This window comes from Lutra lutra, chromosome 8 (assembly GCF_902655055.1).
Source record: "Lutra lutra chromosome 8, mLutLut1.2, whole genome shotgun sequence".
NCBI classification, from domain to species: domain Eukaryota; kingdom Metazoa; phylum Chordata; class Mammalia; order Carnivora; family Mustelidae; genus Lutra; species Lutra lutra.
Window position 1 is genome coordinate 55,739,783 of NC_062285.1, and position 57,365 is coordinate 55,797,147.

Genomic DNA, 57,365 nt, shown 5'->3' on the forward strand with positions numbered 1-57,365 from the left:
AAACTCCTCTTTGGTGAGGCGGGAGGGTGAGGGAAGTCAGTCCCCACTTCACTTGTGGCCCTGGGGGCTATAATGGTTGCCAAGAAACAAGGTTTTATTTGAGAAATAATGCTTCCCAGGAGCAGATGTGTAGCTCCTTTCCCACTTTCGGAGAAACCAGATGCTGTGAGCTTGCTTTGTGCTTGAGGTGATGCCTTCGGGCCTGGCTGGGACCTCACTGCCTGGGTCCCAGAGCCTAGTGCGTGATTGTTTGGGAGAATCTCCGCTATGTGTACTTACAGGGGACCCAAGCTGCTTGGAAGTGACCCTTATAAAATAGGATGCCATACCTGATCCCTTCTGGTCACTCAAGGTTCATAGCAGGATGACAGGACACACCAGTCCTGGGATCCGTTTCTGCTTCTGCGCTTCTGAGAGTGTCCGCACATCCTGAGGACGGGGCCATCCCAGCACCTACCTTTCCCTTGGATTTCGAGTGCCCTCTTGGGACACAGTACATACAGGGAGTGCCTTCTCTACCCTTCCTGTGCCCAACCAATGTGAAGCTCTAAGTTAGCTTTTCCCATTTTTATTCTTTCCATCATTTTCCTGGCACTGTGGAGAGGAGCTTGAAATGAAGGCTTGGAGAAAGCAGCAGACTGATGCCAGTGTTTGAGGTGGGTTCCCCAGGCGGCCTGGTAATTTCGTTCTCACCTAAACCCACGTGGAAGACTTGCAGTCAGCACAGAGCCCCACGTTTGAAGAGATCAGTGCACCGGCAAGAACCCCAAGAGCAGCTACTGCAAAAGCCACTTGGGTAACTGGGCTCCTGTCAGCACAGCCTCCCCATCTTCCTCCAAATTGTTTCCTGAGGTTTCCGGGGTTCTTTGCTCCACCCCCTCGTGACCTTAAGGATTCTCGGCCACCATCCTTGTTCCTGCCTTGCAATCCAACATTCTGTCTCTAGCTATTTGGAAAATTCCCACTTAGTCTATGACTGAGAAAAGGAGAAAAGGGGTGCCTGGGTGGCTCAAATTTAAACGTCTGACTCTTGATTTCAGCTCAGGTCAGGAACCTTAAGGGTTGTGAGATCGAGCCCCTCATTGGGCTCTGCACTGGGCATACAGTCTGCTTAAGATTTTCTTTTCCAACTGTCCCTTTCCTCACTTCTCTCTCTTAAAACAAAAAAACAAAAAACAGGTACCCCCCCCCCAAACAGGGAACTTGCTGTGAACAGTGAAAAACCTGATTTAAAAAAAATAAAAGGGACGCCTGGGTGGCTCAGTTGGTTGGACGACTGCCTTCGGCTCAGGTCATGATCCCGGAATCCTGGGATCGAGTCCCACATCAGGCTCCCAGCTCCATGGGGAGTCTGCTTCTCCCTCTGACCTTCTCCTAGCTCATGCTCTCTCTCAGTCTCTCTCTCAAATAAATAAAATCTTTAAAAAAAAATAAATTAAGAGGAAAGGGGTCTCAGTTATAACCCAGCCCAGCTTGTCGAGTTAATTCCATTCCTGTGCTGAGTAGCCAGGAAAGCAGAGGCAGAACCTCTCCAGACTGCTGAAGGGCGGAGCAGATATCAAATATTAAATGTTAACACCAGACAAAAAAGGCTGGAGGGGAGTGGGTGCAAATTCCCAGTTCTTGGGCCTCAATAAACCTAGCTTCCCTTGGTAACCCCGCCCTCTGTTCCTGCACAGAACAGACTAATGCAGACAGGACTAGAGAGATGGGGGTGGGGAGGCAATAGAAAGGCACAGGTATATGGTCAAAAGAAATTTCAGCATTAAGGTGAACTTTAAAGATCAGATTTATTTGGAGAAAACAAAACAAAACAAAAAAGCCCACAACCCAAAGGATGGGATTTTACATCTCAAGAGATCTCCCAGGTATTAAGTCTACAGATTACAAATCATTTTCATAGAAGATATTTTGTACAAATTTTACATGTATTAAGGAGCGGGACAGAACCCGTTTCTGTGGAAACGGGGGCAGGAGGGGAGTGGGGAAAAAACAGCTTTTTTGGATACAACCATTTGGAAGGAGTAGACCCAAAGAGGGCAAAACCTACCTTTTCAATGGTATTGAAACAAAAAACCCAACAACAGAACACCAACCCCTTTCAGCCTTGGGTAGTTCTCTAAAATCCACTTCCTGGCTACTGGCCAATCCAAGCCAATTATTTAAAGTTACTTCACTTGGAAGTCTTTTATGTCCACGGGGTAAAGGACTCATTAGCTCACTGCTGCAGCACTCCACCAACACGTCCGCTGGAGGGGCAGGGTCTAACCTAGGACTGATGGGAGAAGGGCTCGCGAACAAGAGACCAGGGTGTCACTTCTCTGCCGGTCCCAGTATTACCCATAAGGACACCATCTCCTGGGCTGACAGTACAAAGGTGCACATAAAAGGAGGCCAGTTAAGCTATTGTGGTACAACAGAAGCCAGGACCTTGCTAAACAGTTCTCTCCGCTATTATTTGTTCTCTCAAGGGAAGCTTAAGGAAAAAAAAACCAAAAACACAACAACAAAAAACCCCCTCAAAACCACCAAAAAACCACATTGGTCGAGGCCACATTATAAATCCAAACACTGTATGGGATTTCAGTGGAGAAGGAAAACTTAAGAACAAAACCAAAAAGCCCCCATCAAGGTTGTAAGAACAGCTCACAATGTCCCTATTTTCCACCCTCACTCACCGCCCAAGACCATTAATTCCAGTTTTCTGAGGTGTAAAGGGGGTCAAAGAAATCGAAGCAGGGATGGAGGGAAGGAATGAGAGTCCAAAGACACGAGAGAGCCAAGATTTGTTGGAGAAGAGCCTGTGATTCCTTATTTGCTTCTGCTCCCTGGGGTGGACAGAAAAAGCCCAGGTCAGGTGTGTGGTTTAAGCAGAAGCTGTTTTGGGGGAGGGAACAGCGAAGAGTAGCATGAGGATAGGAGACCAGGACGAGAGCCTACATTTTCAAAGCTTCAAGATTTCAACAGACTGTGGATATATGTGAACTTCCAGAAAGGATAGTGTTTAAGAAAGGGCAAAACCAGGACACAGTAAAGACGGGAATTCCCATGATCCTGAAGTGCTTCTTGCTCCAGTGTTCACTGGAGGTCATGCCGTTTCCCCCAATCATCGGTGCAAAATAATTAGTCCCTTCCCCATAACCTCCTTTCAAACTACGATTTCCCCGCTTATTTTGGTCACCAAGCAGTCCTGTTCTTTAGTGGTCCAGAGACTCACTCCCAACTACCCCCCTGGGGGGTAAAAATGAAGGAATCCCCCCAGGAACTCCGAATTAAGTAAGAGGAGGGGCAGGCAGCCTCCTAGAGACTAGAACTTCAGAGACTAAACCTACCTTTCCAAGGATGGAAAATTTATTCAGGTAATGTTTGAGAATTCATATATGCCACAACAGGATCATAAGAATTAAAATGTAGAAATCTCACTCTTCCTTAAGCCTGCCCTACTGCTCAACCAGGTTCCAGACACTGCATCGCTGTCACTGCCATTCTGCTAAATGGAGGCCCCCAGGCACTAATCACACAGGCAACTGCATGTGTCGCAAAAATGCACAACCTTGCCATGAAAAGCTGTACGTCTCTTTCTCTCTGGCTACATTGGCGATTCTCCAGTTAGTTCAATACTTTAAAGGCTGCAGCAGCATGCAAAAGAATTTTTCATTTTGTTTTTTGTTTTTTTTAAAAAAAGTTAAGAAAGGTCTCCAGGAGATGGTGAGTTTTATTGTCTTGTCTGGATAGAGGTTTGATTTGCTCTCGAATGTTCCAGGGTGGAGAGACTAGGAGAAAGCACAGGATGCAGAGGTCTATTCGGTGTAATCGTCTCCCTCGTTCTCATCTTCGCCATCAACAGAGAGAGCAGCATACTTGCTTGCAGAACTGAACTTCTGGAATAGACAAGAGGGAAAAAATCACCAAGGCCTTGAATTCTCACATCAAAACTGAAGAAACAGCATACGGGTACTTGCGCAAAATGGAGGGGACAGCCCAGGCCACACCCACTCACTCACTCAGCATCTCCCACTGTAGAGTAGCTAGGGTGAGTGGCTCAGAGGCCCATGTACTCTTACTGAAGTCCCTCCACCACCTTTCATCTCTGAGAGGGGATGAGAGGCACGAAAGGGAGAAAACTGAACAGTCAGGTACATTTGCTATCTCGAACAAACAGCAGTGCCTGACTCCCCACCACTCCCTGGGAGCCCCGAACATAAAGGAGTTCAAGGGCAGACATGAGCAAGCACCCAACACTTACAGAAGCTGGATTTTCTTCAGGTTTCTTTGGCTCAGGTGCAGATCGGGAGTCTTGATCCTTTTTGCCATCTTTCCTGCAGAGGCATAAGGGTAAAACCACATCTTTAGGAGAGGACTGTCCCAACTCCCACAGGTAGCCGGGAGGCACTGAATAGGTACCTCCAGTCAGCAGTCCTTGTTATCCGGACTTTCGTTTCTAGATTCTTAGAACTGTAACTGTCCATATTGGTTGACTTTCCTTTGTTTATAGCAGGAGATCTGGCAATGCTTGGAGGACCAAGAACAACTAACTACAAAGACGCACGTACCTAGCATTAGATGGAAGATTAAAAATGATGAGAGAACACTCATACCTATCTGACTCCTTCCAGTGGTCCTTGTTCCCTCCGTCTCCTGGGCCACGGCTGGAGTTCCCACTTTGGCCTTTTGGGACACTCACCCCATCTACTTTGTTTTCATCTGCTTGAGTGGAGACACAAAAATAAATGAAAAACAAGTAACCACTCTCTTTGCCCTAGGTATCCCTTCGGCTGCAGAAAAGCATGCCCGTGTATACCGAGGGAAATTCAGCCTCACCCCAACCCAGACTTCCTTCCCAAACCCTTCTTCCCACGTTCCCCCGCCCCCAAATAAGACCCACTAAAAAGTTCCACCGTAGGGTTATGCCATCATTAACAGCAAAGTGGAATTGAAGGACTGTGATGCTGTGGAGTGACCTTGGCCTTAGAGATGGCGACCTTCTAATCTGGACTGAGCATGTTAATTTCCTTCCGATTCTTTTTTTCCCCTTTCAAAGAAATGTTCTACCAGGAAAGGGCAGGGCACCATGCCTTCTCCGAAGAGACCACTCCTGCCCTCTACTGGTAAGAAAAAGCAGATAATCTAAGAATCTTAAACACAAAAACAGGTGCAAAATTACACTAGAGTTCTGCATTTCATGAGACCCCTATAGGCCTTTATTGAGGCCTCTAGCTACGTGAAACACTGACTTCCTGTTGGTCTTACCTCTCCTTGCTGGTCCTTCCTCAGGTGGTTGAGATGGAACTACTTTCCCCCCACCACTAGAAGGAAAACATGCAATTATATTCGTCAGTCTTAGGGAAGGAACAGAAATGAAATGTATAATCATTCTCCAAATAGTAAACTTTACAGAGAACCAAAAATACATACTTAACATTGTGGAACATTAAAATACAGGAAAGACAACAATGAAAGCAATTATGTGAACACTCACGAAGTACGATGTCCTGTCGGATCACCATGCATGCAAGGGGAGTATTACTATTTTACAAAGAAGAATCCTAAGACTTAGGGAAGTAAACGGACCCCCAAAGCCATGCTGCGATCTGTGGCAGCAGCAACTCCTGATTACTGATCTGCAGATTTCGAGTAGATGTCAACCAGTTATCAGAATATTCCAGAAAACTGAATAATGGCTTCAATGAGCCCCCTCCAGCACACCACTGATTCTGAACTAAGAGCAAAGATAGCATAACTTAAAAAGATGCTGTTAAGGCCAACAGCTAGGGCCCTTTCCATTATGACATCACCATGTTTAAGATTCTACAGCTAAGCAACTGTTCTGCTCCCAAGCTGACTCACCTGGTAGGGGATGGCTGCTCTGTGTCTGAGCTCTGCGATCGAGCAGGAGGGATGGAACTTCGCTTCACCCAAGCATTCTCCTTTGGCGGAGGGGCTGGCATTACCTTCAGAGGCTGTTCAGATTTGGGAGGCTTGGAAGTTGGAGAGTGACAGTCTTCCTCCTTACTGGGTGCTTCATTTTCTAGAGACTTTTCACTCTCTCTCCTTCGTGCATCTGTGAAGTCAGAATAGGAAGGCTGCCTTATCAGGAAAAGCTATTATACAACATCTATTCAGGATCTCAAGAGAATGGAAAATGGTTCACACCCAAGCTGACCTCTTTTCACCATTATTCTTAAATACAGACCTGTATTTGGGGCCCAACAGATGAAATTATCCCCAAATTGGTGGTTACTAAATGTCACATTGAGAAAAGTGACATTTTTTACTGATTCAAGAAAAAGAGGAAAAATCATGGCTCTCCAAGGAGAGCCACCTGACCTTTCCTAGGAACGAGTACTCTATTTTAGGGTTACAGTCTTTCTACGTTTTCAGCGCACTGTTAAAATGTCTGTACTTGGAGAGTATGTATCCTGTGTGGAAGAGGACCTCTATGAACCTCCAACCTCAGGAACCACTGATCAAATTTTAGTTTGGAGGCTCAACACAAACACATGCACACAGATAGACATTTACAAAAAAACCCAGAACATACTTCTTTTTAAGGGCACCAAGTGTCTCCTCAAAACTTGCCCGATTCTTTGTGCAGCCTCCTCAGGTACATAATCAACCCAACAATCACACTCTCACCTGGCTACAAACAGAGGCATTACCATCCTGTTACTAAAAGGCTACCCCAGTATGAATAATTTCCAGAAACCTTGTAAAATACCTGGGTGAATTTTTAAATCATCTCAGCCCAGAGCCATGCTTTGAAATGCTCAAGTACAGGGGCGCCTGGGTGGCTCAGTAGGTTAAGCCTCTGCCTTCGGCTCAGGTCATGATCTCAGGGTCCTGGGATTGAGCCCCGCATTGGGCTCCCTGCTCAGCAGGGAGCCGGTTTCCTTCCCTCTCTCTCTCTGCCTGTCTACTTGTGATCTGTCAAATAAATAAAATCTAAAAAAAAAAAAAAAAAAAAAAGTGAAATGCTCAAGTACAAATCAATTTAGAGGTGGGAGGAAAAAACTTAAAAAACACTGGTTCACAATAAGGGAAGGGAGGTGTTATGATTTAATCACTTGGTTTCCAAAAACACTAAACATGTTTGTGACCAACTGATAAATTCAAGGAAGAAAGGAAGGAAGGATCAAGAGCAGATCATCGCTTGAGACACTGCTCTGGTCATATGTTGACATCCAAAAAGGCTGGCGAGAGAGCTGTGTGACGGTGACTGTTCTAAAGAAAACTCTGGAACATCAAGACATAAAGGGACAAACCTAACAGTCAAGTATACTCTTCAGTGGAAGATTATTAAACAGATCACCTAAGTCTCTTCTGGTGCTTCTATGTCAGATTTTTCAGACCAGGACACGTGACATTCTGATCAATCTATGCTAATCCAAATAAAGCTTCTGTGACTCAATTTAAAAACCCAAAGTCTCTGCATAATTTGGTTATGGCTCATTTATGGAAAGGGGCAATAACATGATACCCACCCTGGTCTGACTTACTTCTGCCAGATGTGGCCGAGGTCCCAGTCTGTGATGACTCACTTCCTGTCCTGGACCGTTCTCGTTCCTGAGTCTCTTCACTTCGCCAGCTTGGGTGTCTGTACAAAGATTTAAAAAATAGAAAACAACTGAAGTCCAGCTCAATTAAAGCCACCCTGGACCCATGCTGACCCCTCAATAACGATCACTAATATTCTACCACGCTGTGTTTGTGGGTGGGATGGGTGTGTACCTGTCTCTCTTTCTCAAACCATCTGGAAGCTGCTGACACTAAGATACTTTGGCTCTGAACACTTCAAGGACCAACTAGGGTTAAGAATATTCTCCTACATAACCTACAGCCTTACCCTTACTGGTAACCCAACTCTACAAGCCACTCAAAACTAGGCCACTTTTCAGAATGTTATTACAAGAGGTTTCTACCCTATTGGATCCAATTCCACCTTTTAATAACAAACACTTCAGTAATGACTCCTTTAACATACACCCAAGTAAAATTAAATGAAAAATATCTTACAGTCGACACGTAACATAAGTGAAAACATTTTCTCTCTACTCTACCCCAGTAACCTGGGCAGGAGGCACATCCACTAACCTCACCATGGTTGGATTTTACTCCATACACTAAAGCCAGATTTGGCAATTTTTTTCTTACTGAGTCAGATAAACTTTACTTATAAAAAAGGAACAAGCCATAATTTGCCCACTCCTATATTAAATCACTACCAATTTATACCTGTCAGAGGTTAAGGCCGTTCAAGCCCTTTTAAAAACTGCTAAGGCCAGGCAACGAACTCGTTGGGTGTGACTGTCTATATACTGCAGAGCCCCTAGCGGCCCAGCTCATGTACACTAACCGCTAGTAAGCGACAACCAGCAACACCTACATGAATTTCCCAAGGGTGCCCTAGGGATGCGCCGCCTGGCCCATCAGGAGCCACTCCACACCTAGGCAAGAAACCTGTAATCGAGGAGAACCTCACCTCTCCCGGGGCCGACGGTCTAGTTTTGGCTCATCCAGCTGGCGCTGCAGCTTCTCCTGCTCCTTCTGCAGCCGCTCTTCTACTTCTCGCTCTCTAGCAGCTGTGTCAACAGGCTTTGCCCCTCCAAAGATAGAGGCCGCTCGACTGGACTGGGAGGTGCTAGCAGAGGAATCATCTTCCTTAGGTGTACTCCGAGGCTTTAGATTCAGTTTGGGTCTTTGGGGGGGACCTAAGTTAAATAAAACTCTAAGTAACAGTTTTTCAAAATCACCAAAAGCTGATGGCTCAAAGCCAGATGCCCAGACACGGGTCTAAGAAAATGCTGCATGGGATTCACAGTACTGGCCTAGCCAACACAGCCAAGGACAGTCAGTCTCTCCACTACCATACCCATGAGGCAGCACCACACTGAAGGGAAGACTGGGAAAGGTAAACACTTGTATTACACACACAGTGAGTCACCACAACTACTACTACCTGCAAGAAATGTCCAATTTTGATAAACTTCTAAATGGAAAGTATCTTGGTCAAAATGTGGTCTGGAAGATGGACTACTTCAGGAGGCTAAGAAGGGCTCATGAGAGTATCATGGGAAAGACTAGTTCCTACACACTTGTCTCCGCGTAGAATGTAAATCTGACAGTGATTCACAAAGCACTGAACAGCTGATGTAAACGCTAAAGGAATATGATTTCCTCTTGGATCCAAGCTGTCAGAATCAAGATAAACCTTAGTGTTTCAACGGAATTGTATTTCTCAAAATCAGTGTTTATCCTAAATAATTAAGACATACAAAAGATAAACAAGATAAAACCTACATGTCCCAACCACCCACCTGGCTTAAGTAATAAAACATTCTAAAATCCACACAGAAGGCTCCTGAGTATCTTTCCCGTCACGATATGCGTAGCTGTGTTCTGTCCTCTCATAACCACTATGCTCAAATTGGGCTTATCACTCCCATGCAGGTCTTTATACTTTCACTACGGAACACATATATGTATCTACAAAAAGAGGACCGTTTAGCAAGATTTACAATTTTTGTTTATTTATTTATTTATTTTTAAAAACATTTTATTTATTTATTTGACAGACAGAGCAAGCAGAAGTAGGCAGAGAGGTAGGCAGAGGGAGAAGGGGAAACAGGCTCCCCACTGAGCAGAGAGCCTGATGCAGGGCTCGATCCCAGGACCCTGAGATCATGACCTGAGCTGAAGGCAGAGGCTTAACCCACTGAGCCACCCAGGCACCGCAAGATTTACATTTTTAAAATACAGGTATGTTAAAGATTTTATTCATTGACTTGACAGGGAGAGAGAGCCAGAGAGCAAAAGCAGGGGGATTAACAGAGGGAGAGGGAGAAGTGGGCTCCCCACCGAGCGGAGAGCCTGAAAAGGGGCTTAATCCCAGGACCCCAGGATCATGATCTGAACCAAAGACAGATCCTTAACTGAGCCACCCATGCACCCCAAAATTTAAATTTCGGTAAGGTTTTTTTTTTTTTTTTTAAAGATTTTATTTATTTATTTGACAGAGATCACAAGCAGGCAGAGAGGCAGATAGAGGAGGTGGGGGAAGAAGGCTCCCTGCTGAGCAGAGAGTCCAATGTGGGGCTTGATCCCACGACCCTGAGATCATGACCTGAGCCAAAGGCAGAGGCTTAAACCACTGAACCACCCAGGCGTCCCTCAGTAAGAGTTTTAAGCTGGCAATTTATAGAAAACTTCTGAGATACAGCTTTTTAAAAAAAAAGATTTAAGTAATCTCTATATCCTATGAGGGGCTCAAACCCAGAACCCTAAGATCAAGAGTTGCATGCTCCATCAGCTGAGCCAATCAGGACCCACCCCCACCCCTGAGATCCACTTTTAATATGTGTAAGTTTGCGAAGGGTCCGTTAACTCCCCCTTTTATAGGGTAAAACTCGGGATCAGAAAGAGTAACTCATTTAAGCCATACACCTAATATTTGGAAGACCAAAGGATGAAATCTGTATTATCAAACCAACTCTATGTTCCTCCCACTATAGTACACATAACGTCCTTTTTATCTTCCTCTGATAATTTCCGTTTGTTTTAGCTACTCAAAAAATGACGAGCACCTACTTTACAAATACTGCGCTAAGTTCAGATATATGACAGTTGGGTAGTTTTTAGTTCCTGCCTGCAAGGAGCACAATTTAATGGGAGGATCAGAATAAAAAAAAAGAACACAGTATGCTAAGCTCTACAGAGCAGATTTATCCCCCCTGGAAGTTCTTAGACTGGGGCTGTTTGGGGAAGCTTGTGAAGACTTCAAAATGGGAACTCCTGAAAGTCTAGAAAACTTAGCAAGCACCTAATGGTAGGTAGCACTGAAGAGGTAAACTGTAGGCAGAATAGTGAAGAATAGTGACCCCTGTATGTCAGGGGCACAGACAAATGGCTATCTTTCAGGCCATGGAGAGACTAGGAGCAAAATAATCTAATTAGCTCTTGTTCTAGAAAGACAATCTGTGCTAGTGTGAAGACAGAATGAGTCAGGGAAATTTGTTAGTAATGTGGGTATAGCAACGAGGTCTGAATAAAACCAGTGGCAGTGACTCTGGAGCTGAGGGGGCAGATCATAGAGGAGGCGCAGGGCAGGATCACCGGAAAAGAGGGATGAGGTGTACAGTTACTGAGGGAGGAAAAAATGATGTGAGAGAAGAAAAGGTCACGAGTCAAGGAGACCCAAAGTCCACACCCAGAACTCCACTTTTCTCTCTAGTAAAGTGGAAAGGAGAAACATTATCAATACCAGATAGAATTCTTAAGACTGTATAGTATCCGTGGGGCGCTTGGGTGGCTCAGTCAGTTAAGTGTCCGCCTTCAGCTCAGGTTATGATCCCGGGGTCCTGGGATGGAGCCCCAAATAGGGCTCCCTGCTCAGTGGGGAACATGTTTCTTCTTCTTCCTCTGTCCCTCCCCGTTTGTGCTCCCTCTCCCTCTCAAATAAATAAATAAAATCTAAAAAAAAAAAAAAGACTGTGATACCTGTGAGAGCACTCAGCTCACTGCTGGTGAAGAGTAAATGCTTAGTGTTAGTATTTCTAGGATGCAGCATGGGAAGAGGAAACTGCTAACGGCAATGACAGCAATGCTTTAAAAATGAATTGAAAGTTTTGTTTAAAAAAAAAAAAAAAAACTTGGCGCACAGGGCTAACATTGGGATGTTAAGGCTAGGCAAGCTGCTAAAAATAACTGAAGAGAAAAACTGGGTCAGACATCTTAGTTTTTGGATGATACTAATGAAGTCAGATTCAAGTATCAGCCATTTATTGATACTTTTTGAGATTTGTAACACAATAGTTTTCTATAAATGTTATAACACGAGGGACTTAATTTTAGAAGAGGTATGCTGACACCTCACCATTAATTAACAATGACTGTGGAGTAATGGCACCGAAATCACCAACATTCAGTTTTTAATCCTGCTGTGCCAATCACTGCCTAGGAGACCACGTGGCAAATGTTCTTTTCTCGTCTGTATATTCCACCAATTTTAACTGAAAAATCTCTATGCTAAGGCAACTTAGAAGAACTCGACTTTGCTATTTCCATTATGTCACCTTTGTCCCATGTCTTTTTGCTGTGCTCTGCCATACCTTTTATAACATATAAATTCCATCCTGTTTCTAAAACCCACTTACGGGGTTTGAGACGTAACTGATAATTTTCTAATCGGTTTCTCCAGTGGTCTGCTCTATTAGTAAGCAAAAGAAAATGATTACCTCTATCATCACGCCTATAGTCATCCCGAGAGTAATCATCTCTGGAGCTCCATGACCGATCGTCTCGTCTGTCGTATCGGTCTTCATAGCGGTCCCCGCCTCCTCTGTAGTCGTCATCCCTACGGTACCCACTACCAAATGCTCTTCTGCCACTGCCTATCCTGGAATCGTAGCCTGTAAATATATCCCAAATTATGATCATCACGTTGGAGGGAACAAAGGCAAGAAAGGGGTTCTTGAAAGACAGCAATTTCACTTGGTTGTGTTTTGTAATGACCTCTGTCGTAGTCTCTGCTGCCTCGGTCATCATAGCGATCCCGGCCCCCGTATCGATCCATATCTCGGCGTGGGCCATCACGATACCCATCCCGATACCCATCGCGGTATCGATCTGAATCGTAACGATCTCGATACTCTAGAGAGAAAAAAGACAAGGTAATGTCATTCCCTTTTCTTTGACACCATTAATAGGAAGAAGCTTGATAGCCCATGAAGTCAATTTGATTTCATGAGTTCAGTCACTACTATGCTTATTTTCATGAAAGTAAATCACTTTATGGGATGCTTGGGTGGCTCAGTTGATTAAGTGTCTGCTTTTGGCTCAGTCATGATCCCAGGGTCCTGGGATCCAGTCCTGCATCAGGCTCCTGGCTCAGTGGGGAGTCTGCTTCCCCACCACAGCCTGCCGCTCCCCCTCTGCACACATAAATATGTAAAATGTTAAAAAAAATTTTTTTTTTTTTACTTTAAATCCAAAGTGGGAAAATGTGAACTGAAGTAAGTTTTTTTGGTATTTGATTTTAAAAATTTTCTCTGGTTATTCAATAAACATTGCCAAGCTAATAATTTAGGAATTAAGAAAGAGAAAAATCTCTATATATCTCATAATGGATTTCCAGCATTAAAGACTTAAATACACTAGAAGATAAGTGGAATCTGTCTTTTCTGATTGGTTCTAAAGAACCAAAGGCCACTTAAAAAGTTAGCATAAGAAAACACACAAACACCAAAGCTGAGAGGCAAACAAAATGGGAAAAATATGTGTGACACAGGACACCGGATTAATTGGCTATCACCTAAGGAAGAGAAACTGTAATTCACAGGCTGTTTCCCACCACCAAAATGGCGAACACTAAAAATAAGAGGTACCTCTGATGTTGGCAAAGTTTAGGGGAATAAGTAGATTCCTTTGCTGCTGCGGAGTCTAAAATAGCACAACCACTCTGAAAGTTATTTCAGAAATATACACTAACAGCTTTAAAATCACGTATACTCTCTGGGCCAACAATTCAATTTCTAGGAATTTATCCTGAGAAAACAACTGGGAATATTATAAAGACACATGTATAAGGAGGCTCACTGCAATAGTTTTTTTAAAAAGATTTTATTTATTTGAGAGAGAGAGAGGAAGAGAGAGGGAGAGAGAGAGCGTGCGCATGCATATACACGAGTGGAGGGTAAAGGGAGAGTGAGAAGCAGACTTCCCAGTGAGCAGGGAGCCCGATGTGGGGTTTGATCTGGGACCCTGAGATCATGACCTAAGCCGAAGGCAGATGCTTAATAGACTGAGCCACCCAGGTGCCCCTGCAATGTTGTCTGTGATATTGAAAGTGTTGAGTGCACAACCTATGGATTAAATAAATCAGGGGGCATCCATACAAAGCAACCATTAAAAATGGAACAAGAAAAGTACTGACTCTACGTGTTCATGACACTTGAAAACTGTAGTTTAACACATACATGAATAACAGTATCACAGGTGCCCAAATACCAGAAATTTGTTTAAGACTGTTGTAGAGCTCAGGTGGCAAACTACACAATATAAGGCATTTATAAAAGAAGGTGGGGGCTAATTAGCTTTGGCTAACTTGCTAGATCTTCCAATTTTCTGAGAAAGCTGGAATCCCTATTTTTACATGAAAAAAAACCTCAATTCCCAAATATGAATCAATTAAAACAAACAAAAAAAACCTTAACAATATTTTGAGTTTAATAATTTATGCACGCAGACCAAACAAGGATTTTACTTTTACTACTTCCTTTAAAGCGATGATTTAATTTTGGAAATGATTATCATTTTGTCTACATTCCCTGTTAGCTTAAATTTTAAGTTAAAGGACATGCTAATGTTGGCAAAACAATTATACAAAGGAGAGAATCTAAAACAGAATTCAAAAACCAAGAATCAGCCTTGTGTTTATTTTGAAATACATATCTGATTTCTAGAGGCAGATGAACTATACACTTACTTAGATAATAAAAAAATGATAATAAGCTTGCTCTCACTGAAACAGTTGGCCAGGAAACATACAAATGTTTGCTGAGATTTTTATAGTAACATTTAGTTAACTACCCCCACCCCCCAAGTCTTTTATGGGCCTAATGCCTAGAACAGGAGTCTCTAAAAACTTGGCAGAACTGACGTAGGGGCCATCACCTCGTCTTACAAACTTGGCAGCTTTGTAATTCACATTCACTCTTTCTTGTTATCCATCCTGCTTGCTCAAAGTTCAAGGTTTCTTTTTTTGTTGTTTTTAATTTTATTTATTTATCTGACAGAGAGACAGTGAGAGCACAAACAGGGAGAGCAACAGAGGGAGGAGAGGGAGAAGCAAGCTACCCACTGAGCAGGAAGCCCCACATGGGGGTTGGTCTCAGAACCCTGGGATCATGACCTGAGTGGAAGGCAGACTCCCAATGCAACTGAGCCACCCAGACTCCCCACCCAAGCTCAAGGTTGAGAAAATAGTCCTGTTCTTTAATTCAAAACAGGACCCTTGGTCTGACTGCTTTCTCTTTCAAGAGTCATTTCTTCGCGTTAACAACAGAACCTCTTGCATAAATGTTGACATGAAACGTAGTTCTCCCCAAGACTTTGCCTGGTCACAAAAATCTTAACTGAAAAGTCAGATATAAACTTGATTCCTTCTTCCTTCTCTGACATCTTCTTAGGTTAGGGAGGACTCTTTAAAAACAGAATTCTCTCTTGTTGCTTCCTCAATTTTATCTGGTACACACCTCACAAGGTGTCTCACAAAATTAAAATACTTATGAACTGAGGTTGTTCTTTTTCTTTCACTTATAAAAATATTTCTAACACACAAAGAAGAACAGAATCAACTCTAACAGACTTCTGTACCTGTACTTACTAGGTTTGGGGGATGCCAACAGCTTGCCGTGTTTACTTCAGTTTTTAAATTTAAAAGTAGTAGGTTACAAATATAGCTAAAGGGCTCCCTTTACCCTCACCCAAACTCATGGTGGTGGTAAGTTACATTACGGTGCATACATTTTTATAATTTACATATTAACACTGTACAACAGTTTTCAAATTTTTACACAATTTTGCCATTTCCCCTCAACATTATAGGTTTTGAATTTCATCCGGATCATTATGTGTAGATTATGTTTTATTATACAAAAAAATTTCTATCATTTCTTTACTGCATTAATGTTCTTTCTTCACATATTTCAATAAAGTTGCTGATTTTTCCCCATGAAAGTTTTGTCTATCTTTTGTTGGATTTAGGTGGTGTATGTAAAAGTTGTTGATTCATCCCAACTCTTACCTAAGGACATTCTCTATTTCCCTTTTCCTTTCTCTAAATTATAGTTGATTTATTTGAGTACCATTTCTTTCCCCCAGTATAAAGAATGTCCAATGAGGATACAATTTTTGTCTGTTTTGTTCACTGCTATATCCTGAGCTTAGAACACTATCTGGCATATGATAGACATTTATTATTATTCTTCTTTTTAAAGATTTTATTTATTTATTTATCTGACAGAGACAACACAGGAGAGCACAAGCAAGGGGAGCAGAGAGGGAGAAGCAGGCTCCCCACTGAGCAAGGAGCCTGACTTGAGGCTTGATCCCAGGACCCTGGGATCATGACCTGAGCCAAAGGCAGACGCTTAATGACTGAGCCACCCAGGCGCCTGACATTTATTATTTTTGAAGTGAATGAATTTTCTATTGTTTTAAAAGGTATATTAAAAAATTCCATTTTAACTGTTGGCTGCTAGTAATGCAACCAATCTTTCTGTACAATGCTCTTAACTCAGCAATTTTTTTTTTAAAGATTTTATTTATTTATTTGACAGAGATCACAAGTAGGCAGAGAGGCAGGCAGAGAGAGGAGAAAGCAGGTTCCCTGCTGAGCAGAGACCCGGATGTGGGGCTTGATCCCAGGATGCTGGGATCATGACCTGAGCCGAAGGCAGAGGCTAAACCACTGAGCCACCCAGGCACCCCCAATTTTTTTTTTTTTAAGATTTCATTTATTTATTTGACAGAGAGAGAGACACAGCGAGAGGGAACACAAGCAGGGGGGGTGGGAAAGGGAGAAGCAGGCTTCCTGCCAAGAAGGGACCCCAATGTGGCGCTTGATCCCAGGAACCCTGGGATCATGACCTGAGCCAAAGGCAGATGCTTAACAACTGAGCCACCCCACCCAGGCGCCCCACTGACCCAGCAATCTTTTTTTTTTTTTTTAAAAAGGTTTTATTTATTAGAGAGAGAGAGAGACAGAGAGAGACAGACATATCACAAGTAGCCAGAGAGGTAGGCAGAGAAAGAGGGGGAAACAGGCTCCCTGCTGAGCAGAGAGCCCGATACGGGGGCTCGATCCCAGGACCCTGAGGTCATGACCTGAGCCGAAGGCAGAGGCTTAACCCACTGAGCCACACAGGCGCCCCTTAACCCAGCAATCTTGCTGAACTTTTGTTCCTTTCTTTATAAGGTCAGTTGGGTTTCTTTGTGAACAACTGTTCCTATTTTTATTTATTTTATTTTATTTTTTGGAGGGGAACAGAGGTGGAAAGACAATCTTTTTTTTTTTTTTTAAATTTAAAGATTTTTATTTATTTATTTGACAGAGAGAGATCACAAGTAGACGGAGAGGCAGGCAGAGAGAGAGAGAGGGAAGCAGGCTCCCTGCTGAGCAGAGAGCCCGATGCGGGACTCGATCCCAGGACCCTGAGATCATGACCTGAGCCGAAGGCAGCAGCTTTAACCCACTGAGCCACCCAGGCGCCCGGAAAGACAATCTTAAGCAGGCTCCATGCCCAGCATGGACCGTGGCAAGATGCTGGATCTCATGACCCTGAGATCATGACCTGAGCTGAAACCATGAGTTGAAGGTTAACTGACTGAGCCACGAAGGTGCCCCTAAACAACTTGATTTATTCTTTATCTGGCAAGGTTTTATTTAAAATTATAAATTTATCAAATTCTTTTGCCTCTATCAATTCCTTTGGGTATTATAAAATTTTGGGGGGGGGTATACTGCTCTCTCCCTTTATACTTATGTGGTCATTTACATTCATATACTTATCTTATTACAAAGTCCCCAGAACACAGAAGAAACTCACTTGATAAAAATGAACTTACTGTCTCCAAAGCTATCATCACCTCTCCTTGGCGGGTAATCATCGAAGCTGTCTGTGGCAGGACGCGCCCTCCAGTCTGTATCTGTTTTGTCAGAATCCCGATTTCTATCTCGGCCAAAAGAACGATCATCCCTGTCTATAGATATAAATTTAAAAACCACAAGTTAGCACACAAAAACTTCTGCCTAGTATTTCTCACACACCCAGATCCCACCCCCGATAGACTGGATAAATGAAATCAGGCCCTTGTTTTGCTAGGTACACCTCATCTATTCATTACGTATTCATGTTCACCCAGATCAATCAGGGTTTCCCCTCGTCAATACTATCAGTATTCTGGGCAGATCATTCTTCGCTGTGGGGAGTTGTCCTATGCAGGTCCTATGATTGACCACAGGATTCTACCTAGTAGGGGTCAGCAGCACTCCCCAGTTCTGATAACTCTAGATGTCTCCATGCACTGATAAACACCCCCTGTGGGGCAAAATCACCCTTAGTTGAGAACTAGTGCTCTTGTTTCAGGCAGGCCTACCGCTCTCCAATTCTATGAAAATTTTCTGGGAAAGGGTGCCTCTGCTTTGTCATCTCAGGACCAAAACAAAACAGGAAGATTTCTATCAGCTTTCTTACCTTTATCCTGTGCTTGATCAGCAACGTCCACTCGAATTCTCCTGTTACCTAGAGACTGAGAGCATAGGACCACATTAACCAACCTTTTGCCCCATTATGCACAAATCCCATGAGTGACCTTGAACGTCTGGGCATAGCAGAAGCACTGGGGGAAGGAAGATAAAGGAAAAACACTGTAATCTAGCCAACACTCCAATTTGTTGGCTAAAGAATCCTTTATAAAGACTTGAAAACTGAAATAACCCCTTAGAATTAACAAATTTAAATTGGGCTTATATCAACATCACATAAATTATCTTACTGTTTTTATAAAGCTGTATTTCACAAAATATGCCTTTTAACTATTAAAGGCAATTTATCAAGTGTAATAAACTAAAAATAATTCCCGGGCAACTAGCTAATAAAAGGCATATTTGGGTCCAGAACAATGATTCATTCAGACATTTGTGGAGCTCCTACTATGCACAGCAAAGGTGCAACAAGCATGGTCTCTATTATCTCAAGTTCTTCCACTCAATATTACCTTTGGATAAATCAGTTCCTCCAGGACACCCTCTGACTTCCCCTTCCCACATCATTACTTATACACTTTGAACCCAATTAATTCTACTGCTGATTTTTCCTCATTTCACAGTAGAATCTACAGCTGAAGAAGGATAACAGCCAGTTTTAGTTGAAAACACCGGGAATTATATTAAATGCCACTATGATGCAATCTCTAGAAACAAAGTAACTCCTAAGTCTGGGCCATGACAGCATTTACATAATAGACAATTCAGCAAACTTCAAATAATAAAACTGTATGGTATTCTTCCCCTTATCCAGATTGATATTAAAAATTAGTAAGGTTAATAAAACCTGAAAATGATCTGAGAAGAAAAAACTTTGAAACAACTTTAAGCTTTTTATGTATTTCATTTTTGTAATTTACTTCAGATTATCATGGTTGTACTCAATTATGAGAAAGGAGGAATACGGATTGCAATCTCGTCAAATGGCAGATTTGGACCATAGAGTTTTGGCACAAATGGCCCTGGAAATTGCCTTCTCAAGAAACAGTTAAGGGGTTTCTGGAATTAAAAGAGGAAAAAAAAAAAAGCCCCTTTCCTTCCCAGATACAATTAGTTTGATTTTTAGTCACTAGAGGTTAAAAAACAAAACACAAAAGCAGATCTTATACTAGAAACTTCCATAACTAACAGGTAATAAAATCTTTAAAATATCCTGCTTGGGCTAGCTTAAGGATCACTACATGGCACAAATTACTCAAATAACTTTAATTAGTCAGATTTAATCCCCGTATCTCCCTCATGTATTAATAGCTCAATATCCTCTCCCTACTAATCTCTTGTGTGTCTGGACAGAAAAACATCTATGGGCAATGTTAAAGAGCAGAAGCACTAAATGTTGATCGTCATTTTCCTGCAGGAGATTCCTAGGAAAATGTATTACAAATGACATTCAACTGAGAAATGTTTCCAAACTCTCTTAAAATGATCAAAAACACTGTTAACTTCCCGGAAAACCAGATAATGCCTTTAACACTAAATTGATTAACATAATTTTTCTATTTGCTTTGACCTGGTCAGATTATTTTAAAAAGCAAAGCCATGAGAGTTGAAACAAAGCTGTGAATGAATGAATGAGAGCTTCTATTAAAGACTTGGTTGTGGTGGGTTTCTTCCATTATTTTCCACCGGAGTACCTCCCTGAGTTATTAGAGCCTACTGAATTTGCTAAAGCAAAATGAGACCTGCTAGATTTTTGAATGTCAGGTGTTACACTGTGCTTTTCTTTGTAGGTATTACGACAATCTTTGAAATAGCTAGTGACCCAACCAAAAATATACTGATAAACGTTAAGAATGGTTAGCTCCCACCCCTCTAACTCCCCACCTTCTTTTCTTTTCTTTACCTCTTCGTTGAGGCTCAGGGCACTGAGCAAAGAATCCAGGTCCTCAAACTCAGCATAACCAAAACCTTTCAACCTCTCTGGATTGCTGGGTTCACGAGGTAAACGCACTGCACTGATCTGAAGGAGTAAAGAAACGTATTTCCCAATTGAGTGTTCTTGTTCATTTGTCTCCCCCGCACCCCCCAACCACTGCATATGCAGTGAATTTCTCTGAAGAACACAAAACAACTGGGACGTCTGGGTGGCTGAGTCCATTAAGGGCTTGACTCTTAATCTCAGGGTTGTGAGTTCAAGTTCCACAATGCACTCCACGCTGGGCCTAGAGCCTACCGAAAACAAAAAAACCACAAGAACCTGGTTGTCCCCAGAAGGAAAACTGGTGCAAAGGGACAGAAGACAGACTTCACTGTAAGCCACTGAACCTTTCCCATTTGAATAATATGAATTTAACCCTTAAAAAAACCCCCAAAAAAAACAAAAAAAACAAAAAAAAATGAACTTGAGTTCAGGGTAGTCCTTGTATCCCTGACTTTTGCCTCATTCTACAAGTCAAGTTTTTAGTTGTTTTTCAATAAAAATCAACTATCCATTCCAGAATCAGTTTATTTTAGTCATCTCTTTATGCCTATATTATAGTTGGTTTAATTTTTTTAAAGGACTTTATTTATTTGATAGAGAGAAAGAGAGAGATCACAAGTAGGCAGAGAGGCAGGCGGGGGGCGGGGGGGGGGGGGGGGGGGCGCAGGCTTCCTCCTGAGCAGAGAACCTGATGCGGGGCTCAATCCCAGGACCTTGATTTCATGACCTGAGCTGAAGGCAGAGGCTTAACCCACTGAGCCACCCAGTCGCCCCCTTATAGTTGGTTTCAATACATTATTTCCAATTCTATTTCAGAAATTCAACTCCGTTTCTGCCAGGTTTCTAGGCTGTGTACTTCTTGGAGACCTTACCTGAGAAATGTTACTATCTTCATATATTAACAATAGCTTGGCTGAATCAAACCTGGATTGTAAACCTCTGTCAGGCCTACCTCTTCTGTTGAGTTCTAAGACGGCAAACTGGTGAACTTTTTTTTTTTTTTTTTTTTAAAGATTTTATTTTTATTTATTTGACAGAGAGAGATCACAAGCAGATGGAGAGGCAGGCAGAGAAAGAGAGAGAGGGAAGCAGGCTCCCCGCTGAGCAGAGAGCCCGATGCGGGCCTCGATCCCAGGACCCTGAGATCATGACCTGAGCCGAAGGCAGCGGCCTAACCCACTGAGCCACCCAGGCGCCCCAAACTGGTGAACTCTTAAAGCACAGAAAAAATTTACTCTAACCTGGTTTTGAGGTTACCCTGTGTTTTCTAATTGCAGGTTTGCAGGACACCTTCAAGTTTCATAAAAAAACTTTCCCTGGCCCTAATTTGTATTTATTATTTACAACAGGTATGTACTCTTCATTTCCAATTTTAGGACCATTTCCAAATACCTTTAGCTATTTTCTGGCCAGCTTTTTGATGGCTTCTATATATTTTCTTACCCTTTTACTTCAATCCTTCGGTATTTTGCATATATTCAAGTTATATTCTTCTGCAGCACTGATGTGACACTTTTCTCTGTCTCCCAAGACACAAATTTTGTTATAGCCTCTTTTAAATTATAGTTTAAGCCACCACTTCAATAGAGCAGGAAAAGGAAGAAAATATCAAAGGAGAAGTAGCCCCAGACCAATTCTAGAGCATTAACAGTGAGAAGCCTGAGTGGGCTAGAGATTATTCAACACTATACAGAAGAGGCCAAGAAAATGAAATAAAAAACAGGTCAGCCTTCTAGTTGTACTACAAATTCGTACAGAGAGGAGATTTATAGGTGGCAGTCAAAAAATAATCACATTGTGGGGTGCCTGGCTCACTCAGTCAGTAGAGCATGGGACTTTTTAAAAGATTTTATTTATTTTAGAGAGAGACAGAGAGAAAGAGAGCAGCATTCAAGCCAGGGCATAGGAAGAGGGAGAGAATCTTCAAGCAGACTTCCTGTTGAGCACAGAGCCTGACACAGGGCTCAATCCCATAACCCATGAGATCGCAGCCCCAGCTGAAACCAAGAGTCAGATGCTCAACTGACTGAACCACCTAGGCACCCTGAGCATGTGACTCTTGATCTCAGGGTTGAGTCTGAGCCCCACACTGGGTGCTGAGATACTTAAAAAATAATAAAAACAAAACAAAACAAAAAAACACACAACAACAAAACCACCACCAAAAAAGCCACCCATAAGTTGGTAGTCCAGTGCAGAGAATAGACTACGGAGTCAAGAACAAAGTAAGAGTGAAGGAGACAGCAGATCTTTAAAGGAAACACACTTTTTTAAGGGGGGGGGGTAAACTCTACTCCCAATATGGGGCTCGAACTCACCACCCTGAGATCAAGAGTCACATGCTCTACTGATTGAGCCAGCCAGGCACTCCAAGGAAATGTACTTTTTAATGTGTTCCCACTGGCTAAAACTCTGGAGAAAACCCAAAAGAACTGGAAATTGTGACTCATTCTGATTTTTTAAGTCTTAAGTATCTTTCTTTAAGATTTTGTTTTTTAAATAATTCCTACCCCCAGTGTGGGGCTTGAACTTACAACCCAAGATCAAAAGTCACATGCTCTACTGACTGACCCAGCCAGGTGTCCTAAGTATTTTTATTTATTTTAAAAAAAGTTTTTATTTATTTATTTGACAGAGAGTAAGCATAAGTAGGGGAGCAGCAGGCAGAGGGAGAGGGAGAAGCAGACTCATTGCCGAGCTGCGAGCCCAATGCAGGGTTCAATCCCAGGGCCCTGGGATCATGACCCAAGCTGAAGACAGATGCTTTTATTTTTTTTAAAGATTTTATTTATTTATTTGACAGAGAGACAGAGCGGGAGAGGGAACACAAGCAGGGGGAGTGGGAGAGGGAGAAGCAGGCTTCCCACTTAGCAGGAAGGCTGAGGTGGGGCTTGACCCCAGGACCCTAGGATCATGACCTGAACCGAAGGCAGCTGCTTAACGACTGATCCACCCAGGTGCCCCTGAAGACAGATGCTTAATGGACTGAGCCACCCAGGTATCCCATGTCCCAAGTATTTTTTTAAATCAAAGTTTGGAAAAAGGACTTCTCCTGAGGACCTGTATACTCACTTTTCCATCTTTCTGGAATCTTCTAGATCAGCATTCCAAACATCCTCCCTTAAGCTTTTTAAGCATGCCTATAAACTCTGTGAATTCCACTATATGTGGCACCAAGCTCACAGAACCTTTAATACATTTCAGCACACTCTTGTTAGTATAAATTACACATTTTCCAGTTAAAGGTATTCATATTCAAAATTAAAAAGTGATTTTGATATAAGCCTGAATGTCATTAACAGAAACTGAATTCAGACAAACTTTTTGCCTTACAACCTACCTGGGTTATTATTATTATTACTTTTTGAGTAATCTATATGCCCAATATGGGGCTCAAATTCATGACCCTGAGATCAGAGTCTCAGGGTCCACTGCTCCACTGACTGAGCCAGGCAGGTGCTCCTGGGTCTATCACTTATAAGGGCCCGTTTCTCCCTCTGCCTGCTGCTCCCCCTGCTTGTGTGCTCTGACAAGCAAACAGATAAAATCTAAAAAAGAGTGTGGGACAAGAACATTCTCAAAGGGCCTAAACACCCGTTTCTTCCACATCTAGATTCAATCTCAGACTCTTTCCTAGCTTAGAAATTCAGAGATAGTCACAACCAGTATCTCTCTTTCCATATCTAGTTAATATCTAGTCATTTTCCATATCTAGTTAATTGCCTTAACCCTTTATACTTACATTTAATCCTCTAAAGAATTCCTTAATGGATTCTTCTGTCACATCATAGGGCAGGTTCCCTAGAAAAGCAGTATAGGGTGGCGATTTTGGAAGACGGCTCCGGTCGATATTGGGTTCCCGAGCAGCCCGTGGAGCAGTGGGCAGGATAGAACGGTCAATTGGAGGTGCCCTATACACGTCGTCATCATTACTGTGCCAAGTGGTTGAAACTAGGATAGGAAAGTGAACAGAGGAAATGAGAGCAAACTTCTCTTATCGCTGTTGTAGACAAAGAGAACCCATGACAACTGCCAAGGATGAAATAAGCTACATCAGGGAAGAACTGTAAAGTGCCCTTGGTTAAGTCCCTTTTTATCTAAGAGAAAGTGCTTCTGAAATGTCAGAATCAGGTTAGCAAGGCAAAAAGACCCAGTATTCACTGTCTCTTGGTTTTGAAGTATTTTGAGGCCTTTAAAGGCCCAGGCTTTTATTAACAATATCATGGTAACTCTCATTGCTTATGCAGCAAAGAAAAAGAAAAGTATCAAGTACTTAGGCAATGTTAGGATGAGCCAGGTATTTTATATTCATTATATGCCATCTTATCTTTTCCCTAATCCTGTGAGATTGTTCCCACTGTACAGAAACAGAAATGCAGATTTCAGGAATATTCAATAACTTGCCCAAGATCACAAAGATGGCAGAACAGCAGATGATAATCTTAGTAGAGGCAGGACTCAAACCCTCGCAGTCCAAATGTATTTAAACACTGCTGACAATTCTCACATTCCTAAATTTTTAGGTGGACAGTGTTTTCTTCATGGTTTATCCCCCTCTTAAACATGAAACAAAACAAATACAACTCAATTCTGTCCCATTCCTCAGGCCATTTTTGTTTATCCATGATTTCCTAGAAAATAGCTCCCAGAACAAATTATCCCTTGATTCTGAACATAAACAGCTCATAGATTACATGTATCAGGACGTCATAGAATTTTAGTAATCTAGTCTTCAACTTTTGAAATGAAAATGAGGTTTAAATTAATACATTGAGAAAAGCCTGTTAATAAGAGCCAGAACTAGTACTAAGCTCTCCTGAATCACTTCAGTCCCTAATCATAAACTTACAGCCTAAACCTAAAAATTCTATGGAATACACAAATATAAGACTCAGTGTTCTATAAAATAAGTAAGTTCCTTTCAGATTATAAGTGTGAACCATTACTATGGAATGGGTTTGGCCTCGAAGAGAAGGAAAACTCCAAGCATGATGGGGGGAAAAATTACCATCTCCTTCCAGGTCATCTGTTTCATCAGCCCAGCTGACTGGTTTGGGGACATAGGTGCTTCCTCCCCCAGTCCCTCCATCCTCAGCCAGAAAGTCTGTTAGGGAGATAGTTTTCCCCTTCTTATTCTTCTTTTTTGCTGTTTCGAAAAAGCAAAAGAAAGATTGTCATTCCTTGGGTATTAAAGAGTTGTACAGTGCACTACTGTTAAAGAAAGCAACATTAAGGGCCACCAAAGGATGTGATGGTATATTACACAGATATAAATAAGGACAAAGTACAACAACCTGGCACAGCAAGAAAACCCAACGAAAACTGACAAAATAAATTGTTTATGTATGGGAAAGGGTCTAGAAAGATTTCAACATTAAGACTGGGGTGGGGGTCAACTTCTTCTTTTTTTTTTTTTTTAAAGATTTTATTTATTTATTTGACAGAGAGATCACAAGCAGGCAGAGAGGCAGACAGAGAGGAGGAAGCAGGCTCCCTGCTGAGCAGAGAGCCTGATGCGGGGCTCGATCCCAGGACTCTGAGATCATGACCCGAGCCGAAGGCAGCGGCTTAACCCACTGAGCCACCCAGGCGCCCCGGGGGTCAACTTCTTAATTTCTACTATATTCACTCATATATCATGGGAAATTTTTTATTTAGTAACTACTTGTGTTTAAGACAGGTGACTATATCCATCACTCCTGGTATACAAAGAACTAAAACAAAACTCCCACCCCTAATAACATTCTTTTTGGCATTTATGAGGATTGTAAAATGACCACATGAGGCAGGAATCATTACATCAATTTACAGAAAAGAAAACTAAGTCTCAGAGAGGTTAAATGACTAGCCTACAGTTACAGAGATATTATATAGCAGAGCTAGAATTAAACCCAGGGTTTTGGATACCAAATCTAGAGCTCTTCCCACAGGAGCCCCAGCCTCTAAGCTTGTTATGAGTTCTGTGGGAGAAGGAGGGTATTATAGCCACAGTAAACTGTGTTACTGTCATTTGAAAGTGTTCACACAATAAGACTCTACACAGAGCTGGCTCTTACTGCTCTCTATGGAAAAAAATTCTCTCCTTCCCTACCCTAACACCACACATGAAAAGGAGATAGGGTATGGAAGGGAAAACATAAGCGACCCTAAGAACCAACACATATGAAGGTTTTCTATGGTTACAAAAGCTTTACACATTTCCAAATGGCTCTCTCTCGTGGACTGACCTCGGCTCTTTAATTATCTAGTTCTCAGGACTTTTTCTGAGATGGCTCCAGACAGCAGCTATAGCAGAAGAGCTGAAAGGACTAACTGAGGTTCTAAAACTTGCTCCTGAGAGCAGCCCCTACATGATGAGAAAAAAGCAAGCAGCTTTGCTGTAACAAAGACCAGTTTTGTGGCTTTTATAATCCTGAGTTTCTCCTCTATGTTCCAATTCTCATCTAATTTTCAACCCAAGAAGACTAAGAATTTGTAACATGATGCAACCATTTAACTGAAGGTTCCTCTCTCACCAAGACCCTCTCTTTTAAAATCCAACTTTCAGGAGGAGCCTGGGTGGCTCAGTCCATTAAGTGGCCAACTCCTGATTTCTGCTCAGGTCTTCATCTCCAGGTGGTGGGACTCAGCTCATCTTTGGGCTCTGCACTCGGCAGGTATTCTCTCTTTCCCTCTATCCTCCCCACTTTAAACAAACAACAAAACACCCAATTTTCTGGAAATAAAGATGACCTGCTTGCTATGAATGTTAATGAACACACTAAGAACCTGGAGCATATGGTCTCAATTAGATGACCAGATGAATTTGACTGCAATAATACGGAGAAAAGATGGTACTGAACGTAGTTTTCATGATTCTTTAAAGTGACTTATTACCAGTCCTGCTCTGAAATTCTGATTGACCAGGTTATACTTTGGATCTATTCTATACTTTGAAAGAAAGCAGTAATGCAAAGGTTGGGTCCTATAGCACTGATACTGCCCCTAGCTTATATGCAAAGGCCTAGGAGAAATTTAATAAGTGAACACAAACAAGACACAGAGCCTGCCTCTGAGGTTGAATGTTCACAGTATACAGGCTTGTTTTCACCTTTTCCACATCCTCTAATTCAACGTGATGGGGACTAATATGATGCTAGCTAGAGATCCTTACCCTCATGGGGCTTAACCTAGTATCCAAAGCCAATACCCAATTATTGATCTGTCTAGTCACCAGGGAAATAAAAACAGAACTGATAGCTAGTCCATACAATGAGGTCAAGTTCAACATAAAAACAATAATTCGATTAAGGCATCCCCGTCCCCTTCGTCCTACATAAGTATCTATTACCAAAAAGAGCAGAATCTGGAATTAACCTGTCTTTGGTCTGATTTTTGGCTTATGCCAACTTTCTAGATCAGGGTTTCTCAAATTGTATCCCTTAATTTTTTTTTTAAACCCCGGACTCTTGGCCAACAAATTTTCCTCTCCTTTAATGTTACTGGAAATTTCAAAATAATAAACTAAACATCATAACTTAAAAAAAAAAAGGCACTAAAGCACTGTTTGTTCAGAATGTCTTTTTAAAACACATATCTTCATTTCTCCTCTGATTCTGTTGCCGTCTCCTCCAAAATTTCTGAGAAATCACTGGATGATGGATGATCTTCATTTAAAGATAAAATTCTTTCACAAGATCTGTAACTTACGTTTTTTAAAATCTAGCAGCAGCAATAACTTAGTACAAATAGAAACGGATTTAAAGGAACTAACTAGCCCTTAGAAAGTAAAATCAGTAAATTAAAGTGGATGCCAGTGTTTGTTCCACTCTATTTTACTCGAATAACTGAGAAATGATGTTATCTAAATCCTCCATGCCCTTTGCTACTCTAGAATCTAGGCCCATTACATGTTTAAGATTTCAACAGTCTTCTCTGGATTAAGGAAAGCATTGTTTAATGTTCCAGGTTTATCAATTCCTTGCCACATGATCTAACTGGTCCAACTCTTAATTTCCTTTAAATCTGATGTGACTTGGTTAAAAAGTTTAACCAACCACTTCATGTAACAAATGGTAAATGTCTCAATTATTTAAGGTCAAAACCACATGGACTAAGGGAAAACGCACACATATCCCAGGAATTTTTTTTAAAAATTTTAAAAAAGATTTTATTTATTTGTCAGAGACAGAGGGAGAGAGAGTGATCGAGCACAGGCTAACAGAGAGGCAGGCAGAGGCAGAGGGAGAAGCAGGCTCCCTGCCGAGCAAGGAGCCCCCTGTGGGACTCCATCCCAGGACGCTGGGATCATGACCTGAGCTGAAGGCAGCCGCTCAACCAACTGAGCCACCCAGGCGTCCCTATCCCAGGAATTTTAAATCCTCTGATTAGTTACTACTGCAACTTACTGAACAAGTACCAGGTATTTGTGAAGCTTTTTATATACTCACATAGGTTAAATAAGAGCTTAAAAGATAGCATTTTCAAAAACTTTTAAGTCTACAAGTCCTTAAACTAGAGACAAAACACCTGTGTCCTTAATAAACTGGGTTTTTTACAACTAATACCAGCTTAACTCTTTATAGTTTCTCAACTTCTGCACCACTGACACGTTAGGCTGGGTCATTCTTTGTTGTGCAGGGGCTGTCCTGTGCACTGTAGGAGGTTTAACAGCATTTCCAGCCAGTACCCAAACCCCCACCCTGCTGTGACAACCAAAAATGCCTTCAGACACTGTAAATGACTCCTCTGTGGGTGAGACAAAATTGTCTCCTGGTTGAGAACCACTGGTTTAAGTGGTGGTTTCACATCAATACATAAAAGGACAAATAAAAAGGGATGTTAGCCCTATATAAAGCACACTACTGGAAGTGGCTGCAATAAACTGAGTCTTCAGGATTTATCAGGCTGCAGTATATAAAAATTAGAGGATTCATTTAGTTTTCTTAGAACGTTTTCCTGTTACCACTGTACTGTATTAGCAATAAAAGCACCAGCTGTCAGATACTGAAGTGACAAAATCTATGGACTGGCTACTAGATCTTAATTTCAAAAGAACTTTTTTTTTTTTTTTAAAGATTTTGTTTAGGGGCGCCTGGGTGGCTCAGTGGGTTAAGCCGCTGCCTTCGGCTCAGGTCATGATCTCAGGGTCCTGGGATCGAGCCCCGCATCGGGCTCTCTGCTCAGCAGGGAGCCTGCTTCCTCCTCTCTCTCTGCCTGCCTCTCTGCCTGCTTGTGATCTCTGTCTGTCAAATAAATAAATAAATAAAATCTAAAAAAAAAAAAAAAAAAGATTTTGTTTATTTATTTGACAGACACAGCGAGAGAGGGAACACAAGCAGGGGGAGTGAGAGAGGGAGTGGCAGGCTCTCTGCTGAGGAGGGAGTCCCATGCAGGGCTGGATCCCAGGACCCTGGGATCATGACCTGACCCAAAGGCAAACACTTAAGGACTGGACCACCCAGGCACCCCAGGACACTTTAAAAAAAAAAAAAAAAGAAAGAAAGAAAAAAAAAAAAAAAGATTTTTTTTATTTATTTGAGAGAGAGCACAAGAGGTGGAAGGGTCAGAGGGAGAAGCAGACTTCCTGCTGAGCAGGGAGCCTGAAGTGGGGCTCAATCCCAGGACTCTAGGATCATGACCTGAGCCAAAGGCAGACGTTCAATGGACTGAGCCACCCAGGTGCCCCTCAAAAGGACACCTTAAAGCACCATTAGCAATAAAGCTTATTTGTACAATGCATCCCTACTTCTGTATCTTTAGCTATTATTTCTTATTTAGGAAGGAGAATTCACAAAACTCTTAACAATCAGAGGGGGCTGTGTCAAAACTTAAGTTTCTTCATTTTAGATCTTGCCAAACTAAGTCCCACTTATTTTACAGGATTACCAATTCTTCTGAATGTTAGTATCTATAGGCTAAGAAGTTAGAAAGTATCCTAAAAACCTGTACATGACTGCAGCAGCATTATTCATAATAGGCAAAAACTGGAAACAACCCAAATTTCCATCAAATGATGAATGGATAAATAAAATGTAGATGTCCATACAATAGATTTTTCAATAAAAAGGAAGTGAGCACCCATACATCCCATAACATGGATGAACATGGATGAACCCTGAAAAAAAATGTTAAATGAAAGAAGCTAGTAACAAAAGTCCACATTCTGTATGATTTCATTTATATGAAATGTTCAGAATAGGTAAATACAAAGAAACAGATGGGGGGGGTGGTAGAAAAAAATGACTTCTAATGGGGCAAGACATTTCTTTCTGGAAAGTGAATCCTGCCAAATCCTCCAGAATTAAAAATGAATTAATGATCAACAAGTATATCCTTAAGGAAACAATATGGTCTGTATAAATACAGTGAGCCCAACCAAAGTGCCTAGAACTAGACATTATGCTGCCCCCCCCCTTTTAAAGATTTTTAAAAATTTATTTGACAGAGAGGCAGAGAGAGAGCAAAGTAGGCAGAGGGGCAGGCAGAGGGAGAGGGAGAAGCAGGCTCTTTGCTTAGCGGAGAGCCCGATGTGGGGCTCAATCCTAGGACCCTGGGACCATGACCTGAGACAAAGGCAGAGGCTTAACCAACTGAGCAACCCAGGCACCAAGCCATGAGGTTTCACACAATGCAATACCATGGTGTCGACAGGTCTCACCGTTAGTGTGCTACAGTTGAGCAGTGGAGAATGAAAACCAAGTCAGAATATGCTCCAACACCTCGACCCACCAGTTTAGTTCCATGACCCAACTTCTTCAAATTGACACAACTGGAAAAAAAGGCCATATTGCCTTCCCTTTACATTTCCATACTCAATTTGTTCATTTACATAAAAAATATAAAACGAGCACCCAACACACATCATGCTAACCACTACAAAAAGTACTTGGAGCTTCTCGGTAAGAGAAGAGCTATAAAAATTCAAAATTGACTCTGGTGTGGGTACTTGTAAGTGTGCATACACATACTTAGAAATATGCACTTGGCGGGTACCTGGGTGGCTCAGTTGGTTAAGTGATTGCTTTCAGCTCAGGTCATGATCCTGGAGTCCCAAGATCGAATCCTGCATCAGACTCCCTACTCAGCAGGGAGCCTGCTTCTCCCTCTGACCACCCCCCATGCTCTCTCTTTCAAATAAATAAATAAATAAATAAATAAAATCTTTAAAAAACAAAACAAAACAAAAAACCAGTATGTTCTACTTCTGGGTAGCAGGGGAAACTTTATGTGAAAAGCATATAATAAAACTCTTTTAAACTGTAAGAACCAGCACTGTATGAAAACAACTGTTGGATACTGTCCTCTTCCCATGAAAATAACCAAACGAGATGCCACATATGACATTTTGAATTTTCCCATCAAAATAACCAAACGAGATGCCACATATGACATTTTGAAGCGCCATGCAAATGAAAGGCCTCCTGTGCATACCAGCACTATTTTCCAATTTGAAAGCATTTGTCTAAAAAAAATGTTAACCTGTATTAAAGACATTTGATTTCCTATAGGTAAGCAGTTCAGTAGCCTGCTCTGGGACACCTTCAGTTCTTGAAAATCAGTAATGGGTCAAATGGATACTGGTATTGCTGCAAAGAATTTTTCAGTTTCATTTACAAGAGTATTGTTAAGTTCTATCATATATTTTCACTGAGAAAATATAAGATCAACTTTCAACAAGATACTGGGCACCATCAAGAAGTATTTGAAAATATATGAAGAATTTTATAGTCTCATTAACACAGCCAAATCTGGAAATATTGACCACTGAACAAAATCAATGAGATTGGAAAAGATTTAAATGGAAAAAGAAGTTTGATAAATCTCAAATTCCTCAAAGGCAGACTGTCAGATATGACCTTGTATTCTAATACTATCAGTGTCCCTTACATATACTACAGTGCTAAGATTTATGGAACCAAATTAAAGAAAAGAGATGAGGGGCTCAAAGGGGGTAGAGTAAATGTGGAAGAGCAGAAGGGGACATCAAGCAAATCCCTTTAACCAGTCCTGGTTTCACTCAGTTCTGTAAAATGAAGGGCACAGACCGCCGAAGTGTCTTCCACCCTTAAAAATCCCACAAATTATAGTGAAAAGGGAATGCAGGCATTTCACTAAATTATGGCACTAAGCCGTCAAGACGGCAAATCCAGGCCTAATAAGTACCCTACACATGATAACATGGAAGCCAACCTTGTTATTTCCAAGTTGATAATGGAGGGCAGTCAGGAGTCTCAAAGATTTTGACCTTGCTCTGCTACCTGCAGCCACGTGACCTTGGACAAATTAATTTCATCTTTCTCATCTGGGAGATACCACCAACTGCCTACATTATCTCAGAAATCAAATGAGACAACATACACACAAGAGCCTGGTCAACAGTCAAGCGCCACACCAAGGAAAGGCATCATATTCAAATGCACCTCAACTCCTGCAACGTTCTTCAAGAACATACGTAATTTTTCGTCTTCCATGTAACAGAGGAAATAAATCCTTGATGAGAAGTGAGTGTCTACAGATAGCAAGGGTTCAAGCACTGTTTTTTAGACTGCATGATCATGAGAAACTATCACCCCCTAAACTAAAATAAATGGATGCTGAAAATGTTCCAAAGCCCACTGCCAAGTCCTTGAGAAATGCAAGCTGACCTGTAGGACACGGATATTCTCGACCCCAAAGTCGTCTAAAAAACCCCCAACTCTATTCACTAGTATTATTTTAAAAGCACTCCCCAGTTGTGCAGTTATTAAAAAAAAAAAAAGGTAACTCTACTATCGTAGCTATCAAAATAAACCAAAATGGAAGCTGTCAAGGGTTCTGATCTTGTTCACCATTTTATCCAACCCCAACACCTAGAACCATGCCTACCCTAGTCTGCGCTCAGTAAACACGTACGGATTGAATTTAAAAAAAAAAAAAAAAAAAAAGGCCTAGAGGAAATCTAGGTCTCCATCCTTGCTTTCTCTCCTCCAACACGTGGGCGCACCACACTGGGTTCCCCACCCCCACCTAACTCCAGCAGCTTCAACCTCCAAACCTAACACATTCACCCTTGGAAGAATATAGGGGCCGGGCCCCACTCTAAAACGCGAAGAGCAGAAAGTGGAAGGACATAGGGAAAGCAACACATGCGCGTAAAACCTTCCCATCTGGGCCCTCGCGCGTGCTTTTAAGGCGCGCCGGTCTCCGCTACCCTTGTCTCTCCTACCGCGCAGGCGCGTCGTCGCCTTCCCCCCGCCCCTCCACCGACTCGCGCTCGTGTTCTAACTGCCCCCCCCCTTTATTCCCCTGCCCCCACTCCCGTCCGCAACGGCCTCGCGCCTGGGAGACGTATTCTACTGTGCACCCGTCCGCGCGCCAACCGCCTCCTTCCTTCCTCCACGCGGGCACAGTGCTTCACGTCTATGAGAAGGCCTCACGCCTCCCACAGATCTTTCTGCGCCTCATCACTCCAACTCAAGCCAGAGTCCATCATTCCTCCCCACTCCAACCTCGCGCTGACGGGGTGAAAAGGGTGTGAGGGGGAGGGGAAGGACACCTTCCCCTCCCCCCAGACATCCCGAGGCGATAACCTAACATGGCCAAGCCGCCAGCCTGCCGCAGCACCAAAGTCCGAAGGAAAGCGGTGCCGCCCGCTCCCCGACTCCAGGGTATCAGTGGATCAGGCTCGGAGAGTGGCTGATGAGCCTGGTCCTTGGCCGCGCTCGGCCGCTCACTCACCTGAGGCCGCCATGTTGGGAGAGGGAGAGAGAACGCAAAGGACCCGGATGAGGCAATCACGTGATTATAGCGGGAGCGTCGGGCTAGGAGATGCGAAACTGGGAGGGGGCGGGGAGGTGAGGAGGGAGACAGGAGGCGGAGCGGCGCTGCTCTAGGTTCGTAAAGTAGCGCGAGGAGGTGGCGCGGCGTCGGACGGGAAGACTTGCGCGACATGTGGCAAAGGGGTGGGGCCTGGGCTGTCGCGAAATCCCTCACGCTTTACGAAGGGCTACGCGCAGACGAGGGGGCGGGTTTCACGATCGGCCAACTTCCTGCCAGTGCGGTAAGCGGAAGGGGCGGGGCCAGGCATGCAGGTTTCAGTAGTCTGGGGCGCGATGGAGGTGGGCGGGAACCCGGAATAGGCGTCCCGCAATACATTTTATGAAAGGGAAGATTCTAAGTTTCTTTTCTTTTGATTTTCCACGTGTGAAGACGTATGTGGTTAATTTAATTGAGATTTTTTTAAAGTCGATTTCTGTTGAAGCAAAACAAGCCCAATATCTTGCTTAAGGATGGTTTTAATTGGGAATGTTGAGAAGGAATAAGGAAGTAACAAATATCGAACAGTTAATTTCCATGAACTTGTAGCTCGTTTAGTCCTCCATTTCATCGACTACCTTCAGTAAAATCCCCGCGCTTAGGATTTCACAGCCAAGTGTTATTCATGCTTCCCCTACCTTATGCTACATTCTATTACATATTATTTGTCACATACTGTGTTAGTATGTTTTTTAACGAAAATTTTCATTGAGCGCCTACCATGTGTCAGGCACTGTTATTGGCATTTTTAAATACAACAGAAAACAAAACTCTGAAGGACGTTATAGTACAGTGAGGGAAAGACAGACAATAAGCAGTGAATGAATATTAGAGATGATAAGCACTCTGCAGGTAATTAAGGCGCTTTGATTAAAAGATGATTGGGTGCAACTTTAGGCTACCTGATCAGGGAAGGGCTCTGAAGAAGTGACATTTAAAAACATCCAGAGGGGCGCCTGGGTGGCTCAGTCGGTTGGTTAAGAATCTGTCTTCTGCTCAGGTCATGATCTCAGGGTCCTGGCATGGAGCCCCAGGTCAGGCTCCCTGTTCAGCAGGGAGTCTGCTTCTCCCTCTCCCTCTGCCTGCCACTCACCCTGCTTGTGCATGCTGCCCGCCTCTCTCCCTCCCTCCCACTCAATTTTTCTCTGTCAAAGAAAATCTTTAAAAAAAAGAACAGCGGATCTGGATTACAAATCACCAGTCCTGTGAACATCTTTAGGAAGAACTTTAGGAAAAGGCAAAAGATGCATACCTGGGTCATAAGCTCCAGGACAAGACCACCTTGACAAGTTGAGGATTTTTTTTAAAAAAATTTATTTATTTATTTGACAGGGAGAGATCATATGCAGGCAGAGAGAGAGGGGGAAGCAAGCTCCCCGCTGAGCAGAGAGCCAGATGCGGGGCTTGATCTCAGGACCCTGAGATCATGACCCGAGCTGAAGGCAGAGGCTTAACCCACTGAGCCACCCAGGTGCCCCAAGTTGAGGATTTTAAAGCTGGTAGCTGGGGCATGGTAAGGAAGGAGGAGGTGTGGTACAAGATGTAAGTTTGAGAGATAGTTAGGAGGTAGACCATGTGAGGCTTTGTAAACCAGGTTTAGGAGTTTGGATTTTATTTCAGGTGGGTTGGGAAAGTGTGGAAGGATTTTATGCAATTTTATGCAATAGAAGTATGTAATTTTATGTCATGACTTGAAATAAAATTCTGAAAAGGATTACTTAGTGTCTTGATATAGGTGGTGGATACATCAGTGTATATTTATGTAAATATTCATCAGAATTAATTATAAAATTGTACTTTATGATTGCTGGCCAATATATTAATATTATACAGTAAAATATTTTTTGACCTAAGCATTTTTTAAATTATAATTTTAAACTAAAATGTTTTTGAGGGCCCTTAAGTTATGGAGGAGCTCAGCCTCCTATACTTACTGGATAAGCTGGTCTGGCTGGTGTAATTATTATTATTATTTTTTAAGATTTTATTTATTCGGCACAGAAAGCGAGAGATCACAAGTAGGCAGAGAGGCAGACAGAGAGAGAGGGGGAAGCAGGCTCTCTGCTCAGCAGAGAGCCAGATTTGGGGCTTGATCCCAAGACCCTGAGATCATGACCTGAGCGGAAGGCAGAGATTTAGCCCATTGAGCCACCCAGGTGCCCCTGGCTGCTGTAATTCTGATGAGAGAAGATGGTGGCTTAGATGTGAGTGTAGGGTTGGAAAGAGACAGATGCAGATATATTTTGGAATTAAACTTGGTAATTGGTAAATTGGTAAAGGGCACAGGAGGGAGAACTATCAAAGATGACTCCATGTTTTTGGCATGAACACCTGGATGATACCATTTACTTAGATGGCCAAGCCTGAAGTGGGGCAGGTTTGGAGAGGTATATAGGCTCTGTTTTGGCCTTATTAGGTTTGGGATATGTACTAGTCCAGTACTTGTTATGTTTTGATGAATTTGCTTATCACCTGGGGAATTTGTTGAAAGTTAGATTCCAATGCAGTAGGACTGGAGTAAGGCTGGAGATTATGTATTTCTTCTGGTTTGGATCACTAAAAGGGAACGTTATTTGAAAATTAAGGAGAAAAAAAAGCGTTGGCCATTGGGGACAGACTTCGGAAAGTCACAGACAAGCTAAATGAGGTAGGGACATGTGGGGTAGGGTGAGACTTAGTTACCAAGCACATAATATATCCCAGGGTTATATCAAGCACTTAACAAGCTAGCTTATTTAGTCTTCACAATGGCCCTCTAAGGTAAATATATTTTTTTCTTAAAGACTTTATTTATTGGTCAGAGAGAGAGAGAGGGCACAAGCAGGGGGAGCATCAGGCAGAGGGAGAAGCAGGCTCCCCATTGAGCAAGGGGACCTACACAGGACTTGATCCAAGGACCCTGGGATCATGACCTGAGCTAAGACAGACACTTCACTGACTGAGCTGCCCAGGCCTCCCCGTCTAAGGTAACTATTAACCTTATTTTTATTTTTATTTTTTTAAAAATTTTATTTTTTTATGTGACAGAGAGAGAGATCACAAGTAGGCAGAGAGGCAGGCAGAGAGAGAGGGGAAAGCAGGCTCCCGGCTGAACAGAGAGCCCGACGTGGGGCTCGATCCCAGGACCCTGAGATCATGACCTGAGCCGAAGGCAGTGGCTTAACCCACTGAGCCACCCAGGCGCCCCTAACCTTATTTTTAGATAATGACTCTGAAGCTCAGAAACAATAAGTACCTAACCCAAGGGCACACAACCAGCAAGTGTCAGAGTTGCAGACCCAGAGCTATCAGGTTCATGTTCTTTTCAGTTTCCCAAAGACTTCTTACTTTTTTTTTTTTTTTAAGATTTCATTTATTTATTTGATAGAAGACATGGCGAGAGAGGGAACACAAACATGGGGAGTGGGAAAAGGAGAAGCAGGCTTCCTGCTGAGCAGGGAGCCCGATGCGGGGCTGGATTCCAGGACCCTGGGATCATAACCCGAGCTAAAGGCAGACCTTAACACTGGCCCACCCAGGCACCCCTCATAAAGACTTCTTTAAAAATAAAGAAAATTGTTAAAGTCACAAAATAAGTCTCTGGTAACACTTTGTGACATTTGTTCTGAAGAAATCCAGAAGGAATAAACTGTTAATTACCCATTGCTATGTAATGAATGACTCTAAAACTTACTGGCATAAAGCAATAAACATTTATTATCTCAGTTTTTATGAGTCAGAAATTGGTTATCAAAAATCACTTGCCAGGAGGCATAAAGCAGATTTTTTATCCTAAAGCGGAGGTCTGAACCCATTGCCTTGCTGATTACCTTCCATGACTCTATGTGGCCTAGGCAGACTCTGAAGGTTGTGTTTACTCCAGCCACAAATTACTGGTTCACATTTATTTACTATTATCCTCCCTTGTCTACTGTTATGTTCCAGCCATGAATATCTTATGCTTTCCTAATGTTGAGTCTTTTTTTGCTCTTTGCTCTTCTCCCTGCCTGGAATACTCTTTCTCTTTCACTACTAAATGGGTCAACAATAAAATCCACTTTTCTGGGGCTCTTCAAATGTTGTTATCTTTTCTTTTTCTTTTTTTTTTTTAAGATTTTATTTATTTATTTGAGAGAGGAGAGAGAGCATGAGAGGGGAGAGGTCAGCAGGAGAAGCAGACTTACCACTGAGCAGGGAGCCTGATGTGGGACTCGATCCCAGGATTCCAGGATCATGACCTGAGGCAAAGGCAGTCACTTAACCAACTGAGCCACCCAGGCGCTCTGTTGTTACCTTTTCTAGGAAGTTTTTTCTGAGCTTCTTTCTCCGAACCCCACCAGGACTGTGCCTGCACCTCCTTTTTTTTTTTTTTTTTTTTTAAAGATTTTATTTATTTATTTGACAGAGAGAAATCACAAGTAGGCAGAGAGGCAGGCAGAGAGAGAGGAGGAAGCAGGCTCCCTGCTGAGCAGAAAGCCCGATGTGGGGCTCGAACCCAGGACCTGGGATCATGACCTGAGCCGAAGGCAGCGGCCTAACCCACTGAGCCACCCAGGCGCCCCCTGCACCTCCTTTTTGACGTTTGTCACCTTCCTCCTCAAACTGCCTTCCTTCCTGGTCTACAGGCTTCTCCATGGCGGCATCCATGTTGGTTGTCTTTGTGCTTTGCGTGCATCAGCACGTGGAACGCTGTTGGTGCTCAATATGTATTTGCTGGTGCTGAAGTCAGACTTTCAATGAATTTATATTCACTGAGGAGGTTTTTAAGAAGTTATCGTAATACATACTGACTCATATGCCTGGATTTATTTATTGTTCCTTGAATGGGAAAACATAGCCTTTAAAAAAGCAGTGGCTTCTTTCATAGCAATACAGCAAAAAAGACTTCTTCCTTTAGACTAGTCAGAACTAGAAAGATGTTTGTAAATTAAGTTAAAAACAAAGCAAACAAGGGGCTCCTGAGTGGCTCAGTTGGTCAGGCATCTGCCTTTGGCTCAGGTGGCGATCCTGGGGTCCTGGGATTGAACCCTGTGTCGATGGGTTCCCTGCTCAGAGGGGATTTGGCTTCTCCCTCTGCCCCTCTCCCTTCTCATGCGTGCATTCTTTCCGTCTCTGTCTCTCTAATAAATAAATAAAATCTTTAAAAAAACAACAACAAACAAGCAGATGCATGTAAGTTTATATTTTCTGGAGTCTGAATTTACTAAGCTAATTGGCTTAATTTAGTATTTGAGGTTCTTATGATAATTTAATTGAAATTGTCTAAATTTTCCTTTGAAAACTATACTTTTTCTAATACATATAAATAATCATATATAGAAGCTTGACATTTTTCTTTTTTTAAAAGGTTTACTTATTTAGAGAGAATATGAGTGGGGCAGGAGGGGTAGAGGGAGAGGGAGAAGCAGACTCCCCACAGAGCAGGGAGCCTGATGCAGGGCTCGATCTTAGGACCTCGGGATCATGACCTGAGCCAAAGGCAGCTGCTTAACCAACTGAGCCACCCAGGTATCCTAACAAAAAAAATTTTGGGGGGGTCATTTTATGAATCTGTGATGCTAATTATGGATATCATAATCTTCCTTCTGGTGAAGTGGGCCAAGACGTTTCTCAGATAATCAGGACTAAACTAATCCGTTATTAATGGAATATGGTTCATTTACCAATTACTTCTATTTAGTTAAGCTTGGATAGCTGAAATAACCAAATTATCATTGTTTGTTGCTTTATGTCGTTACAACCCAAGCAAAATATATCAGTGCTTCAAAGATGTGTATTTCTCCAAAATAAAAATCTTTTTATCACTGAGTTTTGACTGTGTAAGATTAATTTTAAATATTTATCAAGATTATATAGGGGTTCTGTTTCTGGTCTGGTAATAGCTTCCCAGAGGATTAACTCTCTCATAAAAATAAGATCTGGACAAAAATTAACAACAACAACGACCCAAGACTATCTGAAAGCTGTGGAACAAAGACAAGCAGGTTTTGGAGGGAAAGTTAAAACTTGGAAAAAGGTACCAATATGGGGTGTTAGAGCCTGGTGTGATAAAGGGTGGCTGAAGCTTCGCTAAAAAACCTACCACATTTCTGCCATTAAGAAGGTATTGCCCAGGACAGTCTCTGCTCTCACAAAGTGAGAGGGAACCCTGTAAAGAAGAGAAGAGTTCTGGGGTGCCTGGGTGGCTCAGTGGGTTAAACCTCTGCTTTCAGCTTGGGTCATGATATCAGGGTCCTGGGATCGAGCCCCGCATCAGGCTCTCTGCTCAGTGGGGAGCCTGCTTCCCCCTCTCTCTGCCTGCCTCTCTGCCTACTTGTGATCTCTCTGTGTCAAATAAATAAATAAAATCTTAAAAAAAAAAAAAAAAGAAGAGTTCTGGTGTTGATTCTGCCCAAGTCTGGCTTGTTCTTGAACCACAAATGCATAAAGCAGGCTGTAGACAGCTGAAGAAAGAGAAAAGAAAGGAGAGAGAACTGAAGTAAAGTCTGAGCTGCTTGTCTATTTCAAGTGAGAGACAGTTTGCAGTTTCGGTCTAACCAATTTCATGGCTTGCTAAAATAAAAACATGAACATCTTTGGAGGATACATTAGTTTCTTGTTTCCGCTGTAAGAAATTACCACAAACTTAGTGCCTTAAAACAACACAGATTTATTCTCTTATGGCTCTGGGTCAGAAGTCTGAAATGGGCTGTACTGGGCTAAAATCAAAGTGTTGGCAGGATTGCATTCTTTCTGGAAGCTCTCCCAGAGAATCCGTTTCGTTGCTCTTGCCAGCTTCCATATAATGCCTTGACTCATGGTCCTCTTCCTCTATTTTTTTTTTTTTAAAGATTTTGTTTATTTATTTGACAGAGAGAGAGAGATCACAAGTAGGCAGAGAGGCAGGCAGAGAAAGGGGGGGAAGCAGGCTTCCCGCTGAGCAAAGAGCCCGATGTAGGGCTGGATCCCAGAACCCTGAGATCATGACCTGAGCTTTAGGCAGAGGCTTAACCCACTGAGCCACCCAGGTGCCCCCCTCCATTTTCAAAGCCAGAAACACCAGCTTGAATCCTTATATTAATCACTCTCATTTGACTTATCTTCTGCCTCCCTCTTTCACTTTAAAAAATTTTTTAAAAATTTTAAATTTTTAAAAAGATTTTATTTATTTGTGTTTTTTTTTTAAAGATTTTATTTATTTATTTGACAGAGAGAGATCACAAGTAGACAGGCAGGCAGAGAGAGAGAGAGGGAAGCAGGGGCCCTGCTGAGCAGAGAGCCCAATGCGGGACTTGATCCCAGGACCCCGAGATCATGACCTGAGCCGAAGGCAGCGGCTCAACCCACTGAGCCACCCAGGCGCCCGAGATTTTATTTATTTGAAAGAGAGAGTGAGCGGACGAATGAGAGTGAGCCCGAGCATGGGGGCGGGCAAAGGAGAGGGAGAGGGAGAAGCAGGCTCCCTGTTGAGCAGCACCCTGGGATCAGGACCTGGACCAAAGGCAGACACTTAACCAACTGAGCCACCCAGGCATTCTCTTTCACTTTTTTTTTAAAAAAGTAATCTCTACTCCCAACATGGGACTTGAACTCATGACCCCCAAATCAAGAGTCACATGCTTTCTTTACCAATTGAACCAGCCAGGCACCCCTTCCCTCTTTCACTCGTAAGGACCCCTGTGATACATTGGGCCCACTTGGATAATCCCGTATTATTTTAAGATCATCCAGTTAGCAAACTCAGATCCATCTGGAGCCCTAATTCTCCTTTGCCTTCTGACATAACACGTTCCTAGGTTGTGGGGATTCAGATGTAGACATCTTTGAAGGGCCATTATTCTGCCTACCACAGAGGGGTATAACAGTATCTGAAGTCTCCATAACATGACATTTACAAAGCACAGGATTAATCAAAATTATTTAATACCTAAAGAATCTGGAAAATGTGACCCATTCCGGAGGGATAAGACAAACAACAGGGGCTAACCCTAAACTGACCCAGATGTTGAATGCTCAGAAGAGGACTTTAATGCAGTTGTTATAATTGTGCTCACTGAAATAAAATAAGATATACATATAATGGATGAAAAGGTAGAGAAATATAAAATACAAAAAGAACCAAATGGAAATGTTAGAATGGAAAAACACAGCATCTGAAATAAATTTCATGAAATGAGATTAACAGCAGGATAGAGATGATAGGAGTCTCTATACTTGAAGGTAAATTAATAGAAATGACCAAATCTGAAAGGGAGGGAGAAAAAGATGGAGAAAAAAGTGAGCTGAGCCTCAGGGACCTGTGGACTATAAGAGAAGATATATTATTGAAGTCTCAGCAGGAGAGGCGAGAGAGATGGAGCCGAAGAATATTTGAAGAAATTTCCCACATTTGTTTAAGATTCAAGAAGCTCATCAGGGGCGCCTGGGTGGCTCAGTGGGTTAAAGCCTCTGCCTTAGGTCATGATCTCAGCGTCAGGGGATCCAGCCCCTGCATCCGGCTCTCTGCTCAGCAGGGAGCCTGCTTCCTCCTCTCTCTCTGCCTGCTTCTCTGCCTACTTGTGATCTCCGTCTGTCAAATAAATAAATAAAATCTTTAAAAAAAAAAAAAGCTCATCAAACCCTGAATAGCATAAATACAAAGAAAATTGCATTGGCTTATCATGGTTGATACGATGAAAGACACTGGTAATGAGAAAATCTTGGAAGCATTCAGAATAAAGTAACCCATCACATACAGGGGAGCAATTTGAATGGCCATGGGCTTATCAAAAACGATGGAGGACAAACAAGATCTTTAAAGTGCCAGGTGAAGAAAATGGGTCATTCTGGAATTCTAAACTTCGTAATGAATTGCTGACACACACTACCCCACACAGATGAAACATACTAAGTGAGAGAAGCCAGTCACTAAACATAACATATTGCATAATTTCATTTCTATGAAGTGATTAGAATAGGAAATATAGCAAATCTATAGAGAAAGAAAGTGGTTGGTGGCTACCTATGGCTGGGGTGGGGGGAGGATGAGAGGAATGGGAGATGCCTACTGAAAGGTATGGGGTTTCCTTGGTGCGAGGAAAATGTTCTGAAATTGATTGTGATGACACTTTAACTCTCTGAACTTAAAACTCCACTGAGTTTGCTGAGAGCTTTCAAATCCACTGAACTGTATACTTTATTTTTTTTTTAAAGATTTCATTCATTCATTTGAGAGAGGGAGAGAGAGTGCACAAGTGGGGGGAGAGGCAGAGGGAGAGGGAGAAGAGCAAACAGACTTCCGGCTGAGCAGGGACCCTGATTCCAGGGGGCTCGAGGCAGGGAGCTCGATTCCAGGACCTCAAGATCATGACCTGAGCTGAAGTCAGATGCTCAACTGACTGAGGCACCCAGGTACCCTGAATTGTACACTTTAAATGAGTGAATTGTTCTGTATGTAAATTATATCTCACAGCTGTTAAAAAAGTGAAGGCCAAATAAATACATTTTCTGATATAAGAAAACTAAAAGTTCATTCTTGGTAGAACTACGTTACAATGAAAGCCAAGGGAAGTTCTTCAAGCTGAGAGGAAATGATACCAGAGGGAAATTCAGATCTTCAGGAAAGAATGGAGAGTATCTGAAATAGGAAATCGCTGTGTGAATACAAGTCTTTTTTCTCCTCTTAATTTCTTTAAAATACTTTTGACCGTTGAAAGCAAATGTTAGAAACTTGTGGGATTTATATTGTATTTAGATTAATGTGTATATTAGAACTATAGCATAATGGGGGATGTTTCTTATAACTGAGGAGATAAAATTTTAACTCGAAGTAGGCTCTGAAAGGTTAAGGATATGTATTCTAAGCCATAGGGCGAGCATTAAAAATAATACAAAGAAGCATAGCTAAAAATACAATAAGTTAATATGGGATTTAGAAAAGTAATGAAATAGTCCAAAAGAAGGCAGAAAAGGAGGAACGGATAAAGGTAATCATTTTGAAAGCCAGAGGGCAAAACTGAGATGTATAAAACAAGCACTTTTAAGGAACAACACATACATCGAGTCTCCCTGAAAAACCTTTTGTACTGGTATTCGCACTGTCCAGAGCCTAGTAAGGCAGATTCTTGTTGCAGCTGTGTTCCTACCCTGCTCTGCAGAACAAGGGTAGAGCAAAGAAGCACAAATGCAGGGGCAAATAAAATGACGGAAGATAGAAGAGTCTTCCCGATTGTGAAGAGTTTGATATCTGCAGAAGGTTGTAACATAAGAAAGTTTGGAATCTCTGCCTCTGGGGAAGAAGCAGGCATCCCCTCAGGGTGTGTCCAGGAGAGTGGAGAGGATAGGGCCAGATCACTCCCTAGGTTCTGTCTGTAGCAGCTACCTTGGGGAGGAGAGGAAAGGCAGGAAGACACCTGCCAGTGTTAGCTTCAATGGTCAACTACTCCCTGGTAGCATTCCATAAGGTTCTTTCCCCAGCCCTCCTCTCTTTTTTGCACTCAAAGCTATAAATGCAGATGCCTCCAGGAGCCAGGAAGATAAAATGAATAACGTAAGGCAGTCTGGCAGGCACTGTAGCAAACTGCCTGCAGAGCACGCGTTCCCCGTGGCAGACATTGACCGCTTACCCGGTACCTGTGAGCTCCCCATTTCTCAGCCGCCTGCTGGAGGGCATGCGACTAGATGAGACAGAGGGACTATCATGGAAGTAACACATGTCACATCAGGTGGGAGGCATGGAGAAGCTACTGCATAGTCTGATCTGAATAGCTCCCGCTCCCTGCTGATCATGAAGAACACAGGCGGAATAGAGCCATGAGATGTGAGCAGCCTGGACCCCTCCCTGAGTCATCGCTAGGAGGGAAACCACGCTGGAGAGTGGCCCAGTTCACCCTGGACTTTGCTTGAACAAGAAACAAATCTTCATTCTGTTAAGGCCCTTCTATTTTGGTATTGTAGCCTAGCCTACCCTATATACTGCCTTTACAGGAAGCAGGTACAATTCAGCCCAGACTCTTACTACCAAGTGAAATGTGGGCCCGGCATCAGCTAGATCTTCCAGTTTTTACAAGATAAACCAGAAATAAGCGTTTTTTGGGGTGAAAATTCCAAAATCTAAAAGTGGACTTGGGGACACCTTGGGGGCTCAGTCAGTTAAGCGTCTGCCTTTGGCTCAGGTCATGATCTCAGTGTTCTGGGATTGAGCCCCATGTTGGGCTCCCTGCTCACCAGGGAGCCTGTTTCTCCCTCTCCCTTTGTTCCCCGCTCCTGCTCTCTCTCTCACTCTTATTCTATCTCAAATAAATAAAATCTTAAAAAAATAAAAGTGGACTTAATTTGAACAATTAAAACAATGTGTAGCTCTCTGCTCAGTGGGGACCCTGCTTCGCGCCGCCCCCCGCGCCTGCCTCTCTGCTTCCTTGTGATCTCTGCCTGTCAAATAAATAAATAAAATCTTTAAAAAAGAAAAGAAAAGAAATATCTATTGAGATCTTAAAAAAAATATTCTCAACTGTTACAAACTTCTCTCAAAATGCACGGGTGTAGTGGAAAATGCTGGGTGTTCACCTAATTAACTTCCATGTAGAATATGGTTTGTTAAAAAATAATGAAAGTGTCTTCATTTGAAGCTTACACATTTATTATCAAAACTCAACAGGAATCGTAGCAATTTATTTAGAACTTAGACCCACAAAAGATTTTCCTATGGGTATTTTATCACTGACCTTGTTTAGAATTGCCCACAAGTGAAGATAATAAAGTTAGACTTTCAGCCCGTTATACTGTTGTTTTTAAATTCCCTACGGATGATGCATCGCCTTGTTGCCTAACTCAGGGTGGACAGGTCCCAAAGCTCTGCCCTCCTTACAAGGTCCTTGTTAGAGAGCACATGGGATGATATTTTCAGAGGCCTCAAGTTCAAAAGCCCTTGGGGTTCAGAGAAGAGCTATGTGAAGTGGTGTAAGTCACGGAGTGCCTGTCCTGCCCGGGAGGCATTTGCAGCCAATTTTCCTAACAGCCTGTGACACTCACAACTAATAGACAATCCAAATTTAGGGCCCGGCTGACTTCAAAGCTCTCTCCACTATGCCATTTGGCCTCGTCCTAAGCCCTTTTCCTCTCCTGTAACAAAGGGCCACTAATAATCATCTCTCTCTCTCTCTCTCTCTCAGCCTGGGGAAAATTTATTTCAAATTCCAAGCCCCAGACCTGGCATACAGCGAGCACTCAAAGAGTTGGAGCTCTGTATAAAATAGCTGCTGAGCAGCAAAGCATTATACAAATAGTAGGCATTATTCTGAGGGACATAAGCAGGAGGGTGGAAATACCACCTTGCTTTTAGGTGAATTCATACATGGGTACTGATTTATGTTCTAGGCGATAAGAGAGTAAGGAACAGGGGAGCCCTAGAGGAGGTGAGAGCTGAGGTGGGTGGGTGCAGATGAGAAATGAGTCTCGTGGCCTCTGTGCTTGTAGGAGGACAAAAGGGGACAGACCATAGTGACGACAGTGTGGCTTTGCTTGAGGGAAAGAGATGTGCTGGAGCTCCATCTCTGGGGGGTCCTCCCAGTTTAACAGGTTAAGCATCCTGAGGAAAACACTTACAATGCAAGATTACTTTAAAAATAGCCGGCAGCGGGTGGGGGGCGCCTGGGTGGCTCAGTGGGTTAAAGCCTCTGCCTTCGGTTCAGGTTCCTGGGATTGAGCCCCCAGTCCGGCTCTCTGCTCAGTGGGGAGCCTGCTTCCTCCTCTCTCTCTCTGCCTGCCTCTCTGCCTACTTGTGATCTGTCTGTCAAATAAATAAATAAAATCTTAAAAAAAAAAAAAAAAGCCAGAGGGGAGGGCGCCTGGGTGCCTCAGTCAGTTGAGTCTCTGACTTCAGCTCAGGTCATAATCTCAGGGTCCTGGGATGGAGCTCCGTGTCTGGTTCTCGCTCAGTGAGGGGCCTGCTTCTCCCTCTCCCTCTGCCCCTCCACCCCACCCCCTCTCTTCCTCTCTCTCTCTCTCAAATAAATAAATAAAATCTTAAAAAGAAAAAGAAAGAGCCAGAGAGGTGTTTCCTGCAGTTCAGTTTATGGTAGCAGACAACTAAAAACAATGTAAACATCTAAAGCTAGATGGGGAGTGGTTAAATAAATGGTACTCTGAGAGAGTACCATTCAATCCCCAAAACAAATATTGTTAGAATCTATGTAGATGAGTATTAGTTGATAAGGACAGAAATGCCCTTTCTATATGTTGTGTGTAAAGAGGAAATAAAATACAGCGGGTACAATGCAATCTCACTTTTGTGAAATGAAAGCAAGTGTCCGCTAAAAGGTCCTGAAGGACACACATCAAAGTATTAACAACGGTCATCTCTAGGTGGTACTGGGGGAGTTTTAAAATTCTTTTATTTCTGCTCCTCTGTGTTTTCTAATTTTCCATACATTTGAATTTGAATATGTTCTGCTTTTTAAAAAAATATATTTTATTTATTTATTTGACAGAGAGAGAGACACAGCAAGAGAGGGAACACAAGCAGGGGGAGTGGGAGAGGGAGAAGGCAGGCTTCCAATGGGTGGGGGGGTGGTGGGGTGGGGGGGTTGGGGGGGTTCAATTCCAGGACCCTGGGATCATGACCTGAGCCCAAGACAGACACTTAACCACTGAGCCACCCAGGTGCCCCTGTGTTCTGCTTTGTAATGAGGGAAAACGACATTTAAAAAAAAATTATTTATTTATTTGACAGAGAGAGAGATCACAAGTAGGCAGAGAGGTAGGCAGAGAGAGAGGGGGAAGCAGGCTTCCTGCTGAGCAGAGAGCCTGATGCGGAGCTCTATCCCAGGACCCTGGGATCATGACCTGAGCTGAAGGCAGAGGCTTTAACCCACCGAGCCACCCAGGTGCCCCATGACATTTATTTTTAAAGTGTGGTGACAGATGGACAGAGATCAAATACTGTTAATGGGGGGGGGGGGGAAGAAAAGCAAGACTGTTAATAGGACTCAACTAAGCTGGAAAAACATCTGTTGGGAGGCCCCAGACTCTCTATGCAAGGTGAGGAGGGTGAGAGGGGTTTTGGGGGAAGAGCAGGTGAGGGGCAGAGCGGGGAACTGGGGATAGCTCGGGGAACAGGGAAATGGCAAGTGTGGGGGCCTCACACCTGACATTCATCTTGCAGGCTCTGGGACCGCTGGACCATGACCATTTGCTCCTCTACCCGCACGTCTAGATGGCCCTCCAGAATAAGCCAGAAGCGTGGATGAAGTTCTGGATTGGCTTTTGTCCATCGATGTTGCATGCCGACCCTCCAAAGGGCCGTGTTTCTATGAAATTGGTGAATGCCGGCGGAGAAGCCGACTGCTAGCAGTTTTGGCCAAATGGTGGTGCTAAAAGACAGAAGATCAGAGCCTCGCAGTTAAGAGAGACCAGTTGGCGGCAACTAGAAGGCCACCAGGGGGCAGAGGAAGGTTAAGAGGTAGCTTCTGCAGGGCCATCTCAAATCACCGGTCTACAATGTCCTCAGCTGCCATTTCATAAAATGGAGCATTATGGTAACGAAGTGCCAGGAACGAAACAGAATAACTCAAATGGGTGTGGATCTTGGAAGTAAACGCTCCAAGGAACAGCTCAAGGCACATCTTCAAGTTCATCTCTCAGGGCCTCCCCTCCTCCTTCCTCTGAGCTTCACCCTCTCACCAGGCTTTTTCCTTCCCTCCTTCTGTCTGTCCCCCCTTCCTTCCCCATATTCACTGGACACTTTTGGGGTACAATAGCATTTAGCCAGATCCTGGGCGGGTAAGGGAAAGATCCCTGAGGGTGTGGTGGGAAGGAGCTAGATAAGGGGCAATGTGTGTGCATAGATTAGATATGTTTAGTGTGTTGGCAGAGAAAACCATGCTCTCAGGTCCTTGGGCTGGAGAAATGGGGCTGGTTAGAAGAACCAAGTAAAGCCCTACTGCGGCTGAAGGCTGGTTAACAAGGGGGAGAATGGCAAAAATGGGCCTGGAGAGAGGTAGGGGACTGACTGTGTAGTTTGGACATTTGCGGGACCACTGAAGGATTCTAAGTAGGTGAGGGACAGGATGAGATTGATTTTTAAAGAAGACCTCACTGGATGGTGTGGGAGAAAGGCTAAGGTAGCTAAGAGAAGACCTTCTGCATAAAGAGGTAGGTGCTAGGAGTGATGACCAGAGACAAAGGAGTGATGACTGGAGCCTGTGCATGGTGTGTGGATGGGGAGAGGTTCTATATTTTGGAAGTAGAATTAGTAATTTATTAGATGTGGGAGGGGTGGGGTGAGAGAGAACAAGAGGTCAAATACGGTTCCCTGGTTTCCGGCATGAACCAGCAGATGGATGGTATGACATTTACCAAGATGAGCAACAATTAAGGAGTTGGTGGCGGGCTAAGAGCCATCAGTTTTCCGTTTTGAATGGGTCAAATCTGAGATGCCTAAGAGACTCCAAAAGCAGGCATCAAGTAGAACGTTCCACAGACTTTTTCGGAGCTCAGAAGAAAGATCTGGACTGGACATCTAAAATTTGGAAGCCTATGCTGTCTAGAAAGTGCTATGGAAGCCAGGGCAGTGGAAGAGATTACTCAAGGGAATAGTACACAGTAGCAGGAGAGGAGGGTCCAGCACCCAGCCCTGAGGAACCTCACAGTTTCTTGCTCAGATAAAGGAGGGTGAGCTGGAGACAGCCACTGAGACGCTACCCCTGGAGGAAAAGCGGAAGTGAGGTGTCAAGGAGTGCGGGGAAGGAGAGTGTTTGAAGAAGGAAGTAGTGTTCAGGCACTGAAAGTTCAGCACTCTAGGAACGGAAGTTCCTTCTGGCAAGTGTCTATTGATTTTGACAATGCAGAGTCCCAGGAAGCCTGGCTAGTGCGGAGGATAGTGCCGGAGCCCAGGCCAGCCTGGAGTGGGAGGAAGAGGGGAGCCTATGAATGGGGAGGAGCTGCAGCAAAAGTCCAGGGAGCCTGTTTTTTGTTTTTTGAGATTTTATTTGAGAGCCAGAGATTGAGAGAATGACTGGGGAAGGGCAGAGGGAGAACAGAGTCCCTGCGGAGCAGGGAGCCCAATAAGGGACTTGATCCCAGGACCCTGAGATCATGACCTGAGCCACCCAGGCGCTCCACGGAGCCTGTTTGAAGGTGGACAACACTAGAACTTGTTGGAATGCTAATAGGAAGGATCTAGCAGAGCGCGAGAGAACACTGATGTAGCAGAGAGAGGGTCAGCTGAGGTGTGTGGGAGGGGATGGGGTCCAGCTCCTGCTTTCCCCTCTGCCTACAATCAGTGCCTCTCCTGCCTTATCACAGGCTCACCTTGTATGATCTTCCAGAACCAGCTTGGATGTCACTGCTTCTGGGACTTTTTTCTAGTCCTACCAGACAACTTCGTCACCCCACCAGGCATGGCATGTTTACGGCTGGATTATAGCTTCTGTCATCTATCACTGAGGACAGGGATTGCCACAGAAGTGTCTCTAGGTCAGCACTGTGTCCTACGCATAGACAGCAGGACCTCAGATGTGATTCTGAATGGACCGCCAGATGGATGAATGGGTGTAATGTTAGCACCCTGGACGTTCTGGTGGCAGGGTGAGGGCGCTGGGGGCGGGGGCGAATGGAGGCTGACGGAGAGAACTGGCTATTTCAACTTCTATTTCTGTCCCCCCCACACACCCTGTAGGAGTGGAGCCCTGACAGTTCCCAGACTCCCTACATTATCACCCAAGGAATCTAGCTTCTAGGATCAGCCCAGTGTAGAAAAAACAGGAATGGAGTCAGAGCCCTGTTCCCATCAGGCCATCCACACAGCAAGCCGGGAGGTCAGAGGTGAGGGGAGCGGTGGGATGGGGGTGGGGGACAGGGTAGATACCTGAATTCCTCTCTCCCAGTACACAGGGATCCTTAGGTATTTTTTAATTAAGCTGAGGAGAAGCAACAGGGACCCTCTGGAATGTAAACATCAGATAAGACCAGGCTCCCCTCCTTTCCAGGAAGCTTCCATTTTCTGTCTTCTAGGATGAATACCACATTCTTTCCCAGGAGCTAGTTTCTGCCCCCCACCTCACCCCCACCAGTTCATACAGGTCATCCTCTCCTTGGGCAGGGGGTTGGTGGGAGCAAGTTCTTTCCACGTCTCCTACCCCAGCCTTCGTCTCCCTATTTGGGTCTTTTTGTAACCCCCAGTGGCTTCGTAGTCTCAGGCAGGGCCTGTGCCTCTGGACCTGGAGGGGGACCTCTAATTTTAATCAATATATGGATATCTCTTAGGGTCATGCTATGGCTTTCTGACTGATGGTAGAGCCCACACCATCACTGGGGCAATCCGATGTCCATTCAAATAATTAATGCCAGTCATCACACAGTGCCGGGCACCCCGAGTACTGAAAGAACAGCCTGAGCGGGGGGTGCTACTAAGAGGTCCCCAGCAGAGAGAGAGTGTCGGCAGCCAGTCCGTGCCACAGCTCCAGGGAAGGCTTCAGGGAGGAGGTGTGGGTCGCCTTATTGAGGGAAATGTGGGATGCAGGAGAGAGAGAGGCATGGGGCGGGAGGCAGCTTCGGAAACATTGCCTGGGATCAGCTCAGCTGGAGCAGAGGGTTTAGAGAAGGAGGAGACTGGAGAGTTAAAGAGCGAGACCATTATGGGGGTGATGGGAGAGATGGAATGCAGGGATAAGGAGACTGGATTTTATACCTTCAACAATGGGAAGCCACTAAAGGTGTTTACCTTTGGGGGAGGGACTGGCGATAGGGGAGCAGAGGCAGATTTAAAGATAATTCTGGAAGCCAAGTGGGGACTGTTGCTCAGGACAGAGAGGCGAGGGGCCTATGCTCTCTCATCTCCCTCCCAGCTCCCCCTCAGCTGGTGCTGTTGGCTCAGCCAGCCCAGCAGTCCCTGGAGTGAAGATCTGGAATCCGTGGGGTTGAGGGAGCCTCAGTGTGGGGACTCTCGGACACTGGGTCCACACTTGGCCAAGGGGTTCTGTCCACAGTAAAGCCTGGACCTTAAAGCCTTTCCTGCCTTTTGGGTAGCACAGGTCAGGATGGACTGTTCTGGGCCAGAGTGCCTGGCCTCATCCAGGGAAGGGTTCAGGTATGCAGCTGGCTCTCACCTTGGCCTCAAGTGCAAAGGGGATGGTTTGGAACCAGCTCACTGGGTCCCTGGGGACACTGCAGAGGCTCAGTCCACCCACAGATGTGTCCCAGAGTATCCCCTCTCTCTCCTAGTGATTCCTAAACCCAGGTGTCACTGACCCCCCACTTTTCCTACCCTCTCCTCCTCCCTCAGGGATCAGGTCTGGGGGGGAATCCACTGGAATGCTGAGCCTCACTCAGTCCTGGGGTTTCGGAAAATGTCTCAGAAACAGGGGGATGGAGGCTGTGACCTCTCCAGGATTGTTCTTATAGGGACATTGGCTGGCTCCTGGGCTTCTGTCTCCGGGAATCAGGGACTGTGCTGTTTAGAGCTTCTCTTACAGGAAGGGACTCATCCTTCTTTTTGTCCCAAGGCAGGCCACTTGCCTTTCTTCATGTCCTGGTTCTCTCTGTCCCCCTCCCCTTTGGGACAGGGCTGGAAAGGTGGGGGATGCCAGACTCAGCTCTGAGCTTGGTGCAGGCGTGCTGTCTGCAGGCCCTTCTGTCTTGGGGCAGGGGTGTAATTTGGCCCCTCTATGGCTCTGGAACCAGAGATGAATCCATACATTTCTATCTCTCTATCCCTATCTACCACTATGACTAGCATGCTTCCAAATGTCAAGGAGGAAGATATATTTTCATATTATTAAATAGAAGTCCTCACCTCCATGATCCCTAGGTCCTCTCCAAAATGGCCCCTGCTTTACTTCAGGAAGGGGATTTCACAATGGATCAAGGCAGGTGACCCTCCAAGCCCTGACCTGCCGTGCAGCACCACTCCCTGCCCCCATCCTCCACCCACCTACATTCCACTTATGTAAGTATCAGCAAGATGCCTGCCACCTCCAGGAAGCCCGCCCCAGCTTCCCCTGCATGCCCTCCTTCTCTGTAATCCTTGGTGCAGCTCTCCTCTCAGGTGACAAAACAGGGCAGACTCTGCTGGACCTCGGTCCCCTGTGGCTTCCTGCGGATGGGTTAGTCTGGTTTGTCCAGAAACACTTTATCCTCTTCAAGGGCAACAGCTGCATCGCTTCCTGGTGTGGTGGGGGTGGGTGGGAGACTGGCTGGTGTGGCGGGTCAAAGGGAGAAGAGAGGTATGTGTGTTTTGTGTGTGTGTGTGTGTGAGAGAGAGAGAGAGACAGAGACAGAGACAGAGAGACAGAGAGAACAGGGACAGAAATGCCCAGCTGGAGAGGTTGTGAGGACACGAACTGTCCCCTAAACCCCTGCCAGCCCTTGTCACAACTAAGCCCCCCACTGATGATATCCTGCTCTCTGGTGTATAATTTGCATTTTGTGTATTATGTGCATAGATGACTATACCTTCCCCTCCGTTAACGTGCGATGTGCATCACTCCGGATGCCCCAGGATGTTTCTTCTCTACTTCCAGGGTCTGGGACCGCCATGCCTCCCTGAGGACTGGGGCTTGAGCTCCTGCCCTGTTGTCTTCAGACCTGCAGCGAGCATGGAATTAGATGGACCCATTTGGTAAGCTGGCAAAGGCTCTGAAAACACAGGCCTTGCCGGAAGTTCAGTTTACAGAATCCCAGCCCCTCTGGGTGGGCGTGGCCAGCTGCTCTGACTCCCTGCCCGTGCCTACCCCCAGGCCGCCTGGCTGGGATGACAATGAGGCTGGCTGGCCTCCAGACCCCAGAAGAGCGCCTGAGAAAGTCCCTCATTTGGGCAGAAATCGGCCTCCTGTGGTTTTCACCACTGTGGTCTGGTTGTACTGCTGGGGGTCGTGAAGATGGGTCCAATTTCACCCCCTAAATGACAATCCTTCAGACATTTGGCATCACAGAAAGTGAAAGGGACCTCAGAGGAGATAGAAGGCTAAATGTAGAGGGGAATGGGACCAGGGAGGAAAGAACAGTGTGAAAATTGCCCAGTGAGTCAGCCTGGCCCCATCTCCTGCCGTTGCCCGGACACGTTTCTTCCCTCCTCAACTCCCTTTTCTCCAGGTCAGACTCTTCGCCTCTGAAATCCGACTTTAATCTGCTTGGTCCAAAACTGAATTCACTCGTATGTGCACATTCTGTCTCTCCTTGAGCTCACTCTGTAAATTTACACATTATCTTGCCCAGAGGGCGTTAAGTGGTACTGGGTGGTCAAGAAATACCAGATAAAGGAGCCAGCAAAGTAGCTGATACCCATGGAGTTCCTTCAGTGAACTGCGTGCCTTTCCTCCCCGCCCAGGGCTCTGAGGTGGGTTCATTTCAATGAAGAGGAAACCCAGGTGACATATGTCTCAAACTCTGGCTCCCAGGTAACAGATATACCTCTGGGCTGCTGCGCCGTTACAGTCTCAAAACACTGTCCTGGTGTCCCGGCTGGTAAATAATAGTCCCTGCCTGAACTGTAAGTGGTCGGTGCCTCCCACCCCCCACCCCACTTGTCTTCCCACCTTCAGCCCGAAGAAGCCGGCACGCAGGCTCAAAATCCTTTCCCCACCAGCTTCAAAGCCTGGGCTTCTGCAGTTCGTGCCCAAACTCAGAACCGAAAACCCTTGCGTCCAGACGACTTTTTTTTTTTTTCCCTGACTTGCAGAGTTTGGAAAGGAAATGTAGTGCAGGTACTGTACAAGGAAAACCCCAGTGGTCCCTGGAATTATGGGCTTGGACACATGAACATTTATTTCTACATTGAAACTTGGAAATAGTCACACTGAATTGGATATGTAAAAACTATAGAGTCCCATGTCAGGTTTTGCATGTTAAGTGAATGACGGAGAAGTTTTGGTCTCCAGAGCTTCTGGAATTTGGAATTGTTGGGGTAGGAGCTGAACAATAAGAGACTGCCTTGGAAGGGTGATTGTGTGACTTGGTAGGAGCTTGAGTAAGTTGGAGAACTTGCAGAGAAGGGCTGGATGGGGGCACCTGAGAGAGCTCCAGGGAACCCCAGGAAGGCTTTGATTAGCCCAGGGTTATGACCATCCAGCCACCATTAGCCCTGCCAACAGAGGGATCTGATAGCTCTGAGGGGCAGAGCGTGGCTGGGCCTGGCGCCGGACACGGCTCAAGGCAACATCAAGGTGGGCAGCAGGGTTTTGAGACCTGGGCTGGAGAGAGTCATGTTCTGCAAGTAGGATGTGACTTCCTTATTCAGAGCTGGGGCCTTGGGGCAGCCATGGGAGGGTGGCAATCCTGGAGAGTAGCTGCTGGTACAAGACCCTTTTGTTCCGGACTTTTGGCTCAGCTCAGTTCTCTGTGTGTCTTTGCTGTTCTTGCCAGCTCAAGGTTATCTCCCTGGAGATGTACTGCTTGAAGCTTGGCATTTGCCCACCCTCGCTCACTTGCTCCTGCTACAGCCAAGAGTAGACTCAGACTAGACTATGTGCTAGGCAGGGCAGTTGAGCCTCCGGGGGCTATGTTCTCCTTATTCTCTCATCTGGAATTCACACCCTTCCCCACGGCACAAATCCTAGCATCCCCGAGAGTTCCATTTCTGCCATGTGTCATGATCACCGTCCTTTCTCAGAACGCCTGTAGTATGTGCTTGCCCTGCCATTCCTTGGCTCTAAATTCACCTCCTGAGCTTTCTCGTATCCTTGTCTTCTGTTTTGTTATTTGAATTTTTTGTTTGAATGCTCAGTGTTTGAATCATTGAGGGCTAAGACCAAGGATCTCCACCTGGGTCCAGGTTATCCCCAAAGTAGGCACCTGCCCCTCCTTCCCTGAACATGTGTGGAATGCAGGAGTGACCACAGCAGAGGACCGGAGGACTGTAAAATCCTTCAAAGAAGGGGGGAAATGGTGCCTTGGGCCCATAAACATTTGCACTAAGCATTCCTAAATGACGGAAGGCAGGATTTAAGGTTCCACACTCTTCCATCACAGGGGCTGGTTCAGTGGCTGAGGGAGACTGTGTAGTTTCTGTATCTGGGGAAAACCCGTAAAAGCCACCTGGTAATAGCAGCAATAGCGTTCATTCCACACGCTTGCATGCTCAATCAATAACTTTTGTAGCTGTTAGAGGATTTTCCTCTGGCCAGAATGACTTAGGCGGGAAATACCTGGGGGTTTCTTAAAGCTGGGGGGTTGGTGGAATGGGGCCACAGAATGGGACCACAGAATGAGGAAGTTCAGCCATCCCCCGCCCCCACCCACACTCCATTCTATTTCTTGGTACAAAGAAGAGCTACAGAGGGAGAAGGATGGCTATGGACAGCTGAAAATGTCCCTCTCCTTGATTTTTTCCTCCTTCCCCTGGCTGTTCTGCCTGCAGTGTTCCATCCTGCTAGCTTTTTTGTTCCTTTAGTGGTTCATTCATTCAAAAGCTAATGAGAGCTGACGGCTAACTTCAGAAATTTAGCTTGCCAGCATTAAACCCCTAGTAGCTTGAAATTGACCACTGTGGGAGTATTTACACTATGGAAATTGGAAAATGCTATTGGTCAGGGCTACTTTAAAAAAAATTTTTTTTTTTTGCCTCCCCCCTCTCTTGCCCATTTATTGGTGACATAACCCACGTTAGAGCTGTGCTAAGTCCCAGGAGTATAACAGTGAACAAAGCAGCCTAGTCTTTGCCCATGGGGAGCTTACATCCAGAATGGCCCTGTGCAATATGGTAATACGGTAGCCCTTAGCCACTCGCCTCTACTGTGGCTATTTATGTTAATTGAAATTAAATGTAATAAAAAATCATTTCCTCAGTCACCCTAACCATATTTCAAGTTCTCAATAGCCACATGTGGTTGGTAGCTACCATATTAGACAACACAGATATTTTCATCACTGCAGAAAGTTCTATCATTGGATGGTGCCTAGAGACAGGAGAAGGACAAGAGGAACGGGTAAGGCCAATGGATCATATTTACCCAGACCCAGACTAGACCTTCAAAATGATAGAACCAAGTGCTCTGCGGTGGTGGTGGGGGGTGTCTCACAAGTTTCAGCAAATACTATAGCAGTACTCACCCTTCCCTTGTTTACCACGGGGTATGCACGTTGATCTAGTTTATTTTACCCTATTCTGTTCATTTTATTACAAACATGCGCATTAATCAAATCTCTGTGCTCATACTGGGATATTTGAAAAACACTGCTTTGACGTCAGTGGGGGTGGGGCAGGGTGATGGAGGCAGAGCCAGTGATGGATGCCGGTGGGGAGGGCTTTCTGGAAGAGACTGCAGGGGCGCTGGGGAGAAGGAAAGGGACAGGGGAATCTGGCAAAGGGAACTAGTTTGGTGGAGCCAGGGGCCACAAGGGGCTGGAATTCACTCCTCAAACCTGGGTTGCTTTAAAGGTTCTGCCTTCCTGTCCTTTTTTGGCTTCCGCTCCCCA

General features: G+C 44.1%; 1 protein-coding gene across 4 annotated transcripts; it reads right to left on the minus strand.

Moving 5' to 3' along the window:
• Positions 1 to 1,771: 1,771 nt before the first annotated feature.
• On the minus strand, positions 1,772 to 34,110 carry EIF4B (eukaryotic translation initiation factor 4B). Of its 4 annotated transcripts, none has more exons than XM_047740790.1 (15): positions 33,942 to 34,110; positions 25,252 to 25,389; positions 23,986 to 24,194; positions 20,166 to 20,282; positions 18,252 to 18,306; positions 17,623 to 17,757; positions 12,508 to 12,645; positions 12,231 to 12,404; positions 8,480 to 8,708; positions 7,482 to 7,594; positions 5,848 to 6,061; positions 5,251 to 5,306; positions 4,599 to 4,707; positions 4,247 to 4,319; positions 1,772 to 3,881 (listed from the first exon to the last, which is right to left on the minus strand). In XM_047740790.1, the coding sequence occupies exons 1-15, from the start codon at positions 33,952 to 33,954 to the stop codon at positions 3,801 to 3,803; spliced, it is 1,854 nt and encodes a 617-aa protein (XP_047596746.1). In that variant the 5' UTR covers positions 33,955 to 34,110; the 3' UTR covers positions 1,772 to 3,800. The 4 variants fall into 4 exon arrangements, with proteins under 4 accessions (XP_047596746.1, XP_047596747.1, XP_047596749.1 ...); XM_047740791.1 differs by having other exon boundaries at positions 4,599 to 4,704; positions 33,942 to 34,109; XM_047740793.1 differs by having other exon boundaries at positions 7,497 to 7,594; positions 33,942 to 34,107.
• Positions 34,111 to 57,365: the final 23,255 nt, after the last annotated feature.

Coding starts and splice junctions, on each gene's coding strand:
- EIF4B (XM_047740790.1), bottom strand. Junction 24,195..25,251: donor AGATGACCTGGAAGGAGATG/GTAATTTTTCCC, acceptor TTCCTATCCTAG/TTTCAACCACTTGGCACAGT. Junction 4,708..5,250: donor GGAAGGACCAGCAAGGAGAG/GTAAGACCAACA, acceptor TCTCCACTCAAG/CAGATGAAAACAAAGTAGAT.